Source organism: Taudactylus pleione, unplaced genomic scaffold (assembly GCF_031769625.1).
Source record: "Taudactylus pleione unplaced genomic scaffold, aTauple2 ptg000233l, whole genome shotgun sequence".
Taxonomy (NCBI): Eukaryota; Metazoa; Chordata; class Amphibia; order Anura; family Myobatrachidae; genus Taudactylus; species Taudactylus pleione.
Window position 1 is genome coordinate 1,540,740 of NW_028284635.1, and position 72,089 is coordinate 1,612,828.

The 72,089-nt window shown below is 43.9% G+C and overlaps 1 protein-coding gene across 1 annotated transcript; it reads right to left on the reverse strand.

The window, feature by feature from the left end:
* Positions 1-7,351: 7,351 nt before the first annotated feature.
* NFE2L3 (NFE2 like bZIP transcription factor 3) lies at positions 7,352-45,719 on the reverse strand. Its single transcript, XM_088479440.1, has 5 exons — positions 44,887-45,719; positions 15,523-15,693; positions 12,384-12,464; positions 9,576-9,677; positions 7,352-9,140 (listed from the first exon to the last, which is right to left on the reverse strand). The coding sequence occupies exons 1-5, from the start codon at positions 45,412-45,414 to the stop codon at positions 7,896-7,898; spliced, it is 2,127 nt and encodes a 708-aa protein (XP_088335566.1). The 5' UTR covers positions 45,415-45,719; the 3' UTR covers positions 7,352-7,895.
* Positions 45,720-72,089: the final 26,370 nt, after the last annotated feature.

The window sequence follows — 72,089 nt, forward strand, 5'->3', positions numbered from 1 at the left end:
CAATGTGACTCTTAGCCCAGTCCCCAGCCTGTCTTTCAGCCCCATTCCCCAGCCCAAATGTGTCTCTGAGCCCCATTCCCCAGCTTTAGTGTCTCTCTGCCCTATCTCCCAATGTGACTCTCAGCCCCATTCCCCAGCCCCAATGTGACTGAGCCCCAGTCCCAAAATGACGCTCAGCCCATCTACAGCCAAATTTGACTCTAGCCCCCGAACCCCCACCTTCCTTCCCCTACACTTACCAGCTGCTCCTCTCTGAGTTTGCCTGGACACTGCTTTGGCGGCCGCCTGTTGCAGCATGCACGGAATAGGAACTAGGAAGATCATCTTTTGGAGGCAGATCATGGAAGGGATGGAGGCGGAGCCATCAGTGGTGACTGACAGGCTCTTGAAAGGATTGTGGGAGGAGCAGCAGCTCCCCCTTAGGCCTTTTTCATTTCATGCCTTCACTTCCATCCAATCCTTGTCCATTTTTCAATGCCACTACAGCTGAAGTCAAACAATGCACCATGCTTTCTGTGATATCTGCATTTTAAATGTATTTAAGACACTTAGGGCCGTATTCAATTTGAGGCGAAATGTCAGAATCGCCGATGACGTCATTTTCGCCTATTTTCATTATCCCCGTATTCAATTACATTGACTTTTCGCCGGGGCGAAAGGTCAATGTAAAAAGACGGGGATAAATATTCGCCTGCCTTTAGCTGGTGAAAAAAATGCAGAATTGGGGTTTAGGGGTGCAGGCTTAAAGAAATTAGCCTGCACCCTTGGGTATGACCCCTTAAAATGATCTGTGTCAAAAAAAAAAAGGGACACCCCAAAAATTTTGTCTACATTTTTGGGTGAAAAAAAAAATTAATTAGGAAAAATCACTTCTAAAATAGTTAAATAGATTCCAGAGGGGTCGGAAGTATGCGGGAGGTGTTTTCTTCAATGCGGGTGACAGCGGCCGGTGCATTTTTGCAGAATTTTAAAAAATCATTTTAGGGACTTCAAAATATGCTTGCATCCATTTTCATGTACCCCAAATTTGATGGGACCATTTAAAAAAAAAAAACCCCAAAGTGCTCTTCTGCATCACTTCAATGTCGGGAAAAAACACCAGCTGTGGCTAACACAAACCCCGACTTCCTTCAGCAAGCAAAAATGGGGGTACCTATAGGGGTACCTATAGTGATCCCTCATGTCTGGACATCTTTAGGGGGGTCACAGGCATATTTCCTGAAAATTCCCATTTTTTTTCGTAAATGGGGCGAAGGGTCATTTTAAAAAAACAGAGATAATTTTTCAATTACCTATAGCAGGTGAAAAAAAGTGCAGATTTGGGGTTTAGAGGTGCAGGCCTAAAAAAAATAGCCTGCACCCTTGAGAATGCCCCCCTTAAAACAAAATGTAAAAAAAAACAAAATGTAAAAAAAAAAAAAAAAAAAAACACGGGACACCCCCCAAAAAAAAATGTAAAAATTTTGGGGTGTAAAAAAAAAAAAAAAATAGGGAAACAAAATGCCAAACTAACTAACTTAATTCTGGTGGGGTCCCCGAGTATGTGGCAGGTGTCTGTTTCATTGCGCAGAGTAGCGGCAGCTGTATTTTTGAAGAATTTTTAAAATTACCTTTAGGGTTTTAAAAATATGCTTATCCCCATTTTCATGTACCCCAAATTTGATGGGACCACTTTTAAAAACGAAAAAAAAAACCTAAGTGCTCTTCTGCATCACTTTTTCAATGTCGGCAAAAATAACCACCTGTGGCATCTATTTAAAATTCGACTTTCTTCTTGCCTTTGTTTCTTTATGCCTGATCTTTAAGTACAACCTATTTTTTCCAGTAAAAATAATAATGTTTTTGCGCATGTGAAGTGTACAATCACAAATTTTATTTATAGGACACTGTGAACTGTAAATAAGGCCATAAGAAGCCATTAACTAAATTTTGTGAAACTTGCATGATCACAAATCACCCTAATTGCTCACATAACTATTAGGCCCGGCCTGGCCAACATGTAGTTCACAATAGCTAGAGAGCTACAAGGCCCATCATGCCCTGCTACAGTTTTAACATTCCCTAATAGAAAAAAACTTTGGCAGAGCATGCTGGGAGTTGTAGTTTCTCAACAACTGGGGAGCGACAGGTTGGCCAGGCTTGGACTAGACGATGCTCTGATGGTTGGTGCTACAAACCGATAAGACACATGAAAGTATGAACACAATTTACCATGTATCTGATTGATAAGCTCTTAAAACCAATTAAATACAGGAAAATAGGTAACAACAGTTCTGAACCTTTTTCAACTTAAGCACCTTCATGCTTGAACTAAGAAGAATAAAATTGTGGTTAACACGATTATTTGTTGTGGGATTTTTTTGACTAATTTATTTTTTTAAATAAAGATTTTATTTTTGTAGCGACCTATATCTTATTCTTCCTGTGATAACATGTGAAATGCATAGAAAGTGGTCCAGAAAGAATAAGCAAATCTTTCATTGGTGACAGCAAATACAAGATACTTTAAGCTATCTACATTTTGAGGTGTATTCATGGCGAGTGTAATTCTTCTTATGTATTTTCACATACAGTATATATTTTTCATTTATGATAGATTTATTCTTATCTTATTTTTTTAATCTCATTAAAATTACAAGTTATTACAATAAAGGGATATTCTCAGTCACTCCAAAGGAAAGTGTAACTATTTGATTTAAATCCAAATTTCTATCTCAAGTATTCCCTATACTCACTATAAATCAGGTGAGCATTTTTTTTTTTATTCACAAAAACATCACACAATCCCATGGAATACAATATTGTGATTTATTTCATATCATTCAATGGAGAAACTTTACCCACTACTTGAAGTAATTTATTTATTGAAAACATTTTTGTAATACATTTAATAGGTGAATCCCCTGAACATAGCCCAATTGACTATATAATTGACTTCAATCGTAGGTAGGTGAAAAAAATTATACTTAAAACTTAAATATCCAAATAAGCAGTTTATTGACATCCTTTAATTTAACATTTTAATTTAATTAGAGTACCAATAGATTACAGTAGCAGTCAAATAACCATGTCTCTAAGCACTTAGTACAGTAGACATACACTAACCTTTGATAGCATTTACATATGTAAACCAGAATATCATCATTAGTGACGGACACCAGCTGTCATACGTTAGTAAGTATGCGATTGTTTCAGAGACAATAGTGCAGATAACGAAATCCAGTACTGGATATTCAACACCTGATCATATTATTAGTCATACTATATACTGGATCAGGTTAAGCGTTCCAATTCTGTTAAGTCAGTAAGTCTCCCAATTTTAACCTATTCATTTTAGTGCAATAATACCTACATGGTACAATAATGTCCATCTATTAATGGGAGTTTCCATGTAATAATGCATCATCAATTTAGGCCAACTGTAACACCCAAAATAAATTATGTTTACTTGACATCAAATAAACATAAGGCTTCTAAAAATTAAATCTGGCAACCTAGTTTTTAAAGTACAGGGTATATAAGGTTTTGTGTCAGGAACTTGGGTTAAATGTGCAGCAAACTCTGGAGAAATAATTTCCCAGCCTCCGGTTTTTCATCACATTAATATACCATAGATCACGAGCCATATCCACAGCACCATATGGTATGGCTATGGCAAGTGGCAGCACTGGTCATCAAGCATAGGCGGAACATTGTGTTACCCTCAGACTACACATTCATTTCTTCAGGCACAAATCAGATTCAACAACTATCAAGGATACATGAAAGGAACCATGCCAGAGGGGATTGCTGGACTTGGTGCATCAGGAAGATAATGGTGTAACTTTGATTATAAAGAAGAGATAAAGGACATGCCTCCTCTTCAAAATTTTATTGTCAGTCCCCAGAGTCTCTACTTATTCACCAGCTGTCAACAGAAAGTTGTAAGTCTTTGTTGTTATTTGGGTTTAAGAAAAAAACAAACACTATTTTTGGGGCTACCAGTCGCCCAAGGATAAATATAAGAGGCACTAGCTGAACAGTTTACAAACATGTTTTAACACAATGCCTAATTGACAACTTCATAACTTTAATGATTAAGGGCTATATTTATTAAACATTCCAAAAAGAAGAAAGTGATGGTGTTGTTTGTAGTAACCAATCAGGTCCTAGCTATAACTTATCTAGTACATTCTGGAAAATGAGCTAAAAGGTGATTGGTTGCTACCTATAACACTTCTACTTTTGCTCATTCGAAGTTTTAGTAAATCTACTACTAGATTCCTTGTTGTTTTTATTCTAAAAATAACTAACTTCCTTTTGTACTATTTATTGTATAGAAATGACCAATCAGCCTTGGTATTCTAAGTAAGGAATACATATTGATATCCATTGTCAGTTACTGACTTGAAATTTTATTATATAGGTCAGTTCTTTTCAGTTTTGAGTAATGTGTAATTACTGATATGTAAAAGAGACATTTGTCACCCCACACAATACCATGCACTGATAAATCCTTATTTATATAAGCATGCCTTAAGGCTAGCTCAGTATAGCATTACATATATAGTTTATTTTCCTAGCCTATAAAGAGTATGCTATATTTTTGTTATTACTAGATAACCACAAAGTTTATTCCTAGAGGAAGAGTCTTAGTTTTATTTACTTAAAAAAATCTATGTAATCATACAGGTATATTGTGTTGCACAATATTGAAAACTGGGTAAAAAGTATCAAGTTTAGTGCTGTATGTGTGCACCCCATTTATTTTGTTTCAGATAAAAGCTGGGTACACATTATACGATTCATCGTACGATATATGGCTCCAACACGGATTGGAACAATATATTGTACACATGGTATAGTGTGTACGCCCGATCTGTCATTCAATATGTAGATCATCACATCATACCATCTGCTGTTCTGCATGGCAGATGGGATGATGTAATGAACGACACGGTGCTGTTATATGCAACATGTAACGACACATAGGGCTATCGTACACATATCATACAGTGTTTAAAGCACACTACACAATGTATCATTACATCACATCGCACAGTCGCTGGGTCACACCATCGTATGGCGTGTACCCAGCTTTAGTAAAACAGAAGTAAAAAACAGGTGGAGACAAATACTATGTGATCAATTAAACACAACACATATTGATAACCATGAACCTGAAACAAGTTAATTTATATAGCTATAAAATATAGCTCTGGGTGATTGCCATATAAACAGGAAAATAGTAGCTAAACTACACATTGTTCCTAAATGAAAGAGCACTTTTAGCTTTCACAAACACGGAAAACATTTATACTTTGGTTTAAGATATTTACGTTTAGGTGCAAATATACGGAGATGGCAAATTAGCACGCAATAACCATTTTTTGGTACACCAGTAGTTGTAGTGCTCTCTAGTCACACGTAGGCACATGATGTGCTGAACTACAACAAACATCTGACATACTTTTGGCATTGTCACAAAAAAATACATGTTCTCATTGGTCTTTATTAACAAAACATCACTGCCATTTGTCTACAATGCTCCTCCCCAAATAGTCTGCACTCACAAGCCTACTGCTGCTTAAAACAGGAGGATTGCAGAAATACAGAGATTGGGGACCATTACACCTTTTTTTTTTTTAAAGAACTCTGCAGAAGGGGAAGGTTGAGAGATAAGACGAAGTTTTACAAAGACAGCTTATATAATTTCAATGCTCAATACTGTATATTTTAAACTGATTTAGGTAAATAAGAACAATGGCCCTGATTCAGAGCCGGACGCTCTGACCAGAGCGCTCGCTCTGAATCAGGGCCCACCTCCATAATTATGGAGCGTCCTCCTGGACGCTCGTATAGCTGTGGGTTACCACCCACAGCCTATACGAGCGTGCAGGTTGATGGTCGCGATGGTCTTGACCATCGCGACCATCGCCACTGCGAGCCGGAGCCTGCGGTTGAGTTTCTCAAGCGCAAGGCCCGGAGTGATTTTGGCCGTCTGGCAGCCACGCCCCCGGCACGCCCACCAAAGGGGGCGTGCTGTCAATCAACATCGACAGCACGCCCCCTTTGATCAGACACAACGAGCGAAGGAAAGTCCTTCGCTCGTCGCGTCTCGCGCATGCGCACGACGGAGCTCCCTCCGTCGTGCGCATGCTCAGTGCACACCATCGACCCACTTGCGAGCGGACAGCCGCTCGCGAGTGGGTCTGAATCAGGCCCAATATCCACAATAATATACATTTTATGATCTATACGTTAAAAATTCCCCTTAACGTTGTTAAACTTAAGTCAAAAGTAAGTGTTGATAAATAGTCTGCTTGTATAAATCAAGGCATTGCTTTAGTATTTCAATAGTTTGTGTTGGGTGATATTATTGTCTCGCATTTAAATGGCTATATATATATATATATATATATATGTATGCATTCAGTTTATTTAAACTGTTTCATTGATATATTAGTCTCTTTTTAAAATTATAAGTTGCAGTCTTACATAACAGAATGTCTGACACTGCAAATAATATACTTAAAAAGTAGTGTGTGGTTTTAGAACTCCCCTTGGTAAAATTTATTCAACCCACCCCATTACCAATTAGACTGATTTCTCCGCAGTATCATTGCAACCTACGATTGCAGTCTTGGGGCTAAATCCAATTATTTGTGAAGGGTGCGATGTGCCGTTGCCACAGTGATTAAACACCGGCAACGGCATAGCATCTCGCACCCCTTGCGGCCCGCTCCATGCCCGAATTCGCATAATTTTGCTTGGAGCCGTATGGGGCTGCGAGCACTTTTATGTGAATTCGGGCTGTTGTTAGGTGCGGACATTGCCGCGATGATGCGTACCCGCGTGCAATTGGATTGACCCATTGGAATGATCCTTTAGCAATGTGAGCTGTGCACTGGGGAGCAGCCAACCTGCACCACTACTTACTACAGAGGGGTGAATAGCCTATATTAATGTTTGGTGTTCAAAAGGGGACAACCCATTTAAACAGAAACGTAAAAATTATGAACGGATGTATAGAACAAAAATAAGTGTTATATCCCTGTAGTATAAATGCAAAACAACATTATTGTAAATTAAAGTTTTGTTGTTTTTATCAAATATCCCCATGGTAAAAAAAATACTATGCCAGCCAACATGTACACTGGAGAAATTACATATAAAATAATATAAAGTCAGCAACTCCAGCTTGCCAAAATGATAGTCTTAAATATATGAAAATAAACTGTGATCAGCCACCAGGACCTCTTTAAAAAGTCAGGATAGAACAAAAACCAATGTGTAAAAGAACAAGTATAAATCATAATTTATAGATCATTACAAAGACCACATGTATAAATAAAAAAAAAAAAGCGTACTTACAAAAAAAAAAAAAAAACATCTTAAGCTACAATATTAAATTTCAAAATGTGCTCCAGTGCGACAGACTAAATCTAAGGTCACTTTGTATTTTAACAATTACGATATTTTCCGTTGGCAAGGTCTTTCGTCGATTTGCCAAATGTACATTTTCTAAATATGCTTTTATTTACAAAAAAATAATAATAATAAAAAAAATATCCAATTTTACCAGAAAATTGGCCCCCAATTTTTTTTTAAAAGGTTTTCTTTTTTTGCATTCTAGATTTTATCATATGTTGTAATTATACATATGAAGGTAAGTAAGTAAGCTGCTTATTGTAGAACAGCAGATATTCATTCATGGCATACGACAAGGAGGTCTGTACAAGTATAGAGCCAGGATAGGAAGGTAAAAGCAGCTTCTTTGTATTTTTAGAGGAGCAGTCACAACAACTTTGATTTCCATGTTCTGGTCAAATGTTTAACAAATTATAGTATTTTCACCTTGCACCGCTGCCACTAGTCCTTAGTTATTCATTACCACTACTTAATGAGGTCAATATTCATTTTTGTTTCTTTTCCTTCTGTGTCTCTTTCTTTTGATCTGATTTGAACAGTCTCCTTGGAATGACCATAATGCTGCCATCACTATTGCAGTGCAAGGCATACTGGCTTGGATTGACGGGTCTGCCCTGTTCGTCTCGCAGTCGGCTAAACACATCTCGGTATAGGTCATTCAGTTTCTGTTTCATATGGTTCACGGATTTGCTGCACTGAGCCCGCTCTTTCAACAGCTTTTCCTTCCGTGCTTTCAGTTGACTGACATTGTCCTCCAAGGTCAAAATGACATCCAGCTTACGTTTACGACAGTTCTGTGCAGCAACCTTGTTTTTACCCCTGCGGCGGATATCTCGTATGACAGATACCTGGGTCTCTGTCAAGTAATGCTTAGACAACATATTGTTAAACATCTCCACAGGCATGCTAACAATTTCATCCACTGAGAAAGGGATTCTTAGGGATTTTGCCCGGCGCTCGTCTCGACTGAGGCTTTTGTCTATTCCACCAACACATGGGCTTCTTATTCGGTTAGATTTGTTTGGCCAACTGTAATGATGCTCAGGACTGGGTTCCAACTGATTAGGCAGTTGATATGTATGATTATGATGAACGTTGTGTAAAGTCATCTCATCACAATAGTTTGGATTGTCCTGATCCATCTGACAAAATTTATTCAGTTCTGGGCAACTTCCTCCAACTGCTCCTTCCAATCCATCGTATGAGACAGACTCAGAATCACTGCTGTATCCAGCGGCTCCTTCATCCTCCCCAAAGGTGACAGACGACGAGTCCGATATGCTTGCAGATGTTGGGCTATGGCTTGAATTCAAAGAAAGTCCAGAATCGGAGTCCGGTTCTTCAAATAACTGAGAGACTTCCAGCGGATCAAAGCCTTCTTCCAGGGCTAATGACATTAAATTAATTTCATCAAATACATTCTCGTCAAGGCCAGAAAGAAGGTCTTGATTAGTGAAGTTTCTAGAACTGTTCTCAGTTGTTGGGAATAGGGCTGTCAGATTTGTGGTACTTAGGGGTCCTCCAGGTAGAGTACTTGAATTTAATTGCAGTAAACTCTCTGGTCTATGGGTCAAATCTTCACTGGATCTGGCATTGTGACCTGATGCAAATATGGCTGCCTGTAGACTCACGTCTTGGCTAATTGCATCGGTAAAATCCACATTATAAGGTGCTGAAGGGCTGATAGCATTCTGGTTATTGGAAATGGACTGGATGTCTTCCAGTGTAATCTGAAGAAAGAGATAAATTGTATATTACAACATGCATTTGATGCAACTGATCACAATAGAATTCTAATATATAGTGATTCCCTAGATAGAGAATGATACAATATACTAGTTCGTTATTATTTTTTCCAGTTACTTAATTAGTCATCCAATTGCAGTACCATAGTGATGGTGCAGGTGCTGAATGCATGAATACTCACTGGCCAATCAGCAGCTGCATCACAGAAATCTTATACATGCTCACGTTTATCAATAACAGCGACCAGCATAAGTAACATTTTGTTCGGATCTAAACATAACGGGAAAAAGATGACCACCTCCCAACCGACTTGCCCACATGCGCTTCCACACCTGTATCTTCCATCAGTTTAGCGAATCCAGAAAGTTTATATAAGCAGAATGACTGCAGAATTGAAACGCACAAAACAAAAATCTTACATTCAAATCCGGCAGAGAAAGAAAATCTTGCCACAATTCCCCCACTGAGGTTCCAGGTCTGGAGGAGGGTTGAGCACTATGAAGAGGATTTTCACTTGTGCCCTTTAAGAAAGAACAGAAACAAGCACAATTATTACTTTATTAAAACGAGCCATGAGAGTAGATCTATACATAGTGGATGAATCATACAGCATTACATTATACGTGGCTGATCAGACAGGGCAGCTATAGACAAGTTAATTACTTTACAAATATACATAATTACATCAATATAATCTGCACATTATATTATTACGTAGATAACCACAGAAGGAGAGACGGCTAAAGCATACATTCTAGAGTGACTATGGGTGGACACAAAGAGAGAGGGGAGTGCCAATGCTGCAGCATTGGGAAATGTAGGGGCTGGAGCATTAGGAGGAGGGAAGGTAGGCTTGAGTGAAGAAATTACATTTGAGTGTGCAACACTGGAAGGCTGAGTAAGTGTCCAATAAACTGTCAGAGCGCAATCCAGGGGAGTGAAGGGACAAAGGAGAGTCGGGCACTGGAGGAGGTGATAAGAGAAGAAGAGAGAGCAGTCATTGGCCGAGTGAAGTGGATGGGAGGGAGTATGTGGGAATCAGGCTGGATACATAGGGAGGGGAGTAGTGCTTAAAGGTTTCAATGGTGAACAACATATATGGATATTGAGAGACAGCCTTGCAGAAAAAATAACCACTTCTAATATTAATTATATCAAAATATACGAGAATGCATTACTGTGTGCAGGAAATACAGTCTATTAGTGCTCATAAATAACATGTCATGGACATCAGAAATCTCTTATTGTGAACACTTTTCCAAAAATGTTTGACCGGCCCATAATAGTTTACTAATAATAATTTTACCTTTCTTGAATGCCTAAAATTCCTGATTTAAAAAAAGTGTTATTAATGTGTATGAAGCCCCTGATCCAGAGCAGAAAATGCAGTTTTGCTGGTATCTAACCTCCGCCATCTCTGATGTCGCAGTACTGAGTAGATTTTGCCAATGACAGGAGAGTAGTTCACATGTTACATGATAATTATTAATTTATTGCTATGCATGTATGTTGTAGCCGTGTCCCTGCTCTTCTTACGGGCGCTCCCCTTGGTGTATGGCTGCACAAAGCAACAGAGCAGAGGCTAATGTGGAACTCTTTCCTCCTTTGTTTGGCTTGGTACATAGACTGGTTTAACAGAAGAGTCACAAGTGCCCCTATTTCACCAAAACTGTCCTCACTTCCCAGGCTGCAGCAATATTTCCTTACCGGGTGACAATCAGAACTTTGCAAATGAGAAGATAATTAAGGTTCTCAATTGACTAAACAACAGTTATTAGTTGCAGAACACCACTGTGCAAATGATTATTGTGACAAAGCCCAGGAGCATAGCGCACATCTGCTCCTACAGTAATTTCTCTCTAATACTATACACAACAGCAGTATTGGGACAGTAGTCATGCTACATAGGCTCTTTAATAAAAGCTCTTATCGCTGTCTATTTGCCTGCATTGGCAGTTTCATTACAAAGTTGTGTAGCAATGGCTTTTTTATATGGCCACAGAGATTAACAATTTCATTTTGAAAATGGGATTTCTTCTATTCAAGTTGCTATATCAACTTGTGTGTTAATGAGTTAATAAGATGTATACACTTATTGTCCTGACTATTCATAAGGAATGAGTTACATTTAAAGGTGCCCACCCACTAGACAATTAACTTGAGCGATTGAACGATAAGGATACTGTTCAATCGTTCATAAATCGTTTGCAAATAGTTTGCAAAAATGTCTAAAATGACCAGTGATGCGCGCTCCTGCTGGTCGTTTAGACATCTATCATCGGGCAAACATGCTGTACAACATGACGATAATGTTGATTGTGCCTACACTGAACCACTGCTCATTCAGTGGAGGAACATCACAGACTTTGAAACGACTGCACAATTACAATGTCGTAATCGTGCAGTCGTTTTGGAGGTCTGCTAGTGGATAGGCAGCATTACACTCTGTGATCAGTAACATGACATGAGCTTATGGATCAGTGCGCAGCGTCACATCCCAATGCCAGCAACTATGGAATGTATTTATTTTAGTATATAAAGAACAAGCACCAGGGATGTATCTAAGGTGGTGCAGCATGTGTCACTGCCCAGGGCACAACGCTGAGAGAGTACTAGCTCAGATGTCAGTGAGAAGTGGCTCAGGGCCACTCTTGACTGTCACAGTGACTACTGCCATAGAGGCTACTCACTCAGCTCATCACAGAGAGCAACAGCATTAGGTAGAGAAAGATACAAAGACCATGTAGGGGAGAGCAGCATAATCTGCTTATTAGCCTCATTCTGGTGGTAAAGTCACAATTTTGTTGGTCTGTTCCGTGCTGTCGGCCAACCAGTAATAGCTAATAACTGCCTCCTCCTCAGTCTACAAGGTGTAGGGATACACATGTTCTCTCTTGCCCAGGGCACTAAAGATTTAATGCAATACCTTTATTTACAGTATATATGGAGATTCATATACGCCAAACTGCTGGCATGTTTCAGCCACTACTGCTATGAGAACAGGTTGTAGTGCCTGAAACATGCCTGAAGTTTGAGGTGTGTGACACTTCTATTTAAGTGCCTGATCCACTATGACTGAGTTTGTGACTACATACAGATGACCTAGGTATAGACAATACTAATGTTCGCCGTGTTATTACTATTTTTGGCACAACTTCAAATGCATCATGTAGCTAACATTTGTTCCCAATTGCAGAGTCCATTCGGACCAATTTTAAGTGATTTACCTCAAGTGCATTTTCTGTCTGTGCTAGCAGCTGAATAAATTCATCAAAGAAGAGGGAAGGTTCTGCTGTGCTCCTGTCAATCTGTCAAAGTTTAAAGATTAAAATATGGATTAATGTAATTATTACCATAACAAAATGTTTAAATCTACTGAAATGAGACAGGTGTTGAAGAGTGAAAATACAATCATAAATACAAATAGCTTTGGTCTATTGGTGACACAGCTGAGATGTGCCGATGGCTGGCACCTGATATCAGTTCAGAGCAATAATCTATACAGCTCTACAGGTTGGAGACAAAAGACCATTCAATAACACAGAATGTTCCCATCCACAGGCAAGTTGTAATCAGTGACCAACAGACATTTCATTATTTGTGATTCATGTATACGCTGTATTGCCCCGTGAGGCCACAAAGAACACAAAATGTGCAGTAACCATATGTACATAAGCTATGATCAGTTAAAGCAGCATTTGCATATAGGGCGAACAAAATAAAAAACCCCTACCCATCGCTCCTCAGACCGAAGCCCTGGGACCTGCCAATGGAAATCGTTTTTATCGGGGTTCCTACATTTCTGTCACTCGCCATCAGCAGATGTTTACAGTTTTCCACCATAAATTTACCACTGCAATGGGTGTGAACTGGAGACCAATCAAAAGCTGTACTCTTGTTGCTTGCACCCTCTTTTTAGTCTGTGCAGCTATACACCCCTCAGCTGTCGAATGATGGAATCCATGAAACATTGGTTAAACAGAGTGGCCTACAGGGAATCCAGTGTAATGGGAAGGGTGATTTTTTTTTTCTCCCCCAAATACAATATAGACTGATAAAAGGAACTTTCTTACAGGTTGCTATGGGTTACAGCCCATTTTATATTTTCCCCATGATAGCCTTCAGCAAGTGTTTTTAAGTTCTTCTTTTGATTCATGAAATGATTCCTAAATTACGACACAACATATTCCCAGCTCTGAGTATGACTGCCTCCGCTTTGTACTGTAGAACTTCATTTCATAGTTCACTGGTTTGCAACATTTCTTACAAGGTTCGAATCAACACAAACATGAAGAATACGGCATCTTATTTTTGAAAGCAGCTAATTAGCTGCAGGTTTGTAATTTTCTGGAGCAGTTATCAAAAGACTCATAAAAATCACTGGAGAACTGATCAAAAATTGTAGCAGTAGCTGGCACTATCAGCTTCCTCTACATCTATGTGATCATGGGATGAAATGTAAAACACTACACAAAGAATTTTATTAAGTTATGTTTTTATTTTATTCTAATAATTTAATTGCGTAACCTCTTTCCAACATATGTCCTTTAGTGTGGTGGGCTGTCTCTGCATCACAGATCTGGTTATCAGAGGTGCACAGATGGTCCAGTGCCTCCTCATAGATCTATGTCCTCTGCAAGGAGCTAAACGCGACAGGTGCAAAAAAAAGCCCAGAACACAAAAGGGACGTATGTCGGCAGGGATTAAAATAAAGCAGTAAGCAACATGTGGCACAGAGTCAGCTGTTCCTGGGGTACAGGAATACCATTTTGAATTACAAATTTGAAATCTTAGTGTAAAACGGATGAGCAGGAGGCGCTTCATGCATTATGTGCATACCTTGATAGGATCACATGTGGCCCTCCTGACGGGAATTCCACTTATGTTCTCTTATAATGCCATAATGTACAGTGTGGTCTATGTATCATACTAGTCTGTGATTGATGATAAAGTCTTCTTAGTAGCTTAAATAGATAGTTATAGGCTAACCTAGTGTTTAGGCTCCATTAACAGTTGTCAGATTGCCTCTGTTCGTTTTACCCAGTAATCCATCAGCTCCTGCCTTCTGCTGACTTGTTGTGTGAGACATAGGCTTTGGATATCACTTTGCATGTCTGATTCCTCACCTGGCCTCTTATGATCCAGTCTCATCCTGCCCTAAAGGTGCGTATCCACTAGCAGACTGTGAAATGATTGAACGATTAAGACATTGTAATCGTACAGTCGTTTCAGTCTGTGCTGTGCCTACACTGAACGATCAGTCATTCAGTGTAGGCACCCACCCTCATCCCCAAACATGGCCAATCTGTCGTTATCGGCAGATTGACCAGCATGTTCGGGCAATGATAGATGTCAAAAACGACCAGCGGGAGCGTGCATCGCTGGTCGTTTTCGCTCTGTTTAATCGGGTAGTGGATACCCGCCTCTAGTCTGCTTCCTGACTTTCCATTTTATCTAGTCTCTTCAGATTAATTCCACTATTATGGCGGACAGAACCTGGGAGGCTCATCTCCAGTGTTCACTGGTCCTAGGGCATTCAAATTTCCCTGTACTCTCCCTCAGCAGAGAGGTCCCCATGAAACATTCTCCTGTGTATAAATCCCTCATAATAAACAGTATTGTTGCCACCCAGTTTGACTCCACCTATGATAATGACAGGCAACTTATGAGGCCCCTGATAAATGCATGTTGCCCACCACTTTATAAGAGCACCAGGTTACTGTCAACCTTCTCACAGGATACCACTGATGGCTAGATGTGATTGTCTGGCAGTTATTGTGTCAACATTCATCATGTCGATATGTGTGATATGTTGACATGATGAAATATCAACAAAGTGTCCCTGGTGGTCTAAAGGTGTCTTACGCTTGTCCCAGCAGCTCCAGCGTCTTCTTCCAGATGTCAGTGGTCACGTGATGATCAGTTCCAGCAGCGATGTCTCCGGCAATTACTACACCGCTTCTCCCAAATCCCTACCACTAACCCTCCCCCTAGTGCCTAACCCTAAGCTTCTCCCCCTCGCAGCCTGACCCTAGCCTCCCCCACAGCCTAACTCTAACCATCTCTGCAGCACCTAACCCTAATCGTCGGGACCCCCAGACTGTCAACAATTCACATGGCGACAGTTCAGATGTCAACACTGAGAATATGTCAACATTCCGAGGATATCAACGTTGTGCCTGTCAACAGTTTGAAACAAGTCAACATTCTAATATCGAAATTGTGGTGTCAACACGATGAATGTCAACATGGATACTGTCGACCTTCTGACTGGATACCGCTAAAGAGGGCCATTAATCACTACTACTGAATAACAAAGCTTGGAATATGATGAGGGTAATGAACAACAGACTGGTCTGGTCTTACCTCTGCTCCTATATTGTTGCTGACATTTGAGTCTGTATCTCTAGGGTCACTAGTATGGTCTTCTGTATTTTGCAGAGTTACCTCCTTGTCCAGCCCAGCTTTCACATTTTCATTCTGAATGTTGTTGTAACCGTAGGAATCTGCACTGTATCCCAGCTTGCTTTCTTGTTTCTGTAATATTGTCAGATTCATATTACTTCACAGTGGATTTATTTAGGAGACAACATTTTCTATCTATGTAGCTGTTGACCCACAAATTACATAGAGGTAGATACAATATAGACCAATGTGATACAATGTAAGCCAAGTTGATTTTGCCTTTAAAAACAAATTGGTGCTTTAAAGCTCCCGGCTGAAATCACCGAAATCTCAGCACTTGCAGCAATTTGCAGGATATTACATTTAGCACTAAATCTCCACCACTGGGACATATCATATGTAATTAATGTGTATGGCTTCAGTGTTGGAGAGACATACACTCTATAGTATATAGTTCAGTGGAACAAATTAACATAACTAATGCTGTAAAAGGAACTTTATTCACTCTGGTTCACTTTAGTTAACAAATGACACATTACAGAGCTAGAAACATCTGTATTATTTTGAAAACAATCAATGGTTCAGCAAACTGTGCCTGTAATGCAGAGAAGGACTGCAGGACTGATCACAGGGAACGGAAACCTTGCAGGAGACCCTAATGCAAAATTCAAACGTACAGACATATAAACTTGTACTGTTCAGCAAATTACAATCATAATTATTTTTTATTATTTACTGTTCTTTACTTGAAACATTTATTACGGCTTATAATTTGTGCACAAGAATCATACCAGCATTGTAAATTATGGGGCAAAATAAGGAGCCAAGCAAAGAAAGGCGCAATTTGCAGTTGGAATAAATCATGTTGCAATGGAAGGGGTGCAAATGCATTTATCTTCCTTTATGCATGTAGTAAACAATACTGGGCAGCTAGTTTTTATACAAAAATGTAGAATTTCGCTAAGACACACCCCTCTTAAACAAAGGGCCTGAGTCAGAGATGTACACAATCCCGATGGTTTGAGTACATCTTCCGATATTTTGGGGCCTGCACATGCTCGGGACCTGTTCTTCGTATGTGCAGAACGGTTCCTGCAAGCTAGCTCGCAGATGCCCCAAATGCTGCGGCGTTTGGTGGGCAGTTCGGAAGTGTGGCTGACCAGCGTTCGCAGAAAGTGTTGTCCCCAGGAACCGGCCAGGCTGAGTAAGACTCAGTATAGGCAACCTGGCCAGAGGAGCAACCATCAAGATTGATGGTCATGATGGTGATCCAAGGCAGTGTCTATTGACGCAGCAAGGAGGTGTCTATTTCCTACAGACACCTCCTGCTGCATTTGCATTTCAGTTGGATGGTATTGCTCAGCCACTTACCTGCTGTAGTTGCAGCATTCTTGATATCTGATAAAGAGGCAAATGTACTAAGCTCTGGAAAGTGATAAAGTGGAGAGTAATAAACCACCAACCAACCAGCTCCTAACTGTCAATTTTCAAACACAGCCTGTAACATGACAGTTAGGAGCTGAGTGGCTGCTAGTTTATCACTTTCCAATTTATCGCTTTCCAGAACTTAGTACATCTCCCCCAAACTCTTTAACATCAAATGTCTTGTTGGCTCAGGGCATGCTGAAGTAATTTAATAAGGCTTGGCGTGCGTATCTGAGAAGCAGTGTTTCTCATAGAAAACTCAGTGACACTAATGCAGATAATGGAGCCTTATACAAGGATAGGATACCAGCTTTCCATGGAACTCCTAACTGCCTATTGCCACTATTTCCGACTAATACAGGACACACAGGCTGATCCTTCTGCTTGGCCAGAGCGATGGGATCAGTGTCCAATTAAGCTACATGTAGGTGGCCAAATGAACAAGAGGTGGCTATTTGAAGCAAGGCTGAAAGATTTCTTCCATCATCACTTGGGTCCATAAGCATTGTTGGAAGATGATTGGGCACACACCTCTTAATTGCATTTACCTACAAGATAATAATGATCCCATCCATTTTGATTGTGTTATTATCTGACTATTTTTAGTGTCACCCACAAGCTATGATATTGGTCAGCTGACCAATACTGCAGAGGGTGTGGCCAACGAGATACATGTAGGTGGCTTTCAACAACACAACATATTTTAAGTGTAGTACATGAATTATTCAAAGAAATGGAGAATTACCCATTAAACTGACTTCTAATAGTAATTTAGTTAATGCGATCTCAGAACAAATACTTGGGAGAGATGTATCAAACATTCTAAAAAGGAAAAGTGGAGATGTTGCCCAATGAAATTCTCGGCCTGATTCAGAGGTGCATGCAGTCGTCACCATGGCTGCGTCTTTTTGCAGAGCCATGGCAGTGATTATATGCAAATTGTACTTTCTGTCTTCCCCTTGTGTACTAGCGTGCACCTGAATGAGCAAGCACTGAAACGCCTACTTTCAGAGTCTCTAGAATGCTGTAACACTGCAAGTGATTCAAGCCACTCCACTAACGGAGCATCATTGCGTGCACCACCTCACGTGCACCAGCCCTATGGCAGTGCAGTACTCAGTCTGAACATGGCCTCTATGGGGACGGCTGTGCGCCTGAGAACGCAGCCGCTTTCACTGACATGCTTGTGACACTCCCATTACATGCACACACAATGGATTTTTTTTTTCATACACTTCAGGGCCCCCACCCCAGTTACCACCCCGGAATGCCCATGGTTTTCTCTCGCCATTCAAAATACCAGCGTTTTTGTATGTAAAAGTGCACTATGGGGGAGATGTAAACCTTGGAGAGAGGTAAAGTACCAATCAATCAGCTCCTGTTATTTTACAGGCTGTGTTTAGCTCCTGCAATTTTTTAAACAGATCCTGTAAAATAGCAGGTAGGAGCTGATAGATAGTAAATCTCCCCTATGTTAGAAAGTAATACATGTCCCTCATTTATCACACACAAGACAAATTCTACCACTTTAACAATGACTATATGCTGGTTGTATACAACAATATCTCTAATTGCAAAGCACAGCAAGTGAAGTCAAACAGGTATATAATTTAGGGGGTCATTCAGACCCGGTCACAAGCACCAATTTGCTCGCAACCGGGTCGATGGATAGCCCTGCACACGCGCAGCGGCCGCACTGCATGTGCGCAAGCCCCGGAACGAGAGAGAAACTCTCTCGCTCCGGAGCTCGCTACAAAAGGGGTGGCTGTCGATGTTGACCGACAGCTTGCCCCTTTTTGTAGGCGGGCCAGGGGGGTTGGTTTCCAAAACGGAGGCGTTCCTTAAGGAACGCCTACCGTTTTGTGGGCAGCCGCACTGACATCATCAGTGATGTCAGTGGGGAGCTCCCTGCTCCACCAGAGCAGAAAGCTCCCTGGGGTTTGCGAGTGCCCAGACCCAACCTTAGGGTCTGGTCGCAAGCCCCGATGGTTGCGATGGTGATCACCATCGCGACCATCACCCTGGTCGCTAGCTAAGCTGTGGGTGGCAACCCATAGCTTAGCTAGCGACCAGGAGGCCGCACCAAAAAAAAGAAGCACCCGCCCTCATTCAGAGAGAGCGATCGCTTCTGGCTTAGTTCCAAGAATCTTCAGACAAATTTACACTTTCTTTGAATACAGTCCAGGCAGCGGAAAGTTTCAGCTGGTGGTAGACAAATAGTAGTTCCCATATAGAGAAAGATACACCATAAAAGAGAAAGAAATAGACACATGGGGAAATGGAGTGTATGCACCGATAGACCATGGCAGGTTAAGAAACTGATATGGACATGAAGAAATTAAATTGCTTAGGTTAGGTTACGTTTGTTTAGTAAGGAGGTCAGGCCCACAGAGATTTCTAGTGTGAACATTTCTATTTGACAGGATTACACTAATGTCATTTGTTGGTCAAACACGATATGTCAAAGCAATTACAGAGTGTGCAATCAGTCTAATAGACAGATGGAGATCCCTTCCCCCAAGAGCTTACAGGCTTCAACGACTCCCCTCTTTTCCAAATTTATCAGTTAACTCCCTTCTCTATCTAATCTTTTCATACACATGAAACCAACCATTGACCATAATGAAGCAAATTCAAGTTTTCTATCACAAAATTATAATTACCATTATTTTATAAACCATGAGTAACATTTGACACCGTTATAATATGCTGCTAGAATAAGGGACAACTGATGTCATTAGTTATAATAAGAAAGATGTAGAAACAGGGGTTTAGTGATTGAGGGGCAATGTATTATTTGCAAAATAAGCCCAAATTCTTATCATGGTAAATGGAATAGAATTATATTTTCAGCATAGTGTATAAAGCAGATACAGCTGGAACAGCACAGTCCCATTCAATTTCGCAGCTACCTTATTGTAGGAACATGTATCTGATCGTGCGAGGAAGAATAAAAACTCATTCGCAGGCCCTTTGTCGGTTCTTGAAGGAAGGAAGAAGAGTAGCAGAACGTTCTATGTGCACCATTGTGACGATTAGCGAAAGATAAGTAGCCCACTCCTGTCTGCGTATGTCCCCAAGCTTTTTTTTCCTCACAGATAAAGAAAATATCACTGATGTAGTGTTTCTATTGCATTATTAGTTGTTGCATTATTATTGTCTGTACATTTGGTACGCTCTCTCCTCTCTCACTACTGTTTTCAACTAAGCAGTATTTATGCCTGAAGATAGCACTAGTCATAGCAATCAAGTTACAGAAGCAACAACTCGGTTACCATAGAGTTCTGTGGTTCCGGCGATGTTATGCAAAAATTTCAGGTTTGTTTAGTAACTCAGGAGATATTTGCAACACCTCCTGTAACAACCCTTCATACATTAGCCCCTAAATGTACAGACTGTAAAACAATGTCAGAACTGATAGCAACTTCATCTCTTTTTCCAGTATTATTATGTGACCTTGAACAAATCACTTTGCCTCAGCTTCCTGCCAACTAAAAATAAGATTCTGAGTTGTCTGTTAAGGCATCCATTGTTAGCCTATTATTAGCATCTTATAATGGGTCTCTGACTTCCCAGTGTCTTCAAGTATTTTCTCACACTCCTATATTGATGACCCAGGTACATTTTGGTTACCTAGGAAAACCTGACTGGAACAGAAAAATATAATTTGGAGAGAATAATGTCCATACTAAAAACACACACTGTGCAAACTACAGCTGATATGGCACAGAGGGCAAGTAATTGCTACCAAGTATTAGCCTCACTATCACAGGAAATTCAATCTCTACCTAAGGAGGGTAGAAAATAGCTAAACACAAGCCATTCATTGTTAACACACAGCAGATGTTTACTTGCATTCTAAGCCTATTGTGCATAAGGATTCTATGGCAGCTGTTGCCCTGTCAGTGGGACAGCTGTCCATCTATCTTCTTTACCCAGAATGCTCTGCTTCTTTTCTTATCAGGGGAGGGCAACTTGTGTTAAAATGTTTTTCCAAGAAAATTTGGCATATAATGAAAAAGAAAAGCGAAAAGGGCCCTCACAAAATAGAAAGAGACTATTAGGTTGCCTTTCATCTACGTTCACTGTGAAAAGGGTAGTTCACAAAGTTGATACCTTTGGGAGATAAGTGCTGTTAATAGTCTGACTACTTGTATAGCCACATTATCCATACACAATATTGAGTAAAGATATATATAGTACCCAATGAAAGACCCCTGCAGGAATGAGCTGATTTAAATGTATTTAATTACATTGAGTTCAAAATCAGTTGAAATTAGTTGAAAAGTTATTTAAGAACCACTAAGCCTAAAATAATCTAACAGAAAAAAAGTTTAACAAAGAGCTACTAATAACATTCACACATATACAGGTAAAAGCACAGACGGTGTAATGATTAGTATTACTGCCTCACAGCGCTGAGGTCATGGGTTTGATTCCCACCACGGCCCTACCTGTGTGGAGTTTGTATATTCTCCCTGTGCTTGCGTGGGTTTCCTCCGGGTACTCCGGTTTCCTCCCACACTCCAAAAATATACTGGTAGGTTAATTGGCTTCCAACACAAATTAACCCTTGTGTGTATGTGTGTGTGCGCATGTGATAGGGAACATAGATTGTAAGCTCCACTGGGGTAGGGACTGATGTGAATGGGCAAATTCTCTCTGTAAAGTGCTGCAGAATATGTGTGCGCTATATAAATAACTGGTAATAAATAAATAATAAATAAAAGTTCCAGAAGTTTATAAGAAATCGGCACACTTCAATAATTATGATTCTGGTTAAATATTAGCAGAGCGGTGTTACAGTGGTAAGCATTGCCCCCTCTCAGCGATGAGGTAATATGTTTAAAATTGAAGTTTGTATTTTCTCCTCTAATTTATGGGTTATTTGTTATCTGACAAAATGAATCCAATGTGTGTGGTAGGTCATATAGATTGTCAATGCCATTGGGGTGAGGACAATATATTTTCTGTAAAGCATTGCATAATATGTAGGCACTATTTATATAACTGTAAATAAATAATATATGTTTCTGCCTCTCCACAGAAGGTTCCTGTAAGGAATCTTAATGAAGGATACTGAAGCCAACCTCTTAGCAGACAACAGCTGATTCTTGTCTTTTTATGTTCTGTGCTGAGTATGTCAAGCATTGCTTTTATTCCACATATATATTTATTAATATATGCAGTGGTCAAACATTAGGTCATTCCGACTGAAATTAGGGTTCTGACAGAAAGGCTATAAACCACAGAAATAGTAATTCACAAAATGTCCATAATTTTGTACACGCAAATGCACCTATTTATCAACCTAGTATATCTGGAGAGGAAGTCTTGGCCCTCATCCGGTCCTCCCCTCCTTCCACCTCCCCTCTTGACCCTATCCCTTCCCGTCTCCTCTCCCACTTGTCTCCTTCTGCCTGTTCCCATCTGGCTCACCTCCTTAATCTTTCCCTATCATCTAGCACTGTCCCTTCTGCATTCAAACATGCTCTTGTCTCCCCCATTCTTAAAAAACCTACCCTTGATCCTAACATACTTTCAAACTATCGACCCATCTCTCTTCTCCCTTTTGCTTCCAAACTCCTTGAGCGTATTGTCTACAACCGCCTTACCACCTTTCTTTCCTCCCACTCCCTCCTTGACTCATTTCAATCTGGCTTCCGATCTCTCCACTCCACGGAAACTGCCCTCACGAAAGTCAGCAACGACCTCCTTGCTGCCAAATCCAAGGGCCACTACTCTCTGCTCATTCTCCTTGACCTCTCTGCTGCATTTGACACTGTAGACCACCCTCTCCTCCTGCAAATCCTTTACTCTCTCGGTTTACGTGAAACTGCCCTCTCCTGGCTTTCCTTCTACCTCTCTGATCGTTCCTTCGCTGTGTCCTCTCATGACTCCTCTTCCCCTCCACTTCCACTAAAGGTAGGAGTTCCCCAAGGTTCTGTTCTTGGACCTCTCCTTTTCTCCCTATATACATCCTCTTTAGGTGAACTCATTAACTCCTTTGACCTCCAATATCATCTCTATGCAGATGATACTCAAATTTACCTTTCCACCCCTGAGCTCCTTACCCGTATCTCCAACTGTCTCTCTGCTGTCTCTTCGTGGATGTCCCAGCGCTTTCTTAAACTTAACATGTCTAAGACTGAGCTGATCATCTTCCCACCCTCTTCCACTACATCACTTTCCACAATTTCGTTATCTATTGATGGCACAACTATCTCCTCTAGCCCCAAAGTGCGCTGTCTTGGAGTTATCCTAGACTCCTCCCTCTCCTTCAAACCGCACATTCAGCACATCTCGCAGTCCTGCCGTTTTCACCTAAAAAATATCTCCAGGATTAGACCCTTCCTCACCCAGGATGCCACTAAAACCCTCATCCACTCACTGGTCATATCCAGATTGGACTACTGTAACCTTCTCCTAGCTGGCCTCCCAGTCTCTCACCTCTCTCCACTACAATCTGTTCTCAATGCTGCTGCTCGGCTCATCTTCCTCTCCAGACGTTCTATATCTGCTTCCCCTCTCCTTCAAGCCCTACACTGGCTCCCCTTCCCCTTCAGATGCCAATTCAAGGTTCTTACATTCACCTACAAAGCCCTCACCAAATCCTCTCCCGCATACATTTCTGACCTTCTCTCCCTTCACACTCCCACCCGCCCACTTCGCTCAACTAATGCATGCCGCCTCTCTTGCCAACTGATTACTTCCTCCCACTCCCGCATCCGAGATTTTGCCCGTGCTGCTCCCTACCTTTGGAATGCTCTCCCTCTCCCTATCAGACTCTCCACCTCTCTACAAATCTTCAAACGGGCTCTCAAGACCCACTACTTCATCAAGGCCTTCCAGCACTCCTCCTAACCCACCTCATGCTCTTTCCTTCCTATCTTCCCCTTCTGTGTCACGCCTGTCTGTCTGCCCCTCCCCTTAGAATGTAAGCTCTCATGAGCAGGGACCTCTTCCCTCATGTGCTTCTCTTTACATTTTCTTCTACTCTCTACTCCCCATTAGGGCACCTAACACGGGACCGCCAACTCCCGGCAGCTTATTGTGAGTGCTTTAATCACTATTTCAGCAATGTATATAAGTTGTGTCCCTGTCCTGCACTGTAAGTTACTTGTTTCTTGTTCACTTATTAGTTCTATGTACTATGTAAGGCGCTGCGGAACACTTTATGGCGCCATATAAATAAAGGATAATAATAATAATAATAATATACACATACAGTCAGGTGCATAAATATTGGGACATTGACAGAATTTTCATATTTTGGCCTCTATTCACCACCACAATGGCTTTGAAATGAAACAAACAAGATGTGCTTTAACTGCAGACTTTCAGATTTAATTTAAGGGTAATTACATCCAAATCAGGTGAACGGTGTAGAAATTACAACGGTTTCTATATGTGCCTGCCACTTTTTAAGGGGCCAAAAGTAATGGGACAAACTAAACAATCCTAAATCTAACTTTCACTTTTTAATACTTTGTTGCAAATCCTTTGCAGGCAATTACAGCCTGAAGTCTGGAACGCATAGACATCACCAGACACTGGGTTTCATCCCTGGTGATGCTCTGCCAGGTCTCTACTGCAAAGGTCTTCAGTTCCTGCTTGTTCTTGGGGCATTTTCCCTTCAGTTTTGTCTTCCATTGGAGTGCCGCTTTCCCTTTCATTGTGCTGGGTGCATACCCAAGCCAGAAGGATTTTGTATGTGTATATATATATATATATATATATATTAGTAGACAAAGAAGTGTCGGCGCCAACTTGGAGTTAGTTCAGAGGATTACTCAGGATATATAGAAATATACGTACTCCCTTAGTATAATAGGGTGTCAGCTAAGCCCAATGTGAAAGGACTTATGGAGTAGCCCTTAATAGTGAAATGTTGCAAGTGTATTAGGTGATGAGCGACTGACGTATATTAGTGCAAAATGTGCAATTCAACTAACAAAATATAATACACACGTGTATATAGATGAAAAAATATATAATCACAATTTAATATGGTGTACTGGGGCTAGGTGTATGAGGACACATCTGCACAGAGGAGTAGCATGTAGCCAGGGAGCCAGGCTACAGCATCACCCCCCTCTCAAGTGTTCCAGGGAGGAGGCGGGTCCATATGGGATTAAAGTAAAGAGAAGTAAAAGTAAAGATATGGGGCAGCCCCCTGTAGTGGTGCCTATATGCAATGCACCCCATGCACCCTGTAGTGGTGCCCATATGCAATGCCCCCTGTAGTTGAGCCCTTATGCAATACCCCACTGTAGTGGTACCCATATGTAGTGCCCCTTGTGCCCCAAGAGAGGTCCCCCTTATGCAGGCCTCCAGTAGTGATCCCCCCTATGCAGTGCCCCCAGTAGTGGTCCCCCCTGTGCAGTGCCCCTTGTGCCCTCAGTAGTAAGCCCCTTATATAGTGCCCTCAGTAGTTGTACTCCTTATGCAGTCCCCCTTATATAGTGCCCCCAATAGTGTTAACCCTTATGCAGTGCCCTTTAAATAGTGGCCCCAGTTGTAGTTCCCCCCCTATGCAGTACCCCCAGTATTGCCTTTTATATAGAGCCCAGGTAGTGGTCCCCCGATGCAGTGCCCCTAGTAGTAGTCCCCTCCCCTTGTAGTGCCCCTAGTAGTAGTCTCCCCCTTGTAGTGTCCCTAGTAGTAGTTCCCCCCTATGCAGTTCCCCCCAGTAGTGGTCCCCCGTTGCAGCGCCAAAAGTAGTTGTCTCCCCCTTGTAGTGCCCCCAGTAGTAGCCCCCCCCCCCAGTAGACACACGTAATAAAAAAATAAAAAAACACTTACCTGAATCCCGGCTACCGCCACCATCCGCTCCTCCGCCCGTCCTCCCGGGCCAGCCCGCTCTGCTCATGAGTGAGCTCCAGCGCGGCTCCGGGCTGGAGCTAATTAAAACAAACACACAGCTGCCAGCGCCAGCAGCTGTGTGTCGCTGTGTAGTGCTGACCAAACTCTGTGGCGGTGAGGCTCAGACAGTCTGCCCGCGGCGCGCATGGCGCTGCGGCCCGGGGGGCACATGGCACCTTGGCCCAGCCCGCCTCTGCCTGGCAGGCTGTCAGTTTAGACAGCTGCGGGGTACACAGCGGGCTTGCGCTCCACTGGAACCACCCTCCCTACCCCCCTGCATATGCACACTGCTACCTCTCTAATTGAGGTCTTATGACTCAATTGTGTGATGGGAAGAACAGTGTTGAGTAATGCTGGAATACAAAGTGACCTCTTTCCAAATAAGATTTCATCAATGCTTTCTTTCAGATGGTACTCAGTACTACGCAGTTTTTATTGGGTGTAATTTTTAATTTACAGAACTAGTTCCATAAACAGGAAGAAAACAGTGAAATAAGCGTTTGAAGACTTATCCAGAGTATAAAAGCTACTATAAATCTTGTATCAACTTGTAACTTTGAGTGCTGGTACCTTACATCCATAACAAAATGCACTGGATTTTATACATACTTGTCAACTCTCCCTGATTGTTAGGGAGACTCTCTGACACAGTAGCAATATCCCTGACTCCCTGAAGAGTCCAGCAATCTCCCTGATTGCATCTTACCCCCATTTTGAAGCTGTTATATAAAAAAAAACAGAGATACAGGCATAGTTGCCTATCTTTGCTGTCTCTTCCCCGAGAGAAGCCCTGGGAGGAGAGGCAGGTGGGTGGCGACGGGGGCGGGGCCTGACGATTTGTGTCATTAAGCCCCGCCCCTCATGGTAAAATGCCCGTGATTGGCTTAAATTGAAATAGGGGGCAGAGCCAAATGGCACAAATCATGTCATTAAGCCCCGCCTCCTGCACAGACACCCGCGATCGCCGTGGAAATTCTCCTAATTCTGCCCACTTCACTAGGAAGTGGGCAGAATGCAGGAGAAATGCCTACCCTTCCAGGGGTGCGGGGGGTTACCCGATAAATCGGGAGCCTCCCGCGAAAACCGGGAGGGTAGGCATGTATGGATACAGGTTGAGTCTCCGATATCCAAAATGCTTGGGACCAGGGGTATTCCGTATTTTGGAATATTTTCATATCATAATGAATGGGACCCAAATATACACAGAGAATGCATTTATGTGTTATATACACCTTATACACACAGCCTGCAGGTCATTTTATACAATATTTTCAATAATTTTGTGGTTCAAAGTTTGTGTATATACATAAAATTCAGTTATGTATTATATACGCCTTATACACACAGCCTGAAGGTAATTTTAGACTGTATTTTTAATAATTTGTGCCTTCGACAAAGTTTGTGTACATTGAACCATCAAAAATCAAAGGGTTCATTACCTCAGTCAAGCCAAAAAAAATCCGTATTTCGGAGTATTCCGGATATGGGAGACTCAACCTGTATATACATTCAGTATCAGTGTATTTTCATCAGCAAGTTGATCTTACTAACTGCCTTGGGGATCATTTACATTTGGATGTAAGTACATTTTATGGCACGTCTCTCAGATGTAGCAGTACACGAACACTTTACTGTGTGCTTATAGGTGCTGCTTTCACAATTTCCCTGAAATGCCTTTTTAAAAGTAGGCATACCATATGATAACCTCACTTTAACACAGTGCTGACATTTGGACAAATACTAATGCTCTCCCAGGCCTTAATTTAACTAGAATTTATTGCAGAGATTATAATTACTAAATGCAGAAATATGTGTATTATGAATGTATTGCGCCCAGAGGAAACCATTATCAGCCTAGTTGCTGCATAATTACTTCTGGTTGTCTAGAGTTATGAATTCTTCTCTTCACCAGCCTTTGAGATTTGTACATTTTTTAAATGAGTTTTTGCCACCTGTGCTAAATGAATAATATTTTTAGGTACAAGATGTTCCTGCATGCTTTCCCCCACCTCAGGCTTATTTTCAAATATTTATCTGCGTATTCAGTAGGTTTCTCAATACTGTAGAGCATGGCTGTAACTACTGTACCTTCTTACAGGGAGCAATTGTCTCATGGCAGACCTTGTAGATCCACTATTGGACCGCATTCAAACTAATGTGTAAAAATCTCAAAGGGAGGTGCCATAAACATACTTATCTTTACACAACAATATGTAATTACGCTGATAATGGTTTCCTGTGTGTGCAATACAGTTATAACAAATAAACAAATGGCTGCATTAACTAATTACAACCTCTGAGTAAATTATAAAATAAGGTCTGGGAGTGCAGTAGTATTTAATGTAAAGTTTGGGATAGAGATTTAAGTGTCAGGATTTTCAGTAATTTAGAGCATAATGGTAAAGTATACTAGAACATACTAAATTACATTTAAAGAAGGTCCTAGCACCATCCTTATTAACCACTTAACTGCCGAATTCTTTCTCCAAAAACCGCTCCGAAATTGTTGGTTTATTTTATGATTGAATTAGGTCAGGAACAGCTTATTAAAACTTATCCAACACAATTTTGTAAAAAAAAACTGCTGTATACCATAAAAATGGCAATTTTTATGGTATATACTAGTACTGATGGCCATCGATAGAAACATCGATTGTGACCACAGCCGCCGATGTTTCCTTAACATCGGTTGGGGCTGCCATCTATATACGTGTATGTATTATATATATATATATATATATATATATATACATACATACATATACACACACATACATACATACATACACACACACACACATACATATATAGCGTTCCCGCAAAAAGCACCCTGCCCTCCAGGAGGAGGGCAAAAAGAGCCCTGCCCTCACAGCCTGCGGGTGGCGTTCTCACCCGTGGGACGCAGTGTCCCGCGGGTGGAGCAACATGCAGTGACACGGTCACCGCCGGAGAATAGACGCTCTATTCTCCCTTTCTGCAGTGCTTGGGGGCTGCCCGGCATGTCCGTAAGCGCCGGGCACGCCCCCAAGTATGACAAAAAGGGGACGCGTCTTATAGACACGCCCCCTTTTCATGACCATGCCCCTTTTCGGGCGCGCGCACAAGGTTGCCCTCTCTAGCTCCGGCGCCCTGCCTGCCGCCGGAGCTAGAGTGAACACTAGATATACGCGGGGGTGGAGTGAGGGAAGGACAGCGCTTCCCTGCCCGGCGTCTGCTGCTAGCCGGAGTTGGAGGGAGAGAAGGACAGCGCTGTTAGCGCTGCCTTCTCTGCCCTGTCAGCAGCCGCCGGGCTGCGGCTAGCCGGCAAGGAGGGAGAGAAGGACAGCGCTATCAGCGCTGCCTTCTCTTCCCTGTCAGCAGCCGCTGGGCTGCTGTTCTCCGGAGTAGGGAGAGGACAGCGCTGTCAGCGCTGCCTTCTCTGCCCCATCAGCAGCCGCTGCTGCTAGGCAGAATAGGGAGAGAAGGACAGCGCTATCAGTCCTCTCGGCAGCCGCCGGGGGAAGGGGTGGGTACGCCGGTGCTGGGCTGGCCGAGCACTGCAGTGATCGGCCCACGGGGAAGGGACAAAGTGTGCAGAGGGACCAGGAGGTCCCTCTGTGATTGGCGGCTGCTAGAAAATGATTTTCCAGCAGCCGCCCACAGTGCTTTTCTGACTGGTCGTATCAGATACGACCATGTCAGGAAAAGCCCAGTCTGGTATGGTCGTATCTGATACGACCATGCCAGGCAAGTGGTTAAATAGTTTAGCAGTCTTCTTCAGTGACTCTAGGACAGGGGTGGAGAATCTTTTTTCTGCCGAGGGCCAATTTGATATATAGAACATTATTTGCAGGCTTGGTGCAGGCCACGCCTCCATGTGATGTCACACGGGGGTGGGGCCTCAATCGCTGGTGATTATAGCGATGTTCTGGGGAGCCGTCTGCAGCGATCTAAGGATGCTCCAGGTGGCACTGCTGCATAGGGTCATTCTAGGCACCCTGCTAGCCAGATGAGGCTAGCAGAAAAAACCTACGAGGGCCAGATCAAATGGTTCCACGGGCCTTATACGGCCCCCGGGCCTGAGGTTCCCCATCCCTGCTCTAGGTGAAACCCTGGATGACCATATTGTAGTAGTTAACATGTCTGCCTCACAGAACTGGGGTCATGAGTTCGACTCCTGATCATGCCCAATCTGTTTAAAGTTTGAATGTTCCATCCATGCTTGCGTGGGATTCCTCAAGGTGCTTTGGTTTCCTTCCACACACCAAAAACATACTGGTACATTAGTTGACTTCTGACAAAAAATTAACCCTAGTGTATGTGTGTCCAAGGGATAGAGAATATAGATTGTAAACTCCAATATTCCCTGTAAAGTGCTGCGTAATATACGTGTGCAATATAAATAACTGTTAATAAATAAGATATACAGTATTTGTGTATGATATTAACAAAAAAAAAAATTCAATTTTCTTTTTCTAGTATCCCATATCTATATTTTATGGATACTTTCCCTAAATGTTATGATTTCGTTAATCACCTGTGGATATTAAAAACATGCAAAGTATGTGAAGCTGTTTTAACATAACTCTTTTACTGAGAGATTAATATATGCTGGAACAAACCTTCAGCAGATGTAGTTGAACAATTAATAAACGAAAACCTACTTGGGATAAAGATTAATATGACACCCCAAGGCACAATTCTCATTTTTGTGCTCCCTTTCTACATCCTCCAGCGAATCTTATATGACTGCTGGAGCGGTAGACCTCAACCGACAGCAGTGTAGCAGCATCCCCACACCAGGATAATAAAAGACTCAAGCTCAAATAATCAGGCATTCTGGCAATGACGGAGACAAACTCATCCCCTAGAAACTGAAACAAAGGCTGGCTGGGTCTTTTTAGGGGAGCAGTTAAGTAATTATGCACCCGTTGCTATATATTATTACAGATATACTCATGAAAGTCCTCGAATAATTGTAATATCCTTCTAACTTACATAAGAAGTTACAATACATTTGGGGAGATGTACTAATCCATGGAGAGAGAGAGAGATTGGGGCAGGATGTACTAAGCATCGCATCCGCGATGCGGTACATCCCGTCTCTCATCGGGTACATACCGCGGTTGATTATAATATTGCAAAGGACAGCTCTCCTGATAAGAGCTGTCCTTTGCGATGTCCCCCAGTTTAACACCCAGAAGTCCCTCTGGTTTCCTTCTGTGCATGCGTTACCCACCGGGACAAAGGCACTTTGTACATACGGGGTATGCTGTAAAACGCCAGAAAATTGCATTTTATGGGGTTTTACCGCATTTTTGTGTTTAGCACATCCCACCCAAAATATACCTAATAAGCTCCTAACTGTCATGTTATAGGCTGTGTATGTCTCTCTCCACTTTATCTCACTCCAAGGCTTAGTACATCTACCCCATTATCTCATATATAATCAAGATAACTACTGCTGGAGAATTATCATTTTTACATAATCTGCATGATTGCGTCTTGATGGAGGCTAAAGTCTTGTATAACTTTCAGCCCTACTACTGCCAACAACTTTCTGAGGTCCTCGGATTCCCCCAGAGGCATGGCCACCTCCAAAAAGCTGCAACGTGATTCTAAAGTTTGAGTTTGATTTTTTTTCTTATTCTGCTCATGGGGAAGCACCTTTCAGACTAAGGGGCCTATTCATTAAACATTAAAATTCTCTGGAGATAATTAGCTTTAGAACTCTCATGGAGTTCTAGTTAATTATAGGTGGAATTCATCATTCCACCTCTCCATAAGTATCTATTCCGAAAAGCTGTCATTTTTGCGATGACAGCTTTTCGGGAAATAGATACTTTTCCCTGCCTACACTACCTTATCGCATCTGGAAACAGTGCTGCGCATGCGCTGTTACATCTGTAAAACCAGCGCATGCGCAGCACTGCCTACAGATGCATTAAGTTTGACTTGCGGATTCATGTCATGGGAAGTGGACGGCTCTATACGGTGATGGGCGTCTTGGTATAGTGCTGCAGTTGCCCCGCGATTGCATCCATTAGCATATTTTTGCAGCTAGCGGGTGCGTGCAAACGCAGCCATGTGACCCGTGCTGAATAAGGCCCTAATTCCATTTAGTCCCTGTCTCAATCAGACTTGCAGTCTATGGGGTCTATTTATCAAGCTGTGAAAAGTGTGGAGAAGTGAACCAGTGGAGATGTTGCCCATAGCAACCAATCAGCTCCTACCTATTATTTTATAGACTATACTTGATAAATTCTACTTCAAAGCTGATGGGTTGCTATGGGCAACTTCTCCACTGGTTCACTTCTCCACACTTTTCACTGCTTGATAAATAGACCCCTATATTTCCTATCACACAGACACACACACTAGGGTTCATTTTGTCAGAACACAAAGCCAATTAACCTACAAATATGTTTACTGGAGTGTGGGAGGAAAATGGAGGAAACTAGCGCAAACACAGGAAGAACATGCAGACTCCACACATATAGGGAAATGGTGAGATTGAACACATAACCCCAGTGCTGTGAAGAATGCTAGCCACTGTGCCATCTTATCCTACCAATAAAGACAATTGTCCTAGAGGTCACACTTATCATTTAGTAGTAAAGCACAATGAAGCTCTGCATTGACAGACATTCAGACTGTTTTGTACAATACATTTTCCATTTAGGACTCTGGATGACCTACTCATCAGCCTTAACACTCTCATCTCGTGCTTTGACTACTGCAATCTCCTCCCATCTGGCATGCCCTCACACAGGGCCGTAACTAAGGGTGTGCGACCAGTGCAGAAAGGGGACGGGGCCAGCACAAGGGGCACTCGGAACCATTGTTACGGCTCTGCCCACACAAATCTATCACCACTTCAATATGTCTTAAATAATGAGCAAGACATTTCTCTTCGGCCACTCCACATTTGCAAATCTCCACATTGGTTTCCTGCATCCTCCAGAATCCAATTAAAATTATACACAATGCCTTTTACAACACCACATTCTCATACATCTTAAATCTCATCCGAAAATACTCTCCCATTCATTTGCCCAATTAGATCTGCCTCTGACATGTACTGTACCTCGCATCATCTCCCTTATCCACCTCTCACTCCCGCCTTCAAGTCTTCTCCAGTGACGTTACCCACTCATGAAATGCTCTAACACACCCAGTCAAACTACAGCATTTATATTCATAAAGACCCTGAAAACTCATCTGTTTGTTAGAGCTTACCTTACTTCTACCTATACTACCCACAGTAAGGCATCCTCACAACTGTCCCAGTCTCCACTCTCAGACACACTTGCTTTTACTGATTCAGCTTTGTTCTCTTCCAATTAGAATGTAATCTCTTATGCGCAGATGTGTTTCCATGTCTGCATTTATGTTGTCTCCTTGTATGTCCTTGTTTTATGTACAGTGGGCCTGATTCAGAAGTGGACGCAATGATGATATTTACGCAGTTGAGGGATTACCGACTGACTGCACATGCGTTGCGGCAGCATTGCACACGCGCCAAGATACTTTAGGGATTCCGCTCACAGTACATTTTTTTTTTTGCAAAAATGTTCAGTGACCATTTGGGGGAGGGAAAAAGCAAAGCAAGAAAAAAAGAAAATGTAAAAAGTCAGCAAGTAGAGAAGAAACAACAACAAAATGCTTAGGGGTAAATTTACTAAGAATCGAGTCTGGTCAAGTTTGCTTTTTTTTTTTTAAACTTGTTTAGCTTCGCCACAACTCGGGTGATTTGAGGCTCCTGAAACTCTCAAATTTACCAAGAAGTGAGTTTAGCTGAGAGTGAGATGTCCAATGGTGAAGCAGAACGAGATATCTCCCCCGAGTAGCACGTTTTGCAGGAGATTACTCACCCCAGATTGCAGTGTTTTCTCTCTGCAAAACTCTCCCGAGCAAGCAACCTGCACATATCAGCGAGATATGTGAAGGCTGCTTGTGGTCTAGGGTATTAAAAAAGGGGTAAAATATTAGAATAAAAAAATGATATAGGGCCCCTCCCCCCCCCCTAAAGCTTAACCAGCCACGGACTTGCCAGCCAGTCCTGGTTTCTAAAATTACAGGGAACAAAATGAGTAGGGTTCCACCGTAATTTAGAAACCAGCACCTGGCTGCAGGGTCAGTCCTGGTTTTAATTATAGGGGGACCCCTATGTAATTTTTCCCCCTTATAATTAAAACCAGGACTGCCCCTGCAGCCTGGTTCTGGCTTCTAAATTATAGTGGAACCCTACTCATTTTGTTCCCTGTAATTTCAGGAACCAGGACTGGCAGGCGAGTTCAGAGCTGGTTAAGCTTCGGAGGGGGGGGGGGGGACCCTGTGTCATTTTTTTTCTAACATTTTGCTTTTTTAAATGATTTATAGGCAGAAACATACATGGATCACAGTAATCTGTGTATGTTTCTGCCAAACTCGCAGATCACAGGCAGGTGAATTTATTTCACAGGTTTTTACAGGAGACTTGTCCCTTCTCATGACAAATTCCTGAATCCTATTTTTACTAGTGAAAAGGTTCTCGAGTCTAGCCGATGGTGAATTGAAGAGAGTTTGCTAACTCTCCAGTATTTTCCTGTAGCAAAGAAGAGTTCTCTCTCGAGTTTAACATTAGTAAATTTGCGAGTGGAAAAAAATGCCCAAACTCTCCAGTTTGCTAACTCGACCAGACTCGATTCTTAGTAAATTTATCCCTTATAGTCCTTACAGGGAGGCACATGAAAGCCTGAGATAACAATCAAATAGTGAAATCTCTACCTAAAATATCACTTAAGTTATTTAGTCTAATTTACACTTAAGCTAAGACACAATGATAGTGGTTATGCTTTTACTAAAGTCCATATTTATCAAAATTCCTTGAAAAAAAAAATGGTTTTACTTATATAAGTGAGGGTGACATCTGCAGGCAATAAGGTAGCATTACAACATACAAAATGAATATTGGATATGAGAGATGGTTTTTCACCGAGTAGACAATGTGTGCTAGAAGCCGCAGTTCTTATGTCAACTTTCTACAGTATATATTTCCTATTATTCATTAGTTATTTATTTATCCCTGGGACTAGATGTGTCATCATTTTGCCCATCTATATACACACTTATTTACAATTTTTGTTGATTTTTATATTTGAAAAAGGAAAACATTTAAAATGTTGCAGACTTTGTGTTTATGACCGACATAAAAAAAAACAAGATAAAAAAGATGCTAAGTACTCAGAGTGTCTATTATGAACCTGTCTTTGTATTGCTAGGCACATTGCAGTTAAGCTGGGTACACACTATACAATATATTGGCCAATCTTGCGTTTGATTGCAATGACCAATGTATAGTGTGTACACTCAAATCCACCCAATTTTGATGAATTGGGGGGCTGCACATCAGATGGGAAGATGCCACAGAAGTTGCGGTGTTGTTACATTAAGCATGTAACGAAATTTTGCATCAACATACTGCGGATCATGCAGTGTGTATGGCGATGAGATATATCGTTACATCTCATCCCCGGGTTGGCGCTTCGCTGAGGTATGTACCCAGCTTTACTAAGGCACCATATAACAAGTGCCATTTATACATACTTGCCTACTTTTGAAAAAGGATTTCAGGGAGATTGTAGAAGCAACTAGGGCCGCCATCAGGAGAGGACTGCCAGGTATGGAGTCCAAGACCCAGACAGACAGGGAGGGACTTACCTGCTATCAGGGGGCCGCCGGCTCGAGATCTGGCAGGCTGAGGCTGCAACAGAGGCTAACAAAAAATGGCTGACCCCATAGCAGGCTACGGAAAGATGGCTGCCATCGACCAATGGAAGGAACCCAAGGGGCTGGAGAGGGCAAAGGGGTCGGGGCTTATCGGGGGAAAGAAGATCATGACGATTAGGTGAGTAAGGGGGAACTATAGCACTGTGTGTGAATAGTATATTGTTGCACAGTCCGGCACTCAGGATGAATTGAATAAAGTTTGGGGGTGCCCTCCCATAGATCAATTATAGAGAAAATCCCCTGTGGAGCTTTTCAGCCCCTCCAAGAAATAAAAAGGCGACATTGAGTCCTCCATTGAAAACATAGACACGCACACTGGCACAGACACACAGACACACCGACAAAGACTACACAGACACACACTGGCACAGACACACTGACACCCACAAACATTAACACACACACACACACACTCACTTCAAAACACAAATAAATATAAATACAGCTCTGGCATAATTTATTAAAGATCACCTCCCACCCTGCCGGCACTGCCGCCCAATCGCCTCGTCGGCACCCCCTTCCCCTACGGCACCCTCTTCCCCTTCGCCAGCACCCCGTACCCCCACATGTGATGCACAGACATGTGATGCGGCTCCAGGAGAGACCGCCGGCAGTACAATCACTGTCACCCAGCAGCAGCTCTCAGCCTCTCACAATGCTGGTGCTCTCATGTGAACTGCCTGGGAGGGCTGCACACTGCCGATGCAAGTCCCCCTACAGCCAGCACAGTATTACTGCAGGTACAGTTGCCTGAGCTTCGGCAGGAGACTCTCTTTACAAAAAAAAAAAGTTCAGCTGCGCGGCGATCGAGCAGCTGGCAGGGGGGGTTTCTAGGTACTCAGAAACCCCCCCTGCGTGCACGTGTGCTGCGCCATGACTCCATGCTACCCCCCTGACTAGAGCATGGAAACAGTGTCTACACACTGCCATGGCTGACTGTTAAATGGAAAAGATCCACTGTAACAGTCTACACATCTACAGTACATTAAACAAGATCATTTGCATAACCTCACCTTTAAAACTTTTATTGGTTTGGCATATTTTTCAAAATGAATGCAAATATATGGGAAGACATAACCCTGCAGCCAAACTGATATATATGCAAATCAAAAAAAGGTTTGTTCTTTTATGAAGACACAGGCACAAATCCAGGATGATGGGTCAATCACTGTTCATACCGCTAAAAAGGTACATGCAACATAAATGCTGTTTTTTCTCATTCATTTCTCAGACACGGATCATATTATACAAATAGCTGGTGAAATTTGCAAGGCAAGTGAATGCAAACACTTATTTAGACATGGGTGCAAAAATACAGCTAGCCAAACACATGCAGATTTGATGGGTCAATTTAATAATTTCTGTAAAAACCCACTGACCATTGCACTGATGGAACTGTTATGGCAGAAAATTCACATCGGCTGATGACCTGCACAGACATATGTATGAGGTCCCCCTCTGACCCAATAGTGTGAGGGAGTACAGTAAAATCTGGTCTTTTGCTCAAGACAATTTGGCCGCTGACATGAATAACCAAATTGCTTACAGATCTGGCTGGCAGAGAGTTTTAGTTACTTCGCTTAGTATATACCAGGGCCGTAACTAGGGTGGCGCAACATGTGCCACGGCACAGGGCAGGGGTCGCTGTTTGGCGGTGCCTGTATTTACAATCAGTCTCACTTGTAGCTTCTTTGAAAGAAGGTGCGCATATGCTTACATGAGCTTTCCTTGTCTGTCAAAGTGAGAGGTGCTGGGTTGAAGTCCTGGGTATGAAAGTCAGTTTATATGCTCTGTAAATGTTACACATATGTATGTATGTGTATATATGATTTTGCTTTAGATTTAGGTACACTCCCATTAGATGGTATATAAAGTGGCACTCCAGGACCTGGGCATCACACCTGAGGAATTCCAAAAAGGGACGAAATGCATTGGGTTTGGTTCTCCTGCACCTCTAAAAAGTGGACTTTATTCTGCTTAACCTTACAACAAGATAAGCAATATTTTAATATATATTTTGTCACCACTCTATGTTTGTCTATGTTTCCTGTCTGGATTGTTAATAAACAATTGTTCACAGAGAATTTTCTCCATTTTATGGTCTGAGACCTGCTGCATCTGGTTTATGAAGCTGGAAGTTGGTCTTTAAATACCAGGGACACGGAGGAGTGACATCGCTATATGCACCTTATATTGCATTATCTGGTACGCAGATGTATGTATGTCTATATTACGTTTATGGGCTTGATTTAAGCCCTTTTTTAAGTTTGATTCAAGCAACATCACCCCTGGGAAAAATATCCTGAATACATTGTTGCCACATGGTTAGTAACTGTAGGAGTGTTGCCTGGACATCAGATAAGCTATAATAAATTTTATTTTTGATACGCACAATACTTACTATTTGAGCACTAATTACTTTACCTTAATTACTACACTATTAGGCATACGTCTCTTATTATTTTTCAGCAATAATATATTTGTGCGTGTCTTGTGGGAAGGTGCATCATAACGGCGTCCAACATGTCGGGGGGGGGTGATAAGGGGGTCCCTGTCTGTTACATGTATAAAGTGGGCCCCACAATTTCTGATGACAGCCCTGAACACAGCCACGATTCTGGACCCAGGTGTACACACCTCGAGTACCTTTGCCAGAGCTCCCTGCAGCTGATATTTAAACACTACAAGCAGCTCTCTTGGAGAATTCACTCATTGACCACCTGTAGCCCTCTGAGCTGCCAACACCCAAATCAGTCTCTACTATCTGGAGTAAACAACTGTCACTCTGTTCTCTCCACATTATTATTACTAGATTTCATTTGTTAGATGTATGCAGTGCCATCCAAGAGGTAGGCATAGAAACAAATACAGTTAATAGCATAAATCCAAAACAGGAAACCATCCCAGGACTACAAAGCATAAATACAAACAATATAGTAAAAGCACAATTAAAGGGGATTGGATCGGGCAACTCGCTGTAGCAGGCAGTGGTGTGTCGCAGGGTATGACATACCAGCTTTTAATGACCATCATATATCCATCCTATAGTGGCAGACATTGTCAGAGTCACTGAAGTGGTGAAGGAGAGAACAGTTGGAGGGTGAACTGGGAAGGAACAAAGGTGGGTAGGAGGAGGGAGAAGCTAAGAGGAGGGCTTTTAGACTTTATAAAAAGGTGTGTCTTAGTGGGGGAGAAGCTAGGGAGAGTGAAAGTCTGACATGGTGAGAGATTGGATAGGAATGGGGGAGGGTGCAGGAGAATCGTTGAGACATGGGAAAAAGTGACCAGAATAGATCTGAGGCATCAGACAAATGAGTAGAGAAAATGGGGTGGGAGTATGAAGCAAGGTGAGTTTGGAGATTTAGTTGGAGAAAGGTTGATTACATGCTCTATAAGTAGTAAAGGTGAGTAGCTTGATCTGGAAGGGGATAGGTAGCCAGTGAAGGAGGTTACAGAGAGCTGATGCAGCTGTTGTGTGGCAAAAGAGGAAAATGAGAAGAGCAGCAGCATTGAGGATAGATTGCAGAGGGGAGATGAGGCATAAAGGGAGTCCAGAAATGAGAAGGCTTTGATAGTCAAGGTGGGAGATGATGAGTGCATCAATAAGGGATATAGGGGTATCAGGGGTGAGAAAAAGCTGAATCCTATAGATGTTACAGGAATGAGAGATGGCCTGAATGTGGGGAGAGAAAGAGAGAGCTGAATGAAGGAGGACACTGGGGACACAAGAGAGTAATTTTGTCCATGGAGAAAATAAGGAGGAGGAGTGTAGGGATCCCGGATGGGGGAAAACAATTAGGTTGTTCTTAGCCATGTTTAGTTTCAGGAAGCGTTTGGTTATCCAGGATGATAAACGTCCCAACACGACCCAAAGTTCAACATGTCAAAAACAAAGCTTATAATTTTCTTTTCTCTGAGTCACCACCTCACCTCAAATCTCCTACACTGTCAGTTACACTGCAGATTCCTCCCCAGCCTGCTACTTTGGTGTCACTTTTGACTGCACCCTCTGCTTTATTCCATGCATCCACTCAAATCTTATCCACCCTCTCATCTATCGCCTTGGCTATGGCAATCTCCTGCTATTTGGCAATGCTTTAACCAATTTATGTCTGCTTCAATCCATCTTAAATGCTGCAACAGGACTCATCTTCCTCTCTCTCAGATCCACATCTGCTGCATCACTTTGCTAATCCCTATACACTGGATCTCCGTGTCCACCAGAATACAGACCAAATTACTCAATCTTACCTACCTCTAAACCACCCGTTCATGCTTCTCAAATATCATATTTCCTACTTGCCATATTAGTTCTACTTTTGACCAGCGCCTCACCTCTGATAACCACCTGTCACAACAACCTACAAGACTTCTCCCATGTCATTAACAACTTATGTATACCTCCCAACATTTTGGTGTTGAAAATCAGGATCCCATGTGCGTCAAAGGCACCTAAAAAGGGTGTGTGGCCTAGCAGGAAGGGGACGTGGCTTCGTTGGTCACCTCCGCTGTCATCCCCTTAGGGTGTGCTCAGCACTCTATCCGGAGATGTTGGGCTGCCCCAGGCTCTCCTCGCACTGTGAGCAGATGCGGTGTGCATGGGCTTGGTATTAGTTCACTCGCTGCTCTGCTGTGGGAGAGAGATAAAGTGGAGAAGTTGCCTAAAGCAACCAATCAGCTTCTGGAGATGTACTAAGGCTTGAAGAGAGAAAGTGGATGGAGATAAAGTACCAACCAATCAGCTCCTGTCATTTTTCAAACACAGCCTGTAAAGTGACAGAGTGGAGCTGATTAGTTGGTACTTTATCACTCTCCAAAGCTTAGTACTGCCCCCTGTCATTTATGCTGTACAGTCTATGAAATGACAGTTAGAAGCTGATCTGTTTTGGACAACTTCACCACTTTATCTCTCTCCAATTCTTGATACATTTCCCCTATAGTCCACAATCACAGTATTCATCACTTTTACTACATACTCATCAAAAACAGTGCCTGGAAATTAATATGGCTAGTCTAAATTCCAGGTTTATTAATATTATACGGAGGTAACAATTTTCAAGTCTGCAGCAAAAAATTAGTTGTTGGATTACTTTATACGTTTCCCCCAATAATGTGTAAAGCTGCCCATCCACTACTAGATGTGGGGACGACAGCATCATAATCGTGCCACTGTCCCCCTAGGGGTGAAGTGCATACACTGAACGTTTAGACATTCAGTGTATGCAGATCAATCATCCCCGAACATGGCAACCTGACAGCGGTCGTCAGGTTGACCATCATGTTCGGGCGATGATAGCTGTTAAAAACGACCAGCGGGAGCGCGCATCGCTGGTCGTTTTTAAAATTTTACTGCCCGATTTGCGTGCGATTACCAAGCGATGGAGCCATAATGGCGGTCGTTATCGCTCAATCGCTTTTAATCACCTAGTGGATGGGCAGCATAAGTATAAAGGATCCTAAATACCTGTACTATGATCAACCATGATGTTTTTTTTTTTTATATATTTTTTATACTGACTGTATAACATAAATAATAGGGGATCTATAAAACAACAACACTGCATGTCAGAACTGTGGGACACATATTCCTGTGCAATTTAATGATGGAGGTCAATGGGGTTTGTTACATGATGATTTCCCATAGTTATGCTTGTTGGTTACCCAGCTTTATACTTCATGTCTTTAGCAAAGGTTTCATGAATTGTACTTACTGTATGACAATAAGCTGAAACAGGACATTTTAAACAACACTGTTAAATACATTAAACAATGGCTGTGCATTACTAAGCTGAAAAATATAAATAAAATAACTCATACTTAAATAAGTCTTCTGTCATTCCCCAGCACCAGGTTGCCATATTAGCAGGAAGGGGCTACCTCAACAGAGCTGTCACAGTGTGACTGACAGTTTGGCATTTTATTTCCTGCAGAAATGCATTGTTTGGATTGGTTTATTTATACAAAGGGTGTCGTAACAGCAAAATTATGTCATGCTCATCTCTTTTGACCTACATTAGATCCCACCAAGACACTACCCTAAAGATGTGGGAAGAACTTTAGCTGTCTGTAAAGCAGCAGGGAAATAATAATTCACTTTTAAACTCACTACAGAGCTGCACTGACAGGTAACACTGATCAATGTATTTTACCTTTATTGTTCAATTCTATAAATGTCAATTTTAAAGCCATTTGTTCTACTGTTAGTTGTCCTATATACATCATCTTAAACAATAGCTGGATTAAAAACTAAACTTAACTTTCATTATTAAACACTTTATAAATTAAAACTGAAAGTAAACCAGCACATTCTGTTGGAATTCCCCTTGGCTATGACACATAAATAAAATAAGCAAAACAGCAGCTCTTTCTTTAAGACCTTCGGCCTTGGAGCATGAAAACAGGAGATTCTGAATTTCTAGGACTTTCCAGGAAGAAAGGCTTAGCTCTAACAGCTGGGGGGCACCGTATTGCCCACCCCTACTCTAGAAGGATCGCATTGATCCCTGAAACAGTTGCCTCCATTGTGATCTATGCAAAATCTTTTTTTCCATAAAAAAGATGTGACTAATTCAAATGAATGTCCATATTTATTGGCATAATAATTAATATTAATTTTAAAAGTGCAATTGCACTAAGATAGTTTTTACCAGTGTCACATTAGAAAAGGGACATTCTCAAACAGATCTATTTACCTATACCAAGGCTTCAATAAACTGGAGAAAAAAATGTCCCTAGCTCAACATTACATCAATCCCACACTAATACGAGTGTATGCTGATGACGTAATAGAGTATCAGTAATACTTATATTCATCATTTATATACTACTAACATATTTCACAGTTGAGCAGTACTTGCAATAGTTCACCTAAGAAATGACATTTCTATAAAAACAGAAGGCTTGGCAAGCCACTGCTCACATAAGCCTATAACTTATAAAAACCCATCTAGTGATGTCAGAAGTTCCATTTTAAATAATTGACTATTGGTTCAGAGAAATAAATGGCTAAATCCACTGTGTGTATAGGGGACAGCTAAGCATAACACATAACTCATCATCACGATCAACAATGAGTGTTTTGTGGCACATGACATATTTCAGAGCCCTCAGATGTGGTCCATAGTTTCCAAAAAGGGACAAAAACAACTATGGTAAAGAATTACAAAGCTATTTTGTTGACAGTTGCATCCTAGCATTGTTACAAGTTAATAGGAGAGACAATATATCTTCAGGCGGAATGGGATTGAAATGTTCAAATCCCGACAGCACATGGCCAAAGAAGGAGATCCCGACAGAGGTAAGTACAGTATGTTCCCTATCCCTAACCCTCCCCCCCCTAACCCTCCCTTAGGGTTTCCTAACGCTAACCTCCCCCCCTAGTGCCTAAACCTAACCCCCCCCCCCGCACCCTAAACCTAACCCTCCTGGGGGGTTCCTAACCATAACCTTCCCTCATTAGTGCCTAACCCCCCCTTCCCCTTGCCAAACCTTCCCCGGGGGGGTTGCCTAACCCTAACTCCCCTCGGGGGTACCTAAACCTAACCCCCCCCATCCCGGGGCTAAGTGTAATACTTACCCCGTCAGCGACGATCGGGATAGCGGAGGTCGGAGTTCTAGCGTCGGGATTAACATAGATGTAGGTGTTTCGACGCCTATATTAAATTCCTTGCTGGGAAACACTGTTGGTATTGAGACCGGCGGCCGCATCATAACTACATACCCTTCATCCAATCATGGTAAATTTACATAAGTAAACCTTGAGTATTTATCTAGATGAAAGTCCCTGCTGTCATGCCAAGTTACTAATAATACTACCATACAGTAGGGAATCAAGGAGGTAAGTACAGTATAAGAACCTAAGTAACAGCCATTTAATCAAGATGCCCCAGGGCCTCAGATTTTTCTTACTGAAAAAGATGATACATGTTGAAGTATCCTAACCCTCTCCCTAACCCTCCCTCCCCGGTGCCAAAACCTAACCTCCCCCATACTGCCTAATAAGCGGCTCCCCCAGATGCTTTAGAACTACACATCCCAGCATGCCCTGCAAGTTTTGCTATTTGGCCATGCTAAAACTGTTGCAAGGCATGCTGGGATTTGTAGTTCAATAACAGCTGGAGGGCCCCTTATTGCCCACCCCTGGCACCCCTAACCCTGCTACTTACCTTTGGGATGCCAGTGGTAGGGATGCCGGGACCGGGATTCTGACAGGTGTCGGTATTCCGGCACTGGTATTCTAAGCACTGGCATCCCATGTGCCGGTATATTGACCGGATCCCATTGAGTAGACCTGGACGTAAATGATTATGGGGTCTATTTACTAAGCTTTGTTAGGAGATAAAGTGAATGGTGATAAGGTACCAGCCAATTAGCTCCTAACTGCCATGTCACAGGCTGTGTTTGAAAAATGGTAGTTAGGAGCTGATTGGCTGGTACCTTATCACCGTTCACTTTATCTCCTAACAAAGCTTAGTAAATAGACCCTATATTACTTGTTTACCCCTATAAGTTATAAAGCTTTGACATTATCTGAGCATATATCTCTCCACTCAGTTTAATTGCAGTACCAAGTATCTCATAAGGTCATTATAAAGTTTTACAAGTGATGCAACAACCAGAAAACTGAACCTTCTCGTTTGCAGAAGGATCAACACCCAAATATGTAAATTAACAGCATGTGCTCTGGGAGATGTGCCTATACCAAACCACCACCTCACTCATCTGTAATACTGTACTAACACAAACAATATAATAATGTACAATCTAATGTAAAGGAGACATTCACATAATGTTATTATATAAACATGCTTTAGCTTTATTTCTAATTAACCATGGCACACTTTCAAAATGAGTAGGGTTTACCAAACAAGTTAGATCAGTAGGGTTGTGGCCTGTTCTCTATTTCTTACATAGATTATAATAAGGAGAGAAGAAGAAAAAGCTAAATGGACAGGGCGTGGTGCTGGATACAACAGACACACATTTGCTTTGTGGAGAAATAAACAGATGCTGTCTGTTCTTTTTTGTAATAGGTTTGGGAGATAATGCATTATTTTCTGTGTACACACTTACATGTGTTTAACAATAATTTGGGTCATGTATCAAGAGTGGTGTGATATTAGTGTCAAAGTGTAAACGTATATATATATAGTATTTTCTGCTGCTATATATTTGATCTTTCAGTGCTGAGTGATTTCACTAGATTGCAGAAACAAACAAAAGTTGTGGCCCTTTGGACTCTCACTGTTATCTCATGAACCCAGATAATGTGATGATCTCGGTTACCTCTTTGGTATAATCTCCAGGACTAAGGGCAGCCCCTGTGCCAATGTGTGGTTGTGAAGGGGTAGGGTGTCTAGGCTGCAGGCTGCTGCTCCTTGCTGCAGGTGGCTGGCTGGGGCCTGCATTGTTACTGGGGGAGTCTGTGCTGCCGCTTTCCTCCTCGCTGGAGCTGGCACTGAGCAGCGCACTGACCGAGTTTGTCTCCGCAGCATCCCCGGGCACCTCATGCACCAGCCAGGCGCTGACTTCAGTCCTGGGGATGCGGGTGTCCCCCAGCGCCCTCACCTCGTCCAGCAGTCTCCGAGCAGTGAAGAACGAGTCCAGGTCCGGGCTCTTAGGGTGCAGGCTGGAGCCTTCCCAAGTGTCCCGCAAGCTGTGGAAGGGGATCTGAGAATAGGCAGAGCTGCTCCCCAGGATGATCTCCCGGATAGGGGGCAGATAAGAGTCGAAATCCACCCTTACCCCGGCTAGGCTCAAAAGGATGGTGACCTGCAGCAGACCTTCTGTCAGATAGTCCTTCAGCTCCTTCATTGTATCCCTGCCGGGCCAGGAGAAAGAGGAGGAGGAAACTTCTCAGCTCCACTGGAAGTGTCCTCTGGCTTCGCTGCTGCTTCGAGGGGCAGTGGGATGGAGAAGGCGGGCAGCTGGCAGCATAACCAGGGGCTGCTGTCAGATCCTGGGCACCGGCGGGGAGCAGCCGGCCGGGGTGGGGGTCGCCCTCAGCGGGTGAGCAGACAATAGAGCACGCCGGCTGCTCCGCTCCTCTGCAGTGAGACACAAAGGCGGCGGCATCAATGCACAGTGACAATGCCGGGCACAGATAGGCCCACGGGGCGGGAGGCAGGGAGAGGAGGGAGGAGGAGATGGGGAGGATGAAGGTGTGAGCACACCCGGCTATGTACTATGTGCTGCTGAGGGACTACAGCTTCATCCATAAACCCCCCCCTACTGCTGGCTGAGATTTCACTCACTTCATATATGAAAAAATGGTAATGTAAACCAGAATAGCACCTAGATGAGCAATGCACCCACCTGCTAGTGTCACTGCAATGCCTGGCACTGTGGCACATACAGATACATCTGGCACATATCAGTAGTGTTTTACAGTAAGAGTATAAGAACTTACCTCTAGCAGGCACAACTTTTGTGATTTGTCAGATTGTGATAATGATATTAATGGTGGGACATCAGCACCTCATGATGCCAGTTTCAGCCAACTAATACTGCTGTACGGCGCTGAGGACCACATGTGGCACCATATAAATGAAGCTTATTATTAATAATAATAATGATGATGAATAAGGTATTTAGGTTTTGTATACACTGGTGTTTGAGAAATAATGCTAAAGTTTAGTCATTTGCTTACACAAGCCTGCTCTATATGCATTTGAAGTGTGTTCATTAAGTTGTCTCCAAGGTTCCCAGTAGGGTAATGTTCAAAGAGCTTATAAAAAAAAACCACATACATCCTGTCAGGAATACTTCCTTCAAAACACAGGATATAGAATTGGGGGTGTCAGGAAGTGGTTTGTTGGTGAAGTGTGGAGAAATGGTTGTACAGTAGTGATGGCTGTTTTTGATCTTTTGAATATTTAATAATAATGCTTTACATACATCCCAACTGTCCTGATTTCTGCGGGACAGGATTTGAAGGAACTTTCCAACGTTACATCGTTGGCATTTGGGAGTTTGAGAGGAAGGTCCCAAATCACCATGATGATTGTGTTCAGCTAGTACCAGAGGGAGGTGTGTATGGGCCGGCGTAGGTCTAATGACAGGCGTCGGGATTTTCGACGTCTGTCATTAGTACCCTGCCGGGATTTGACAGTCGGGAAGCCGGCGGGCGGCATTTCGACCGTCGGCATCCCAACTGCATACGGTGTAGGGTGCATCCGTTAATTCAAAGGTGTATTGGAGTAAGTTTGGGGGTCTCCTTCTGACATACCCCATGGTGTGGCCACCTCAGTTGTGATGTGGAAACGTCCATACTATGATGCAGACACATACTTTTTGTAGAAGGCAGATTTGTGTCCCCATTTATGCATTATAAGTCTTATGCTACATTAGCTGTGAAGGGTTGATAGAGGGGTTTGTGTGATTTGGAAAGCCTACACATAGGACCATCATATATCTGGAGTTTCTCACTGAGTTTTTCATTGGTCCCCCAATACTAACTCCTGTCATAGTAGCACTGCTGATCCAGTTAATGACACTCCCAAGTAGTGTGGAGCTAAGCAGACATTTCCATGCTGTATGCTCTAGCCTGCTCTACAATGGACCTGGTAGTGAGAGCCTCCTGTACACGATTCTCACCCCTATGTTCATTTTATATCTAGTAGTCTAGAACGTTGCACAAATCCGATCTACTAATGGAATTTGTCTCATGGGACAAATCCCATCTCTCTCCAACCATGTTTATATCTGAGCTTATTTCTCAGACCACTCACATCTGGGACCAGATTTTAACTGTTATTATCCTACCTGTCCATGCCTGAGCATCATCCCTTCAGCATTGCATTTATCTCTGAACTGTAAAATTGCTGTATCAAAAATATTTAGGCTTTTTCTCCTTATTGTAGACACACATCGCTTTAGACCTTTAAGTGTACTTTATAGCTGCTAAGTGCATACTTAAGATACCACCATAGGTGCACAAGCTTTTAGACTGTGTGATGTTTTAAGTACTGTGCAGGTGTCTGAGGTGCACTGTGCAGGTGTCTGAGGAGCACTGTGCAGGTGTCTGAGGTGCACTGTGCAGGTGTCTGAGGAGCACTGTGCAGGTGTCTGAGGAGCACTGTGCAGGTGTCTGAGGAGCACTGTGCAGGTGTCTGAGGTGCACTGTGCAGGTGTCTGAGGAGCACTGTGCAGGTGTCTGAGGTGCACTGTGCAGGTGTCTGAGGAGCACTGTGCAGGTGTCTGAGGAGCACTGTGCAGGTGTCTGAGGTGCACTGTGCAGGTGTCTGAGGAGCACTGTGCAGGTGTCTGAGGAGCACTGTGCAGGTGTCTGAGGAGCACTGTGCAGGTGTCTGAGGAGCACTGTGCAGGTGTCTAAGTAGCACTGTGCAGGTGTCTGAGGTGCACTGAGCATGTGTCTGAGGTGCACTGTGCTGGCGTCTGAGGTGCACTGTGCAGGCGTCTGAGGTGCACTGTGCAGGCTTCTGAGGTGCACTGTGCAGGTTTCTGAGGAGCACTGTGCAGGTGTCTGAGGAGCACTGTGCAGGTGTCTGAGGAGCACTGTGCAGGTGTCTGAGTAGCACTGTGCATGTGTCTGAGGTGCACTGTGCAGGTGTCTGAGGTGCACTGAGCATGTGTCTGAGGTGCACTGTGCAGGTGTCTGAGGTGCACTGTGCAGGTTTCTGAGGAGCACTGTGCAGGTGTCTGAGGAGCACTGTGCAGGTGTCTGAGGAGCACTGTGCAGGTGTCTGTGGTGCACTGTGCAGGTGTCTGAGGTGCACTGAGCATGTGTCTGAGGTGCACTGTGCTGATGTCTGAGGTGCACTGTGCAGGTGTCTGAGGTGCACTCTGCAGGTGTCTGAGAAGCACTGTGCAGGTGTCTGTGGTGCACTGTGCAGGTGTCTGAGGAGCACTGTGCAGGTGTCTGAGGAGCACTGTGCAGGTGTCTGTGGTGCACTGTGCAGGTGTCTGAGGTGCACTGAGCATGTGTCTGAGGTGCACTGTGCTGATGTCTGAGGTGCACTGTGCAGGTGTCTGAGGTGCACTGTGCAGGTGTCTGAGAAGCACTGTGCAGGTGTCTGTGGTGCACTGTGCAGGTGTCTGAGGTGCACTGAGCATGTGTCTGAGGTGCACTGTGCAGATGTCTGAGGTGCACTGTGCAGGTGTCTGAGGTGCACTGTGCAGGTGTCTGAGAAGCACTGTGCAGGTGTCTGAGGTGCACTGTGCAGGTGTCTCAGGAGCACTGTGCAGGTGTCCTAGGTGCACTGTGCATGTGTCTGAGTTGCAGTGTGCAGGTGTCTGAGGTGCACTGTGCATGTGTCTGAGGTGCACTCAGCATGTGTCTGAGGTGCACTGTACATGTGTCTGAGGTGCACTGAGCAGGTGTCTGAGGTGCACTGTGCAGGGGTCTGAGGTGCACTGTGCATGTGTCTGAGGAGCACTGTGCAGGTGTCTGAGGAGCACTGTGCAGGTGTGTGAGGTGCACTGTGCATGTGTCTGAGTTGCAGTGTGCAGGTGTCTGAGGTGCACTGTGCAGGTGTCTGAGGAGCACTGTGTAGGTGTCTGAGGTGCACTGTGCAGGTGTCTGAGGTGCACTGTGCATGTGTCTGAGTTGCAGTGTGCAGGTGTCTGAGGTGCACTGTGCAGGTGTCTGAGGAGCACTGTGCAGGTGTCTGAGGAGCACTGTGTAGGTGTCTGAGGTGCACTGTGCAGGTGTCTTAGGAGCACTGTGCAGGTGTCTGAGGTGCACTGTACATGTGTCTGAGGTGCACTGAGCATGTGTCTGAGGTTCACTGTGCAGGGATCTGAGGTGCACTGTGCATGTGTCTGAGTTACAGTGTGCGGGTGTCTGAGGTGCACTGTACATATGTCTGAGGTGCACTGTGCAGGTGTCTGAGGTGCACTGTGCAGGGGTCTGAGGTGCACTGTGGATGTGTCTGAAGTGCAGGTATCTGAGGTGCACTGTGCATGTGTCTGAGGAGCACTGTGCAAGTGCCTGAGGTGCACTGTGCAGGTGTCTGAGGAGCAATTTTTAATGCATATGGGATCGCAGTTGCAGGCTAAGACACGTCCCGAAAACGGTCGAGACGCAGCCGCTGGCTTCACCAAGCCTCGCAAACGGGACTGACGTGCCCCAATTTATTGAAAGCTCCCCCTCCACACTCCAAAATGACTCCAGAGGGTCAGTCACACTGTGATCAGAGCTGCGACAGCATCGCTGCGTATGCACTCTGCAGCTCCTTAACGAAATAGCTTCCACCTCTGAATCTGCCCCAGTGCACATAGGAAGGAACAGTATAGAAAGAGGAGTGGGTACCTTGCTGGAGCATGACAGACTCACTGGGCAAAACTTACTAAGCGGCGGGTTCTAAACCCCGACGGTTTAGTGGCAGTTTGGCGGCGGTTTTGCTATCCGCAGATTTACTAAGGCCAAAACCGCTGTCAAAACACATTTTAGAATAGAATAGAACAGGACTGTCATTTAGAAACTGCTGCAAAACCGCCACCAAACCGCCGGAGTTTAGAACCCGTCGTCAAACCGCCACCAAACCGCTGGGGTTTAGAACCCACCGCTTAGTAAATTCTGAGTGAAATCAAGGCCTTATTTTTGACAAGAAAAAATAAAGCACATTATAACTGAGCATAATTACAGTATACTAAATAATACTAAAAAGGGTGATATACACTATGAAATATATGTAATAGCCTATGAGTGGCAACGATTTAGCTAATAGATTTAGAGCAGCAATTCTTTACAAAAGCCAAACCAGCGTGATTAGCTTTTTAAAGAAATTTTGCTTTAAAATGTAGAGCAGTGATTTTCAGCCTTTTTGAACTTGCGGCACACTGAACAAGATTTTAAAATTGCCAAGGCACACCATCTGTCCCCCATGGAGAAAAACACGCACATTGGTCCCCACGGGGGGAAAAAAAACACATACATTAGCCTCCACAGAATACAAAATAAAGCACATTGACCTCCACATAAAACAAAAATGAAACACATTAGCCCCCATTTAAAAAAAAAAATCATTCAGGCCCCCACAGAAGGCAAAATAATACACATGGTCCCACAATTACACGGGTCCCCCCAGAAAGCAAAGTAAAACACACTGGCCCACAAATGAAAAAAAATAAATCACACTATTCCCCTCAGAAAGCATTTCACTGGCCCCCACAGACAGCAAATTAGTGCATATTGACCCCCTACCTGGAGCACCCTGTCCCTCGGTATAGTCTAGATCCTGGGCAGACTTATCGTCGCACAGAATGGCCACAGCAACTGAGACGCCGGAGCCATTTTTACTGCTTACGGGGTCGCAGCTGCAAACAGAGACATGCCCCGAAAATGGTCGCGACGCATCTATGTTAGAGCTGCCACCCCCCATTGCCGTCCACAAACGGTCCCTGCCTGTCAATCACTTTGCAAATAAATCCACACTGCGAGCACCATCGGTAACATTAAGTATGTGCAGTGCAACTGAGATTCATGCGCAGATCACTGATAATCGCTCAACTCAGGTTCAGCTTGGGGCACGTTCAGTCTGTGCGGCCGCACAAGGGCATCAGGATCGTAACCTGGCCGGTTCTAGTAGAACCCTGCCCTCCACCCACACGCTGGAGTTATTGGTATATAACCTCGGGGAGGAAGTGAGGGGTAGTGGCAGAGGGGAGTGGAAGTGTAGAACATGTCTTGCTGGGTGCCGAGAAACCTAGCGCTGGCTCAACTGCGTAAACAACAGAATTGCAACCATATCTGAATCAGGGCTTATATCGCTGACATTCCACAGCTGCCTGCAACTCACAGGCTATTACATATACCCCAATAACGTTTCTCTTTTTCCAGTCATTATTTGCTATGAGGGATTTCCAATATTCCTGTTATTAGACATGCTAATATACTATTACATTGTGTACACTTAGGGGTATATTTACTACAGTGCGGGTTTTTAGAAGTGGAGATGTTGCCCATAGCAACCAATCAGATACTAGCTATTAACTTCTAGAAGGTGCTAGATAAATAAGTAGAATCTGATTGGTTGCTATGGGCAACATCTCCACTTCTAAAAACTCTTAAGGTGCATACACACTAGACGATATGCTCCCTGAGCGATATCGTCTAGTGTGTCCCCGGCAGGCTGTGCTCAATGTCGTTTATGACATTGAGCACAGCCGCTGAACGATATCATTAACGATATCGTTCAGCGCCGGGCTCTCTCCCCCGTTCCCTGACATGCAGCAACCTGACGAGATCGTCAGGTTGGTCTGCATGTCAGCCCGATGAACGATGATGACGAACGACCCGCGGGAACGCGCGTCGTCGTTATCGTTCATCTTTTTGGGCTTAAAAATGGACGATAAAGTGGACGACTGAACGATAACGATATTGTTATCGTTCAGTCGTCCACTTTATCGGCCAGTGTGTACGCACCTTTACTTTAGTAAATATTCCCCCTAGACTAATTATATATTTTCTGTATAAACATATAGCTTTTCCTATTCAACATTGTATCTAACACTAACAAAACAAAAACCCCAAAACACACGTCATCCATTGTAAGTTCACAGTCCATTTAAATAATAATAATAATAGCCTTTAAACTGCAGGAGAATAGCGCTAATTTTTAGTGCTTCATAACCTGTAGACGATAATGCAGTCCCTTTATAGCAGTGACAATATTTCTAGATTTCAGCAACAAAATAAATAATAGGTAAATTAGCTCCAGAGTTATAAAATGTATTGCTGGGGAATGTAAACTGCTGGTTATACAATCCCTGGCTGGGGATGTATCCTCGCTAATCACAGATCGTCGCTGAAAGTCATTTATGCTTTTTGGGAATTTCTACAACCAGGAATAAAATAACAAACAGTTGACATTCTCAAACAATACAATGTATGTGTTAGGGATTAATTTACTATTTCTTTTGTTGCTGCAATATAAAAACAATCTCGCTGCAAATTTACAGATTCTTTAATATTCGCTAAAGAATATAAAATCACATATTTGGTCAGCTCGTATACAGTATGGAAACGGTCTTACGTGTCCCTGTAACACAAGATAAAGAAATGTGTAGCTCACAGTTCATATTCCCTACAAAATGTATATTCCTGATACACCATAATTAAAGTGTGAATAAGTTTCTTTATTTAGTTTAATGTGTTACACAAACAATATAAAACCATATGGAGTGGTCACATAAATGTATAATTTTTTTCAGTGCCAACTTATGGGATCCCGTAATTATGTGCATCTTGGGTTGGTGTGCATTCAGAGCTGTCATTGGTCATTACCCATTAGACAATGCATACAAAATGTAATGGAACATAATAAATGGCAGAGGAATGTCAGTTGTTTATACAGTCGAAACAACACTCATAAGGGAAATGTGGGTGGACGGAGAATGGAAAATAATAAGTGTAAATCCAAAGAAAACAACTTTAAAATAAATAAAGGTATAAAAGGCATTGTATTGTAAGGTAAAATTATGATATTATTAAAGATGCTACAGATCCTCTATAACAGGCACTGCCTGCTTATTAATTTTGTTCCACCAGTAGTTCAGCTACAGTAGGTTTCTGCTCTGCTTCCCTGCTTCATCAGAGCTTAATGTCTCTTTCAGCCTCCTGCTAAATTCAGTTGTATCTAGATCTCCTTCAGCTAATTGACCTGGTTCATTCCGGCATGGCCATGAAATATAGCACAGTCTAGGACTTATGAAAGGATGTATGCCTCTTTTTTTTTTTAGTGTAAAGGCGCACATCCACAAGCTGATATTAATGGATTAGCGAACGATAACGACATCATTATCATTCAGTCTTTTCATTGTCGCCTGGTGGATGTGCCCCTTAAAACATACATTTCCGTACTGCATATGCGCACAAAAAAGTCTCCACCCAAACATAGGTCTAATTGCAGTAAGGGCATAAATGAGACTTAGCCAGACCAGAGCACTGACCCACTGCACCTGTGAGGGAATCAGTATGATTTACCTCCGGACGCATGGCCGGCGGTTCGAATCCCGACAGCGGCATCTCGACAGCAGTGAAAATCCTGATTGTCCTAAGGTATTTGCTAACCTATTCTACCCACTAACCCTCCCTTAAGGGTGCCTAACCCTAATCCCCCCTCTGTGCCTAAACCTAACCCCCCTTCCCCGCTGTCTAAACCTAAGTCCCCCTTGGGGTGCCTAACCCTATCCCCTAGCCTGACCCTAACCTCCGGGGGGTTCCTAACCCTAAGTCCCCACCCTAAACCTCCCCCCCCCCGCGGCTATCCGTGCCCGGCGTCCCTTCGATCGCGATGCCGGGCGTCGGTCTCCCGGCGTATGGCTAATGACAGGCCTCGGGATTTTGACGCCTGTCTTTAGACCCTTGCTGGGATCAGACAGTCGGGAAGCCGGCGGTCGGGATTACGTCCGTCGGCTTCCCGACTGCCACCCCCTGTGAGGAATCATATATATTGCAGGTGCTTGACCACTGGTTCAAATTATGATGATGATGATGATGATGATGATGATGATGATGAAGATCGTCAACTGCTCCTGATTGGCTGAGTGTGTGTTGATCCTTCCTACTGGCAGTATATAAATTATTAATGTGGCTACTTCAGTCTGCTTGTATTATTTGATATTTGCATTTGGCTCGCGGTAGGAAAGAACATTTCCATATGATTTGTAAAGGGGGACACAATGTATGTTTGTGTTCATTTGAACTCAGTAATATTATTTTGTATTTACTTCTTATTATTACTACTTTATCAATCCAATGGTATATTAAATGGTAAATGTAACAGTGTTTATTGAAAACACTGTCCAGACACAGACAGACAATCTTATAAATATATGACACTACAATAAATAACTATATTGTGAATAAATTGTGTATGGTAACTTTTACATTTACTAAAAACTAGGGGTGTGCACCGGCCACTTTTCGTGTTTTGTGTTTTGGTTTTGGATCTGGATCTTTCTTCGTGTTTTGGATCTGGATTGGTTTTGCCAAAACCACCCTTCCGTGTTTTGGGTTCTGGGTTTTGTGTTTTGGATCTGTATTTTTTTGAAAAAAAACATAAAAACAGCTAAAATCACAGAATTTGTAGGTTTTTCTGCTCCTATGCTATTATTAACCTCAATAACCTTAATTTCCACTCATTTCCAGTCTATTCTGAATACCTCAAACCTCACAATAGTGTTTTTATGTCCAAAAGGTTGCACCGAGGTAGCTGGATGACTATGCTAAGCGACACGAGTGGGCGGCACAAACACGTGACCCATCTAGGCGTGAAACTGCAGTAGCAGACAGGATGGCATTGAAAAACTAGGCCCCAAACTGTACATAATGCAAAGAAAAAAAAGAGGTGCAAGATGGAATTGTCCTTGGGCCCTCCCACCCACCCTTATGTTGTATAAACAGGACATGCACACTTTAACAAACCAATCATTTCAGCGCCAGGGTCTGCCACACAACTGTGGCTGAAATGATTGGTTCGTTTGGGCCCCCACAAAACAAGCTGGCAATTTATCTGTCCCTGCACAAACTGGCTCTACGGAGGCAAGATGTCATCCTCATCCACCGATTCCTCACCCTCTTCAGTGTGTACATCCTCATCCTCACAGAGTATTAATTCGTCCCTGCTGGAACCACAGGTCCCTCTGTACGTTCTGGAGGCTGGTCTCCCTGGAAGAGTTGATAATTCATTTTATGAACATCTTCTCCACATTTTGTGGAAGCAACCTCCTACGCCTTTCGCTGACAAGGTTCCCGGCTGCACTAAACACTCTTTCGGAGTACACACTGGAGGGGGGGCAACTCAGGTAACATAGAGCCAGTTTGTACAGGGACCTCCAAATTGCTTCTTTTTCCTGCCAGTACAGGTACGGACTGTCTGACATGCCTACTTGGATGCTGTCACCGATGTAATCCTTTAACAGACAGACGCACGCTTGTCGCTGCTGCTTTGAGGATTCAAGTGCGGCTACAGCCCACACAATTCACAAAGACAGAAAAAAATAAAGAATATTTTTATTGTTTGTGGAGCACACTTTGAGGGTTACACCACCCTTTAACAGACAGACGCACGCTTGTCGCGCTGCTTTGAGGATGCAAGTGCGGCTACAGCCCACACAATTCACAAAGACAGAAAAAAGAAGAAGAATATTTTTATTGTTTGTGTAGCACACTTTGAGGGTGTCACCACCCTTTAACAGACAGACGCACGCATGTCGCTGCTGCTTTAAGGATGCAGGTGCGGCTACAGCCCACACATTTCACAAAGACCGAAAAAAAAAGAACAATATTTTAATTGTTTGAGTAGCACACTTTGAGGGTGTCACCACCCTTTAACAGACAGACGCACGCTTGTCGCTGCTGCTTTAAGGATGCAGGTGCGGCTACAGCCCACACAATTCACAAAGACAAAAAAGAAGAATATTTTTATTGGTTGTGTAGCACACTTTGAGGGTGTCACCACCCTTTAACAGACAGACGCACGCTTGTCGCTGCTGCTTTGAGGATGCAAGTGCGGCTACATCGCACACAAGTCACAAACACATTAAAAAAATAGTTTTTTATTTTTTGGAGCACTTTGAGAGTTACACCACCCTTTAACAGACAGACGCACGCTTGTCGCTGCTGCTTTAAGGATGCAGGTGCGGCTACAGCCCACACATTTCACAAAGACCGAAAAAAAAGAACAATATTTTAATTGTTTGTGTAGAACACTTTGAGGTGTCGCCACCCTTTAACAGACAGACGCACGCTTGTCGCTGCTGCTTTAAGGATGCAGGTGCGGCTACAGCCCACACAATTCACATAGACAGAAAAAAGAAGAAGAATATTTTTATTGTTTGTGTAGCACACTTTGAGGGTGTCACCACCCTTTAACAGACAGACGCACGCTTGTCGCTGCTGCTTTAAGGATGCAGGTGCGGCTACAGCCCACACAATTCACATAGACAGAAAAAAGAAGAAGAATATTTTAATTGTTTGTGTAGCACACTTTGAGGGTGTCACCACCCTTTAACAGACAGACGCACGCTTGTCGCTGCTGCTTTAAGGATGCAGGTGCGGCTACAGCCCACACAATTCACATAGACAGAAAAAAGAAGAAGAATATTTTTATTGTTTGTGTAGCACACTTTGAGGGTGTCACCACCCTTTAACAGACAGACGCACGCTTGTCGCTGCTGCTTTAAGGATGCAGGTGCGGCTACAGCCCACACAATTCACATAGAAAAAAGAAGAAGAATATTTTTATTGTTTGTGTAGCACACTTTGAGGGTGTCACCACCCTTTAACAGACAAACGCACGCTTGTCGCTGCTGCTTTAAGGATGCAGGTGCGGCTACAGCCCACACAATTCACAAAGACAGAAAAAAAAAGAACAATATTTTAATTGTTTGTGTAGCACACTTTGAGGGTGTCACCACCCTTTAACAGACAGACGCACGCTTGTCGCTGCTGCTTTGAGGATGCAGGTGGAATCTAGACGGGATTTGGAACCGAGGACACACTACCTCCATCAATTGTCTAAATCCCACTGCACTAATGTCGGATACCGGACGCACGTCTAACACCAACATAGCAGTCAAGGCCTCAGTTATACGTTTTGCTTCAGGATGACTGCTGTCGTACTTCATCCTCATCACTAGGGACTGTTGGAGGGTCAATTGTTTAGTAAAAGTAGTGATGTTCCTACTTCCTCTCTGGGATGATGAACAACTCCCAGCAGCAGCAACAGCACTAGGAGGAAGTGGTTCTTGATCTTTCCCTATTTTATTTTTATCGGAGAAAGTTTGGTCCTCCATTTATGTTATATTGATATATATACGTGCGGCTAAAGCGCACACAAACACAGAAAATATTTTTTTATTTTTGCTGGAGAGTAGTGCACTTTGTGGGTTACACCACCCTTTAAGAAATGAGCCAGCCAGCTCTTTACTTATGGGACACAGGCGCACGCTTGGCGCTGCTCCTTTGTTGATGCACGTGCAGCCACAGTGCACACAAGTCACAAACACAGAAAATATATATTTTTTTGATTTGGAGTGTACTTTGGGGGTTACAGAACCCTTTAACGGTCAAGCCTGCCGGCCCTTTACTTATGACACAGGCGCACGCTTGGCACTACTTTGTTGATGCACGTGCGGCTACTGCGCACACAATTCACAAACACAGAAAATAATTTTTTTTTTGGTTTGGACTGGAGAGTACTTTCGGGGGTTACAGCACCCTTTAACGGTCTAGCCAGCCGGCCCTTTACTTATGACACAGGCGCACGCTTGGCACTACTTTGTTGATGCACGTGCGGCTACTGCGCACACAATTCACAAACACAGAAAATAATTTTTTTTTTGGTTTGGACTGGAGTGTACTTTGGGGGTTACAGCACCCTTTAACGGTCAAGCCAGCCGGCCCTTTACTTATGACACAGGCGCACGCTTGGCACTACTTTGTTGATGCACGTGCGGCTACTGCGCACACAATTCACAAACACAGAAAATAATTTTTTTTTTGGTTTGGACTGGAGTGTACTTTCGGGGGTTACAGCACCCTTAACGGTCAAGCCAGTCGGCCCTTTACTTATGACACAGGCGCACGCTTGGCACTACTTTGTTGATGCACGTGCGGCTACTGCGCACACAATTCACAAACACAGAAAATTATTTTTTTTTTGGTTTGGACTGGAGTGTACTTTGGGGGTTACAGCACCCTTTAACGGTCAAGCCAGCCGGCCCTTTACTTATGACACAGGCGCACGCTTGGCACTACTTTGTTGATGCACGTGCGGCTACTGCGCACACAATTCACAAACACAGAAAATAATTTTTTTTTTGGTTTGGACTGGAGAGTACTTTTGGGGGTTACAGCACCCTTTAACGGTCTAGCCAGCCGGCCCTTTACTTATGACACAGGCGCACGCTTGGCACTACTTTGTTGATGCACGTGCGGCTACTGCGCACACAATTCACAAACACAGAAAATAATTTTTTTTTTGGTTTGGACTGGAGTGTACTTTGGGGGTTACAGCACCCTTTAACGGTCAAGCCAGCCGGCCCTTTACTTATGACACAGGCGCACGCTTGGCACTACTTTGTTGATGCACGTGCGGCTACTGCGCACACAATTCACAAACACAGAAAATAATTTTTTTTTTGGTTTGGACTGGAGTGTACTTTCGGGGGTTACAGCACCCTTAACGGTCAAGCCAGCTGGCCCTTTACTTATGACACAGGCGCACGCTTGGCACTACTTTGTTGATGCACGTGCGGCTACTGCGCACACAATTCACAAACACAGAAAATATATTATTTTTTTAGCACTTGGGGGGAGCACCCCTGATGGACAGAGCACCCCCTGGACAACACTACAGCACCCCTTTAGGACTGGGACACTGCACAGGACTTTGGAGTGGACACAGCCCCTATGGAGAACTGACTGCACAACACAGTCCAGCCAGCCCCTATGGACTTTGAAGTAGTGGACACAGCCCCTATTAACAACAGCAGCACAGCACAACACAGCCAGCCCCTATGGACTTTGAAGTAGTGGACAACAGCAGCACTACACTACACTACACTACACAGCCCTAACTCCCACCCTCCCTCTTCACTGTCCACAGCCGAGTGAGAAAATGGCGCCGACGCGGGTACCTTATATAGGATCCAAAACCCGCGAGACTCGGAAGGCGGGATGATGACGTTTTGCCTCGATTTCAGATCCGAGTCAGGCGGGAAAAGTCGAGCCTGATTCGGATCGGACTCGGATCGGGGGGGCTCGGGGGGGTTCGGATTTCAGAAATCCGAACCCGCTCACCCCTACTAAAAACATTGCCAAGGTACATCTCCTGGCCTATGCTGCTGTTTTATCCTATCGTAAACATGGCAAGTGTGAACCTCACACAAATACAAAGACTACCATTAGAGAGCAAACTCTTTTCTACTTCAGGGTCCATAGGGTATCCACAGGATACCTTGGGGTATAGGTGTGACGTCAGTCGCAGGGCACCAAAGAGTTAAGCTTTCAGCCTCCCAGGATGCACAAGGTCCCCCTCCTATACCCCGCCCCCGGGCCAAGGCACCTCAGTTTAGTTTGGTGCCCGGCCGGCGTCGGGTGCACCTGTCGGAGTGGGGGCTAGAAGAGCCCCTGAAGCTTTCTTCAGTGCAGCTGTGGCTGCACATCTGGATGTACAGCATGGACAGTCAGTCCTGATGTCCATGCTGTCTTCCCTACACCCCCGCCGGTACCAGAACGCCGGTACCGATCCGGGGATGCTGGTGAGCATCTGGGGTCACAGCTAACGGTGACCCCAGATGTTCCGGACCATGGCCGGATCCAAGGGGGACAAAGGTAAGCAGCGGGGTCCCGCGGTGGGTCCCCGCTGGTCACATGGTCCTGAGTCCCCAGGCAGGGGGCTCCCTGGGGACTGGCTGCAGCGTGGAGCCAGGTACTGAACCTGCGCTTTCCACTACCCCCTGGGACAGCGGACCGCAGCAGAGCGGTTACGCTGCGGCGTCCCAGGGGTTAAATGCATGCCAGGGGAGCGCGCCTTCCCTGTCTCACAGCCGGCGCCTCCCCCGCTGCACACAGCCCTCTCTGCACTGTGCTGACTGGTCCTGTGTCAGCGCTCCTCCCCCAGGCCAGCTTCTCTCTGCTCCTCGGCGGCCATCTTCTCTGCAACGCATGGTGAACGCTGCTGGAAGTCTGGAAGGAAGCATCGTGGTCTGGGTCCCCCCGCATACCTCTCCTCCGCTGTGGCTCAGGTCTGTGTATGCAGCGCTGTGTCCTACCTGGCCCTGTGTCTGTGTAGTTGAGTGATCAGCGCTGTTAGTGCAGGAATTGTTATTTCTCTGCATTGTATGTGACTGTGCTAGCGCTGCCTGTAACTTTTCTTCTCTAAACTGTCAGCTTTATTACTGTCCCTGTTCTTTCTGCTAAAGCCCTTGCGGTGCGGTGCTGCAGGGTGGTCTCTCGCCTATTTAATACTTAATTGGTGAGAGAGGTCACATACGTGGTGCCATCATGTCTGAAAGTGATTTTCCCCTCCGGCTACAGTGTACCACGTGCAAAGTACCGTTAGCGGAGGGGGAGGGTAGCGCGGAGGGCCTTTGCCGGCAGTGTTTGTCCATGGCGCGGCCTATTACGGTTACAGCACCGGTACAGGAGCCGCCCTGGGCTTGTTTCGCTCAGGCGTTAACAGCTTTAGTGGGCCAGTTAGCTCTGCAGCCCGCGTTTACTCCGATGGGTTTGTCCCAGCAGTCTGTGGTGTCGTCACCCATGCAGGGGTTCCCACGACAATTGGTGGTACCCCACAGTCTCCCTATTTCCCCGCTCCCGGGTTCTCAGGAGCCAGCGTGGGTTAACTCCCTGACGAGTTCTGTACAGCACTTGTCGGATGTGTTGCAAGGGGAGTCTGTGATGCGGCCTCATAAAAGGCCGGTGGCGTCTCTGTCCGCTCCTTATGAGGATGACGAAGGGATGTCTGATGATGGGGAGATTCTGGATCCTTACGATCAGGAACCTCTCCATACTAAGGATGCTGATGCTAAGTCCAAAGTATATATTCCTGGACTTATTCGGGCGGTCCGCACAGCCTTGGTGATTGAGGACGAAGTTCCCCCAGCGGCTAAATCTAAGTATGCCTTTTTCAAAGATGTGAAGGGCGATGCCACAGTCTTTCCTCTTTCGGGTCAGTTGGTGGACCATTTAGAGGAGGCGTGGAAACAACCTGGCAAAAGATACCAGCCGCAGAGACGCCTGGCGGTGGCTTATCCGTTCGCGGATAATTATTTTGCTAAGTGGGAATCCCCTCCACAGGTGGATTCTCACGTGACCCGTCTTGTCCGTAGTGCCACATTGCCGATGCCATCCATGTCCTCCCTTAAGGATGCTACGGACCGCAAGGTAGAAATCTGCCTGAAGTCCGCTTATTCCCTTGCAGGGGGGGCAGCACGGCCGGCTATGGCCATTTGCTGTGTTGCCAGAGCGATGGAGCGCTGGGCGGATTCATTAGAGGCTTCTTTTGAATCCGACTGTCCGGCCGAACAGGCGGAGTTGATTGGCAATCTCCGTGATTCGGCCACCTACATCAACGAGGCGGCTCTAGACATTAGTACTCTGGTGTCTAGAATTTCTTCAGCAGCGGTAGCTGCTCGTCGCGCCTTGTGGCTGCGATCCTGGAAGGCGGCCGCAGATTCCAAGAAAGGTCTGGAAGCGTTGCCGTTTACCGGAGAAGTTCTCTTCGGTCCGGATCTGGATAAGATTGTGGCCACGCTGGCGGCAGCCAAATCTGCTTGTCTCCCGTCGGCCGCTGCTCCTTCTGGTTCTGGGCCATCGTCCTTTCGGTCATCTAGGGCCCAGGGCAGGCCCAAACCACAGTCGTTTCCTCGACAGGCTGGCCCTAAGAAATCGGTCAAGCCCCGGAAACAGGCATGGAGTACCAGACGTCCGGCCCCCAAGCCAGATGACAAGCCTGCGGCCTGACGGTCCGGGTCTCCCCTTGGGGGATCCCAGGGTGGGAGGCCGCCTGCTGCAGTTCTCCCGGTGTTGGTCGTTCACTACGACAGACACTTGGGTTCTGGAGGTGGTCTCCCACGGGTACGCCCTCTCCTTCCGGCACAGACCCCCGGCTCGATTCTTCACCACGGGTCTACCATCAGACCGGAACAAGGCTACGGAGCTGCGGAAGGTATTGCACACTATGCTCCAGGCTGGAGTTATAGTGCCTGTTCCATTCTCCCAGAGGGGCCTGGGTTTCTATTCAAATCTATTTTTGGTACAGAAACCCAATGGGTCATATCGTCCGATTCTCAACCTCAAAGCACTCAACAAGTCTTTGCAGGTCCCGAAGTTTCGGATGGAGACCCTACGGTCCATCATTCTGGCGCTTGAACCTGGGGACTACATGGTGTCATTGGACATACAGGACGCTTACCTGCATGTCCCTATTCTTTTGCGCCATCAAGAGTTCCTTCGGTTTGCAATCCGCAGCGACCACTTCCAGTTTCAGGCGTTACCTTTTGGCCTGGCGACAGCACCACGTGTTTTCACCAAGGTGATGGCGGTCATGGCGGCTTCTCTGCGGCTGCAAGGAGTCCGCATGTTGCCGTACTTGGACGACCTGTTATTGGTGGCAGGATCTCCAGAGCTCCTGTTACACCACTTGGACCTGACCATTGCACTGCTGCAACGGCACGGCTGGCTAATCAACTGGCAGAAGTCCACTCTAATCCCGTCTCGGAGGATTCTGCATCTTGGAGCCTTATTGGACTCGGGACAGCAAAGGATCTTCGTGACGGAGGACAAGATCTCTGCTTTACAGTCAAGGGTGCGCAGTTGTCTGCACAGCCGCCGGGTGTCCTTACACTCGGCGATGAGGTTACTGGGCTCCATGGTGTCGGTGTTCGACATGGTGGAATAAACCCAGTTTCACTCCAGACCTCTGCAGCACCTGATCCTGTCCAAGTGGAACGGGCTGCCTCAGTCTCTGAAGTTCCAGACGATTGTGCTCACCCCGGAGGTTCGCCTGTCCCTTGCGTGGTGGTTAAAGACGACCCACCTCAACAAGGGACGTCCGTTCTGGGTTCCAAATTGGGTCCTGTTGACAACGGACGCCAGTCTTCGGGGCTGGGGAGCAGTTTCGGGTCCACACTTGTTCCAGGGCAGGTGGACGCCGACAGAAGCGGAGCTTCCAATAAATATCTTGGAACTCCGTGCGGTCTTCAATGCTCTCCTGCAGGCACAGCGGTTTCTCCAGGGTCACCCGGTGCAGGTCCAGTCGGACAATGCTACCACCGTGGCCTACATAAACAGGCAAGGAGGAACTCGCAGTCGGGCGGCTCTCGTAGAGGTCTCTCGGATCCTGGTTTGGGCGGAGCGCAATCTTCCGGCCATATCAGCGGTCTTCATCCCGTGAGTGCTAAATTGGGAGGCGGACTTTCTAAGTCGCCAGGACGTTCATCCAGGGGAATGGTCCCTGCACCCGGACGTTTTTCAACTACTGGTGGACAGGTGGGGTCTTCCAGAAATCGACCTCATGGCGTCCCGGCACAACAACAAGTTGCCGGTGTACGGGTCTCGCACAAGAGACGAAGGGGCGTCTCTGGTGGATGCTCTGTCCGTCCGGTGGAAGTTCAGGTTCGCATACCTGTTCCCTCCGGTCTCCCTTCTTCCACGGGTAATCCGGAAATTCAAACAGGAAGGAGGGACGCTCCTGTTGATAGCTCCCGCGTGGCCCAGACGGCACTGGTTCTCAGACCTTCAGGGTCTGTCCGTGGACAGTCCTCTGCGGTTGCCGCTACGACCGGACCTTCTGTCTCAGGGTCCTTGTCTTCACCCGGACCTGACTCGGCTGTCTTTGACGGCGTGGCTGTTGAGACGGCCATGCTGAGGTCCCGGGGGTTTTCCAGCTCTGTGGTGCGTACCATGTTACGAGCTCGGAAACCGTCTTCCGCGAGCTTATACCATCGCGTGTGGCATATGTTCTTCCAGTGGTGTCGACCGAGAGGTTATGCACCGCGGGAGTTTCGTCTGTCTCGGATTCTCGCCTTCCTGCAAGCGGGACTAGATCATGGGCTTCGCCTTGCTTCTTTGAAGGTACAGGTTTCGGCCCTATCTGTCTGGTTTCACCGTAGGATTGCTACAATCCCGGATGTGCGCACCTTTATGCAAGGTGTTCTCCGTATTCAGCCGCCCTTTGTTCCACCTGTGGCGCCTTGGGATTTGGCTGTGGTCCTGAGGGCTCTCCAAGGACCGCCGTTTGAACCACTGGGCTCAGTGGATATTAAATGGCTAACAGCTAAGACTGTTTTCCTTCTGGCCATTGCTTCGGCCAGACGTGTTTCTGAGTTAGGGGCTCTTTCTTGTAGACCCCCTTTCTTGGTTTTTCATGGGAACAGGGCAGTGCTCCGCACTCGGCCCGAGTTTCTTCCCAAAGTTGTTTCCCAGTTTCATGTTAAAGAGGAAATAGTTGTTCCGGCCTTTAACTCACCGGGTCTTTCCGTGGGTGAGGCCTCTTTGGATGTTGTGCGGGCCTTAAGGACTTATGTTGACCGCACTTCTTCGTTTAGGAAGTCAAACGCTTTGTTTGTCCTCTATGGCTTCCGTAAAAAGGGTTGGCCTGCTTCAAAGCAAACTTTGGCAGCCTGGATCCGTATGGCTATTTCTGAAGCTTATCTTCATGAAGGCCTACCGGTCCCTCCTTCTCTGAAGGCTCATTCCACTAGGTCTGTGGGTCCTTCGTGGGCAGCTCGACGTGGTGCCTCGGCAGTTCAGATCTGCAAGGCTGCTACGTGGTCTTCTGTCCATACCTTCGTGAGGTATTACAGGTTTGACACCTTCGCCTCTCAGGATGCTTCCTTCGGGCGGCGGATTCTCCTTTCTGCACAGGAGCGTCCCCACCCTTAAAGGATACTGCTTTGGGACATCCCCAAGGTATCCTGTGGATACCCTATGGACCCTGAAGTAGAAAATATGAGATATGGTAAGAACTTACCCTTGTTATCTCTATTTCTATGAAGTCCATAGGGTTCCACAGGACTCCCGCCCTGTCGCACCTGTGCTGCAGATGGGCTTTGCTCTGGTCACCGGTTTTCCGTCTCCCTCTGGTGAGAATGTGATTCTTGTATGTGTCCAGATCTTTGTTCTCTCTCTTCCTTCTCCTCCTCCGGCCTATGGCTTGGTAACTAACTGAGGTGCCTTGGCCCGGGGGCGGGGTATAGGAGGGGGACCTAGTGCATCCTGGGAGGCTGAAAGCTTAACTCTTTGGTGCCCTGCGACTGAAGTCACACCTATACCCCAAGGTATCCTGTGGAACCCTATGGACTTCGTAGAAATAGAGATAACAAGGGTAAGTTCTTACCATATCTCATATTTTAAAGACAATAGACAGTAATCAAGGTGAAGGCCTAATCTTCTAATGTATTTTGTATATAGTACAACTTCACCAGGTAGATGTACTAAGCCTTGGAGAGATAAAGTACCAACCAATCAGCTTCTAACTATCACTTTTCAAATAGCTTGTAAAGTGACAGGAGCTGATTGGTTGGTACTTTATCCAACCACTTTATGTCTCTCCAAAGCTTAGTACATCTCCCCCATGAGAGGTAACATAACATCTGTAATGTGAGCAGCATTCTGTATTATTGTACAATGTAAAATGTAGATATAGTGCCAGCTGTCTATAACTATTATCCCTTTTATACCTCAACCATCTGTGAGTTCCATATACTCCTTCCTTAACAACCTCGCACTGCTGTCCTTAGATCAGGAAAGACTGACAGCCCTGAATGCTCCCTAGTCCCTAGCAGAAATGCTGCTGGTGTTCAATCAGCTGCCTAAAGGAAAGGCCCCTGGCCTGGATGGCTATATCAATTATTTTACTTGTGCGTTCCGTGAGGTCCTCGGCCCTATTTTGTAACAGCTCTATAACAAAGCTTCTAAGAGCAGAAAATTTCTGGCAGAGATGGTTGAAGCCCAAATTATAATAATACCAAAGCTGGGTAAAGACCGGACTGATCACTAATCGTCTCAATCTCTTACTTCCCCAGCTGATCTGCCCTAACCAGGTGGGATTTATTCTTAGATACCAGGCCCCTGACAACACACTTGGTTGATTGGTGTCGGATTCACAGACGAATCTCCTACTCCTTTCCCTCAAAGCCGAAAAGGTGTTTGAGAGGCTACACTTGGGATATATGCACCAGATACTCTCCATATTTGGTTTTCAGGGGAACACTTAGAGTTCCCTCTTGGCCCCCTATGAAGCCCAAACGCTTCATTTGTCCTCTGATTTTCCAGAGCTTTACAATTATGGCACTTCTCACAAACTCTGCTTTTTTTTCGGGCAATGTCCTACTATTTGTGACTGACCCAGGGATTTGGTTGTTTGCTCTCCAAGCTATCTTAGATCAATATAGCACAGCCTTTTATCATAAACTTATTGCCACCAAAACAGAGTCTCTTCCCACCCATAACTCAATGCCATTACGTTAGGACCTGAAGGGATGCTTCTCCTTTACTTGGAAGGAAATCTCGCTAACCTATTTGAGCATTAAACTCTCCTACTCGCTGAACTAACTACTCTGCTTGGTGCTTGGATGAGTCACGAGGTCTCCTGGTTGAGCCGCTTAGCAGCATTCAAAATTATGTTATTACCCAAACTGATTTATCTATTTCATGCTATTCCTTATGTAATACCCCTTAAACTTCTAGACCCCTGAAAAAAAATTATGCTTTCATGTGTGGAAAAGTATGCCCCATTTTCTCGCTTTTGGATGCATGGTCCATTCTAAATGAATAGTGGCTTGACCCTCCCTGACATTGCTCGGTACACGAGGCTGCCCTCCTTTCTTGATTGAGTGATTGTCCCTCTCCCCCCATTTGAAGCCCTGGGTGGACTTGAAGTGCGCTCGCATATTATGTTTCCTTCTCCCAGACTTACTATGGACCACTAGACGGCTTAGGCCACAACATTGTCTCCTTGTCATGGCCGTCTCGAATACCCTGAAGCAATGGGACACTAATATCCTAACCCAATTTAACTTGGCTTTACCTACAAGAAATCTGTCCATTAGGGCCTTAGACAAACTGCTGCCACACCTCTAGGCCTCTTGCTGGCTTTACGACTACGGCAGATATGTTTTCCCTTGCTTTTTGTCTCCCTATTCCTGACCTCTGTACCGAATTTTGGCCTGAAGCGCTCCGACTGCCTTCAGTACCTTCAGATCCGGTATTTGGTGCAGGCTCTGAGTACCATCCCCTCTGTTTTTCATTCATCTCTCACCAAGATCCTGGCCAGGCTAACCACTTCCTTCTCCCAAGGTGATATCTCCAACTGGTACTGCCTCCTGTCTTTTCCAGGCCCACTGAATAAATCCCCTATCCACCTACAATGGGAAACTATGAACATATACTCCAAAACAATGGGAATCTATTAATGCTACCTCTTTTGCCATATTGTGGTGTACCATCCACACCGAAATGCATGTAAAACTACTGAATAGACTAAACTTCACAGAATGTGGCCCTCATGCTCAATGCTTTGCTGACACCACTGTAACATGGAGGTACCATCATGTACATCTTCTGGGACTACCCTGTCCTGCAACCCTTTTGGAGGGAGGTGTGTACTCTTATTAATTATGTTTTGGACCTTACTCTCTCCCCGGATCCAGTGCTGGCCTTACTTCATTGGTATCCTCTCACAGTTCCCAAGATGGATTGCTATCTTGATAGCCAGGGCTGCTATTGCCTCCAGAATTGGAAGTCCCCATCGCCCCCTGGAGCTTCCATACTCTACTAATCCCTCCTTTCCTATTATGAAGTGGTATCCATGACACCTGCACATCATGGATGGCAAAGGCTCTCTCTCAACGATTATAAGTGTGAGATACCTCCCTTCCCCTTTTAATCTGAATGAATTCTCTGATGATGGGCCCGACCCGTAATATACTTTTGTTGTTCTCTATGTGCACTTGCTTGTATTCTGTTTTGTTTATGAGTCTGCTCCTTATTATTTTTACTTTACTATGTTTATTTTTTATTGTAAACTTCATATTTGGGAATGCCTTGTCTTTCCTCCCCGTTTCCCCAAATCCTTCCCTTTTTCTTTCACATTTTTTTTTGCATAACTCAATAAAAACATTATTAAAAACTAAAAAAAAAATTGCAAATTTGCTGGGTTAATAGATTACGAGTTTGGAATTTAATTGGAACTGCAATTCACGGTGCAAATTTGCTGTAAAAAGGGTTTATATGACCTGACTCACTCCTAATTTAATTGTCCCTTTGAACTGAATTGTACTGTGGTTTTGAAGAATTTTAATAATTATTTTTGTACATTTTGCTGAAAATAAATTTGTAAAAATTTTTGTATAACAGTTCATCGTTAATGATTGATCTTATCTTTCAGTGGCTGGAGTGTCCTGCTGTGATTTATCTTTACTTAGGTGATTATTTTTTTCCATAACAATAAATTAATATTACTGGTTTCATAATACAAAGGCACAAATCAATCTTGTCATATAGTTTATTATCCTACTAGGCACATAATCCATTCATTTCTCTACACAAATGTTCCAGAATGAGGGATTACACCTTCCCTACCATGCATGTACTTTATATCCCACTGTAAATGGCCAGTGACCAGAGTACTTTTTATCCTTTTGTGTTCTTCAGTACCCACCGTGGGTGAGGAGAGGCATGTTCAGATAAGGTTATGCCCGCCCAGGACATCTCCTAACAGTACCCAGAGACAACAACTCCATATTGTATACAATATAAAGTTACTGTATGTACTTATTTATTAGTGTTACAATGTATATAAGCCCTGAAAGATCTGCAGCCACCCTGAAGTACTCTCTTGAGCCGTCTTCTTGGAAGCACAGAGCGGCAGCTGTGGTCCCTACAAGTCCCAGAACCATACATGCAGATGGCAGACTAACACCCACTGAGAGTGCCATTGAGTCTGGAGCACCGAATCACAAGTAGTGAATAACAGTGATCAATGCAAATAAATAAATAAACTCTTTTTAAAAAAATCCATTTTAAGAGCCTGACATCTGCAAATTTCTGCAAAAAATTCAGGAGGGAAAAAAGGCATAACCTTGGGGTAGATTTACTAAAGCTTCTAAATATGAAAAGTGGTGGTGATGTCCATATCAACCAATCAGATTTTAGCTATCATTTCTCTATGCATTCTAGAAAATGATAGACATAATATGATTGGTTGCTACGGGCAACACCTCCCCTTGTCTGTTAGAAGCTTTGGTAAATCTACCCCCTTATACCCCTTTTACACCAAACAAATAACCCGGGTTATTGCCAGGTCAATCCGGGTTGTGGCTCTGTGTGACCGACTCCCAACAAAAAAACCCGGGTCGATTTACCAGGCAATCTTACTTGGGTTGAGAGCAGGGTTGAAAATGGGTTGTTCCCGGGTCATGAGGCAGTGTAAACGGGTGCTACCCTGCGTATTTGACCCGGGTAGCTCCGAAAGATGCTGATTGAAGCTTCTGGGGCACCGGCAGATGATGTAATTTGTCAGTGCCCTGCAGAGAGAGACGCACATGAAGCCATCGCTTGCCTGCCTAACCTCCTGCACCACAGCAGCCTGACCAGCAGCCACAAAAGCAGGCTGATACACAGCCTACCACAGCCAGAACTGCAGCCTGCACCACAGCCTGACCAACAGCCACAAACGCAGGCTGATACACAGCCTGCCACAGCCAGAACAGCAACCTGTAGCAATGCTGTAAGCAGTCCCCACCCCTCTCTTTTGTGACTATCTTTGTCAGACCTTAAAACAGGCCATTTTTAATGACTTCTATAGAGAAAAGCAGAGATTACCCGGGTTCAGTGTAAACGGGGCAAACCCAGGAATAACCCGGGTCGAGTTGCAGTGTAAACGGGGTCTGAAGCAGAGTCCGACCCGGGATTGACCAGTGTTCAAATTCCAGGGTCGGACCCGGGATTTTGGTGTAACAGGGGTATAAGTCTCTTTTCAGCCCCTAGGATATAAGTGCCACCAACAAGGTAGCTATAAGAGACAGCTTACTCTCTTGGGCACATGTATCAATAATTTTTTTTAGGAAATCCCCTGAAAACAGCCACTGTGGGAATACCCGCAAAAATGATGCATCTCAAGGAGCTATGCAGGGGCGACAATCTATCACAAAAGCAGCCATAGAATATCCTTTGTTAAAGTATTTGCCTGGGTGTGAAAGTGCTTCCATATCTACTTTATTGGGGCATGTGATAGGCTGTTAGGTAGCCTGGTGAGCACTGACTTTGTTCAGGAGTCATTGCTGGTTAACTGTGGGTACTCTCACTACTTGTTGTTACAGGCAAGTAGCATGAAGGTGCCCAGTATCTTAACATCATATTGGAGACTGTATATTAATATTACAATCAAAATTTATTAACAGTGTTCAATGTACTAATACAATTAACAAATTATATACAAATATAATTAAGTTATCTACATTTTACAGCCACATTTTCAAGGTATAGTATAAAGTACACAACATATTTGCTGTTTTAAAATGGATTAAATGTTTTTTGTTTACTTGCAGTATCCTTTGTGCTCGTCTCTGTGATATACCTTGTAGATATACTTTCCACTATGTTTTGCTCAAGAAGTTAATGATAATTAGCCTCTAAAGAACTAAGTTAATTATGTCTATATACTCTACACACTAGGTTTCTAGACATAAATTATCAGGAAAGCTCATACTGGCCCTTCTTTCTATGTCTCCTAGGAGAGCAATGAGCGATATAAAAACACTTAAGAAAATTCAGAAAGAGGAGAAAGAAAAATAGTTAACTTTAAAGAATTAAAGTTAAAAGAAAAGACCTTCATATTGAGTTGAAAAAAATTGCATTCAAAATGCACATGTAAAATGTGGGTGGCAATCTGCGTGCGGCAAAAATCAGTTTCATTTGCAAATATTTGCTTTATTTCTTAGCTTAAGATAGATTTCAATGAGCATAGTGTGCACAATTCATCTGTATGAGGATACTTTTAAAGTGCATCAACATAAAATAGCATTAGCAATATGACTGGCATTTATATATATATATATTTCAGATAAATAAATGAAAAAGTGTATCCCACTCCATCTCCCTCCACAAAAGTGATATAATCGCTTATAGAATAGACTGCTTGAATTTTTAGTTGGATTTGTGAGTACATTTTTTATTTTATTTTTAAAGTGTTTAAAAGTGCATATATTTCACAAGTAAAGCCTATAATGGTTTTAATAGGAACACATACTGCAGGATAGTATAGTTCATGTGTTAAGTGTCTGACTGTGGTATATGAAGTTGGGAGTTCAAGCCCCTTGCATGGTATACTGAGCAAGGTGTGTTTTAAATATAGGGCAATTTAACTTAGTAACAAGGTGCACATAAATTACACTATGGAGTAAATGTTACAGCCTGTGACTTGCAGCCATCGATGAGTTAGGCCAGTGGCAATAATTTTTTTCGTCTTTTTTTTTTTTAAAACATTTTATTGAGACATTTGAAATATGAAAAACAGTTATCTCATTCAAATACATGAATAGAAAAAGAGAAAAATAAAAAATAAATAATACATAGATTGTTCCAGCAAGTGATAAAGTGCACATCAAAACACTGTATTGAATAACAACATATATTTGATAAAAATATAGATAAAGAAATGTCGTGTTTTAGAACTATAATTGGGATGCAGAAAAGGGAGGGATGGAAAGAGAAGGAAAGAAACAAAAATAAAATAAAATTAGACAAAGATTAAACAAAAAATGGTGGGAAAGGTTAATCACAATAAAAGAACTCGCATACCATCAGTAAGTTAAAAGTAAAGGAAAAAGCATTGCATTGGTACTTGACATTTGTTAAAATATAAAATAACAATAATATGTGAATCCACCTCTAGCGCTCCTCTGAACCCAAATTCACATCAAACCATGTGGTAGATATATTAAACTAATGATCACCATGAATGAGTCCACTTGATAGTAAGCAAATGTACACCAGGTCCAATAGGAACTTC

What these genes read in the sequence shown, in the direction of transcription:
- NFE2L3 (XM_088479440.1), bottom strand. Translation starts at nt 45,414, where the DNA reads ATGAAGGAGCTGAAGGACTATCTGACAGAAGGTCTGCTGCAGGTCACC. An exon ending in CTGGAGATTATACCAAAGAG is followed by an intron (nt 15,694 to 44,886) that starts GTAACCGAGATC and finishes ACAATATTACAG; the next exon opens with AAACAAGAAAGCAAGCTGGG. An exon ending in TTTCTCTGCCGGATTTGAAT is followed by an intron (nt 9,141 to 9,575) that starts GTAAGATTTTTG and finishes CTCTTTCTTCAG; the next exon opens with ATTACACTGGAAGACATCCA.